The sequence below is a fragment of the Nicotiana sylvestris genome, chromosome 3, assembly GCF_000393655.2.
Source record: "Nicotiana sylvestris chromosome 3, ASM39365v2, whole genome shotgun sequence".
NCBI classification, from domain to species: domain Eukaryota; kingdom Viridiplantae; phylum Streptophyta; class Magnoliopsida; order Solanales; family Solanaceae; genus Nicotiana; species Nicotiana sylvestris.
Genome location: NC_091059.1, coordinates 169,161,286 through 169,226,847, shown reverse-complemented (window position 1 = coordinate 169,226,847; position 65,562 = coordinate 169,161,286). Strand labels below are relative to the sequence as shown.

General features: G+C 36.3%; 3 protein-coding genes across 3 annotated transcripts; 2 read left to right on the top strand and 1 right to left on the bottom strand.

Annotated features, from left to right (window-relative positions):
- The first annotated feature begins 7,100 nt into the window (after positions 1 to 7,100).
- LOC104215386 (tubulin gamma-1 chain) lies at positions 7,101 to 13,589 on the top strand. The gene is made up of 11 exons (XM_009765175.2): positions 7,101 to 7,466; positions 8,784 to 8,984; positions 9,339 to 9,450; positions 9,563 to 9,963; positions 10,548 to 10,601; positions 10,675 to 10,779; positions 11,237 to 11,311; positions 11,410 to 11,454; positions 12,035 to 12,163; positions 13,221 to 13,325; positions 13,402 to 13,589. The coding sequence occupies exons 1-11, from the start codon at positions 7,338 to 7,340 to the stop codon at positions 13,468 to 13,470; spliced, it is 1,425 nt and encodes a 474-aa protein (XP_009763477.1). The 5' UTR covers positions 7,101 to 7,337; the 3' UTR covers positions 13,471 to 13,589.
- A 3,121-nt stretch (positions 13,590 to 16,710) lies between these two features.
- LOC104215388 (uncharacterized) lies at positions 16,711 to 21,078 on the top strand. Its single transcript, XM_009765177.2, has 10 exons — positions 16,711 to 16,933; positions 17,405 to 17,427; positions 17,739 to 17,820; positions 17,914 to 18,123; positions 19,526 to 19,648; positions 19,753 to 19,810; positions 19,896 to 19,969; positions 20,255 to 20,343; positions 20,418 to 20,514; positions 20,680 to 21,078. Exons 1-9 carry the CDS (start codon positions 16,814 to 16,816, stop codon positions 20,485 to 20,487), a joined length of 849 nt encoding a protein of 282 aa, XP_009763479.1. The 5' UTR covers positions 16,711 to 16,813; the 3' UTR covers positions 20,488 to 20,514; positions 20,680 to 21,078.
- A 650-nt stretch (positions 21,079 to 21,728) lies between these two features.
- LOC104215387 (uncharacterized) lies at positions 21,729 to 23,567 on the bottom strand. Its single transcript, XM_009765176.2, has 2 exons — positions 22,706 to 23,567; positions 21,729 to 22,473 (listed from the first exon to the last, which is right to left on the bottom strand). The coding sequence occupies exons 1-2, from the start codon at positions 23,536 to 23,538 to the stop codon at positions 21,846 to 21,848; spliced, it is 1,461 nt and encodes a 486-aa protein (XP_009763478.1). The 5' UTR covers positions 23,539 to 23,567; the 3' UTR covers positions 21,729 to 21,845.
- Between the last annotated feature and the right edge of the window lie 41,995 nt (positions 23,568 to 65,562).

The window sequence follows — 65,562 nt, the reverse complement described above, 5'->3', positions numbered from 1 at the left end:
TATATATATATATATATATATATATATATATATTAAGCAACTTCCAAAACCTTTTTAAGCAACTTCCACATCACAACTTTTTTAACCTTCACCCCCAAAACTTTGACTTTTAGCCTATGTTTACGCTTTCAAAGTACTTAGGGAGGTAGGGTGCCAAAAGCTAGATCAATAAAGAATAAATGGTTAAATCTTGTAACATGGTTGCCAAAGAAAAAGTTTAAAAGCTCAAAAGGGGTTGACTAGGAAAAATATGCAAGGGTAGAAAATATAAGGCACAAACGGTCCAAATGAAGGTCTAACATCATTTTTAAACCTAGTTAGTCTAGGATTTCGCCTTGAAGCACATTCCGAGCAAATTCTAGACTACAAATAATGCAAAAAAACTCATAACAATCTCACCACATATGGCACATGCAACTCGAGTGACATATAAATCCAAAATCCAATTAAAATCACTGAACCCAAAGAAAATCACATATAGCCTGAAAATGCTATTTAATGAATCAAAAAGCCAAAAATAGAACCTAAAAGTCACAACAAGGATTGTCACTTCAATCATTTTTCATTTTAAAGGTCAAGACTTCATATGCCAAAGTGTAAATCATGTTGGTATCAAACAAGCCACATGTTGGTTTATGGACAAAAAATATCACACTCAACAACCAATTTATTCACTACTAGCTACTAAACTAGAAAAAAATATTTACCTAAAAAAAATTGAAAAAAATAGACAAGAGTAATCCTTTAAGAAAGTTCTCACACCATCCATCATAGGGAAAAGTCACCCGGTTCGACACAAATTATTTTTTTGGAAAAGAATCGCGGCATAAAGAAAATCCAAGAATTTTAATTAATACTACTACAAGTAAGTAAAGTAGCAAAACAAGAAAAAAACTAATACTAACAAGCTATAATTAAACTTCAAATTATCACTAATAAACTATAAATGTTAACCAATATACACAAGTTCACAAAAAAAATAGTCATGCTCCAACTACATCATCACATGTAAATGAGCCACCCCCAACCGAAAGTGTTGCACTATCCTCAATACAACTAAACAAAACAAGATAAAATGAAGGAGGTGCTCCCCGAAACTGCATCACTCGGAGCTGGAGGTGGAAGGAAAGTTGAGCTCCAAGTCCTCCTCCTCATCCTCTGATTCAGGCGAACCACAGAATGAACTCAGCTTTTGCATCATTATGGATAGGAATTTGCTTTTATTTTTCTCGTGCTTCTTGAACTTCAATTGTTGTCTCTCAATCTTTCCTTGTTTTCGGCTCATGTCTTCCAACTTATTTTTTACTTTCTTTATCCGGAACTACATCATCCAGAGATGTTTCTTACCAGTTTTAGTAGAAGTTCCCTCCCCAGATGGACTAGATGGAAGGCCAACTACAATTTGGCGAATGTGCGTATTGACGCCATAGATTTGACTGGAGATGTGGCGCATAGTGGGAGGTCCATAAAGAAGTGGAGCAATGGGGTTATGTAGCCCTAATGCAGCAATGGAATAACCATCTTGCCCAGTGGCAGCCTCAGTAAACTGCCCAAATGAAGGAGATGATACATCAATCCTTCTCTTCTTCTTCTTACCAGTTGGCCCTTTTTTGAGCAATGGATAAATTGACGTGCCTGGATCCTTCTCAGAATCATTCGGTCCCTTTCGCACCCCACCATCATAACATAACTGGGTGATCAACAAGGGAAGTATAGACTCTTAGACCTCTCGTTACATGCTTCCTTAATCTCACTCACAATATGTTGGCCCACGTTCACTGGCAAGTCATTCATAATAGCAACAACCATCAATGCCTTCTCAGGTGTCACCTCAAACTCATGTTTAGACGGCAGGATTTTGGCACAAATAATGGATAGCTAAGTCTAAGTTTCGGCCGTGAATTCAGAAGAATCTACCCCTTTGTGCAATTTTTTCCAAGTCGGTATTACCCCATCATGAAGCTTTTCCACCATCCAATGGTTTCCTCTCTCCTTTGCTCTGGCTCTGTATATCTCATTGTCAGCATTTGGGAGAATGTAGTGTGCATTTATTACATCGGGATCAAAGCTGATCTGTTTGCCCCTAACAAAGATAAATATTTCCCCTTGGAAATCTGTCTTCAAGGCATTGGCATAGAACTCATGAACTACTGCGTAGTTCGTTTTAATTGGTTCAGGAGCAAAGCACATCCATCCACTATCAGTCAATCTTCGGAAAAAATCTAACATCTTAGCCTCAAGTTTGTCCCAACGGATGCCCCTTTCTTTGACATGAGTTTGTCATAGTTTCTTTCTCATTCAATAGCTGTGAATCTGGCATGATCAAAATATTCCTCTTCCACAGCTTGGGGAGCAGGCTCTTGTGCAATTTTAACATTTTCCGAGGCCATTTTATGCTCAAAGTACCTACAAAAGGAGACCACATGTCAAATGCTTGTATGTGTACATATAATACACTATATTATGTTGTATTTAGGCTAAGGAAAAAGATCAGAAAGCATCAGGATTTTTTTTGCAAAGCTACTATTTTACTGCCTGAAGATGAAGCTATGCGATCGCGGAAATCCTTACGTGATCGCGAAGTGCATTTATTTTTTTCTTAGCTTCAAAGAATGGCAATCGCGACGCGATCGCGAAGGACAATTTTGGTCTTCAGCAAAAATAGACCTCAGGCCGGTGAGAGGGAGTGCGGAATAAGATCACAGAATGGGTCATCACGATCTCCAGGGTCTTCTTCCTCGCCCAGTAACATTTCTTTTGGGCATTTCAGCAAACATGTTGAGGGCATTCATTTTTCTTAGCATTTTCACAGCATTAAAGCTATGGATCTTGCCCAGATATTTCACATAACAGAAACCACTCAATCTCCCAACCAATTCTCACCCAACAAACAAACATGTAAATCCCACAAGATTTCTAATTTAGAAATTTATCTCAAGCCCTAAAAACTCAAGAATTTCTGCCATTTTTTTAGCAAATGAGCAGAAGAAACAAAAGAATCTCAGAGATAAGAGATAAATTCATATACTATGAGAGTGATGGGTGAAAATTTTGCTATGGAATTGAAGAATGGAGAGTTAGGGATGATTTCAGCGATTAGAGGAGTAGGGAGAGCCGTTTTGCAGAAATGGCTTTGTTCTGGAATTCCAGTGTTTTAATTAGTTAAGCACTTACCTGAGTTATGCGATCGCCGACGTCGATACGTGTTCGCGAAGAACAAAAGTTCTCAACAACCGCAACCGCGTCTGTTTTTGTACGATCGCAAAGAGGTATGACTGTATGACACACTTTGTTCTACGCGAATGCGAACTTTCTTGTGCAATCGCGAAGCTCTGCAGTTTTTTGCAGTTTTTCTTCAGCTACTGGTTTGGATTGCATGGACCATGCAACATGCTCAAAAAAACTCCAAAAAATATGAAACTTGGCAGATTAGTCAAAAGCAATATGCTAAGCTATTCTAAAAAAAGAAAAATTCAAAAACGACTAAAAATTTAGAAAAATAATGGGTTGCCTCCCACCAAACGCCACATTTATCGTCGTGGTACGACGCGAATCAACTTTACCACTTTTCTCGCCACTTTGACGATATGAATTGGACACCTAACTTGGAATCAAGCTTGTGACCACGAACAATGAGGGATGGTAAGTAGATGATCAAGCCAACCAATAATTCTTCATTTTGCACTTTTTGATTTTCATGTGAGGAATGTCATTTTGCCTCATTGTACCTTCAAACTGTAAAATATATGGCCTTTGTCCTTCCTCCTCGCAGTGCCTTATTGACTAGTGTAGTTTAATTCCCATATCACCACACCATTCCAACGTTGAGAAATGTTTGGAATGTGACATCAAACCTCCAAATTGTAATTCTTTCCCGATTTTGACATCCTCTTAGTCCCAGGATTAGTGTCATTTTCAACCATATTTTCACTTACATCGGTTGACTCTAATTCCATATTTTTCTTGGCATCACTAACAAGCATGGAGTCGGTTGGCGGATGTTCAATTTTTGATTTCTCAAAATAAAGCTCACTTTTCTCCTCAAAGTTGGACTCCTCTTGACCTCTTTCCACACTCTTAAGTTGGTGGGCTTAGGAGCATCAACCAACATTGTTATTTGATCTTCCAATATGCGGATATTTTCATCATTTTAAGTCAAAACTTGTTTCAAGTCCTCAAGTGCAAAGTTGTGCTTCTCCTCATTTTCAAGAATGGCCTCCAACATAAGCATCATTCTCTCATTTTGAGCATTTAAGAGTTCTTTTTGATTTGGATCAAGTGCCAAAGAAGGATTTTCGGCTTCAACCTCCAAGGAAGGTTCTTGGCTATCATTCACTTTTGAGGCTTTTTGGACCTCTAAAGCTTCAAACATTTCTCCCATTTGTGAATGCAACCTTTCAAGCGCTAAATCAAATTTGGAGACTATTTTCCAAAAGCTACTCCAAGGCATTCTGCTCTTTGTTTCCTCCTTCATGCAGGCATTCTAACACGAGCTTGAGCTCTCCATTTTGACCATGCTCAATTTCTTCCACTTCCATATCACTATAATTTTCATCACAAAAAATAGAATCATCATAGCGGGAGATGGGGGAATGGAAGGACACATAAGCACAATTATCCTAATGACCATTTTGAACACCACACTTATCACATATACTCCACTTATTGGTTTGAGACTGTGCGCACAATCCGCTCCCGGGAGAATTTAAATAATTTTGTCACGAGAGTGATCCTCCACAATACGGACAAGGGTCATCAAAGTATGAAGAACTACCATCCGACCAATTTTCATTACATGATGCCATTTTTCAAAACTAAGAAAATAAACAAGAAATTAATTATACAAATATTTACAAGTTTGGACCAAAGCACTTACGCTTACTTCTCAAACAACCTAAATACACCAAATTATTTTCCGGTAACTGCGCCAATTTTGATGACGTCCAAATCCACTACTAACAAGTAAATGGACATGGCCGCATGCAATATAATTTGCCCAACTATGAATCGGGGTCGAATCCTACAGAGAATAATATGTAGGCGATTAGACGTGTAAGAGAATTATCACTTATTATACTAAGCCAAACACTTAAGGGGTCGTTTGGTAAGGTGCATAAGAATAATGTTGAATAAGGTGTATTAGTAATGCTGGTATTAGTTATGCTGACATATTTCTTATCCATTGTTTGGTTTGATGTATTAAAGTATTGCACAATTTCTAAAAGAATTGTTTGTTTACAAAAATACCATCAAAACTAGTCCACACTCTAACTTTTTAAAAGAAACATATGTTGAGAAATATTTTTATATGAAAAAGTTTTTAAAAAAATTATTTTATTTGTCTACCTATATTGTAAAATAAAATTAAATATTTATTTATAAAAAAGGAAATATGCTAAGTATTTATTTATTTACTAGGGATATAATTTTATTTCTCACTATTTGGATTATTTTGAACTTGCATTAATATACTAACTAGTATATTTTAACCAAACATGAATTTTGAAGGACAATTTTGTCTTTAATTAAGCTAATGCATGCATTAAAACCCATTGCATTGCTAATACCACTGTTTTCTATGTATTAATTATGCATAGAATAATACCAAATATAATGTATAACTAATGCCTGCATAACTAATGCATATGTTCAAAATGTTTACCAAACAATGTATTATTAATACACAAAACCAATAAATGCATTAGCTTATCTAATGCATCCTATCAAACGACCCCCAGTGTTTTTATTATGCAAGAAGCCATCTCTAGATGATATAGTTCAGGATCCCGATTACTAGTGTTTTTATTATGTAACTCTTGTTGTTTTATGAAAAGTTGAAAAAACTAATTTCTCATTAAAGACAAAAGCATATACTCTTTTAACTTTAAATGATAAAACATCCTAATAAAAATGTATATTTATCAAACTATCACCACTTTATAGATAAGAACTAAACTTGTTTATTATGCAATACGACCAAACGTTTCATAAACTTATTATCTCTCTATTTCTTGAATATTTTTTATATATTTGGAAAATAATTTTTTTTAACAATAATCTCCCGCAATTAAAATTTAAATCGCTCACTAATTTTAATAGTACTAATTGTAAATGAAATTTTTGCATGTTTATTCGTAATTTGATATCTAATAGCCTTCTTTTTGTATAATGTTAGCTAAACAAATTGCTTTTATAATCGTAAGAAAAAAGTTTTGAACAAAAGTGTGAATATATTCGTGAATAGTGCAAAAATTGTAATTCATACTCTTTTGTTAAAAGTTAATTTCAAAGTTGTCATCTCGTTACACAATTGTTTGACATATACTTTTATTTTCCAACTCAACAAATAATCACGTGAAAACATATTTTAATTATTGACACGTGAATCTTGTGAAATCCAATATCAGCACGTCATCATAATATTCTTCGTCTCTTCAAGATCTCACGGTATATATATTCTTTGTCTCTTCACCGTATTTTTTCTACCTCCGTCATTGCCCAAGCCACCACACCAAACATAAACATCATTTCCCCTGCCTTTTCCACCTATATCAATTCCAAGCTAGCATACCAATATGGAAACATCGTCTTCTCCTCTACCACTTTTTTTAGAAAAAGATTAACATTAAAAATGCTACTAAAGCATGTGATCATATATTTTAATAAGATGATGATTGGTCGGTGTTAGATAAGAATTTTTATATGGACACCCGAATTTAAATATGCTAAAGAAACTCCAGTAGCTCATTTTTTGGCTATCTTTATTAACTTTCATACGAATCTATTCAAATAGAATTTGTGAAACAAATTACTGATCCAACAAGAAAGACTGATGTTGCAACAACAAAAGAAGTTTAAGACCCATTGTTGTAAAGTGGAAGACAAAGTTGACTTAACAAAACCATCTATGTTGACTGTTGAGTTGGAAAATAGAGGCATTTGTGATGTAATTGGGAAATGATTAGGGTAATTTTGAAGTGAACTTTAAATAGAGGGCACGAATACTAATTTCATAAAGTGTATGGGTAAATTTAGATAAAGAAACAAGTTGGAAAATGAAAGAGTTTGAAGGTATTCCACTCACGGCTTATGTTAGCGCCGTTCAATCAAAACATAATTAAGCCGGCAGACTCGCCCCACAGTTACAACAGAGAGTGAGAGAGCTCATAATTTCCCTCTTTCTTTTTTAAAACCCTTTACTGGCTACGCGCACAAGCAGCCATAACCCAAAGTAGAAGGAAATTCTCTTTTCCTCTGGCAGATCGATAACGTCTGCAGTTTACTCCTGATATTGTCAAGTGCGCGAGGGAACCAACAAGGGAAAACAGCAAAGGAAAATGCCGAGAGAAATTATAACACTGCAAGTTGGACAATGCGGGAACCAGATCGGAATGGAGTTCTGGAAACAGCTGTGCCTCGAACACGGTATCAGTAAAGAAGGCATTCTTGAAGATTTTGCTACTCAGGTTTTGTAACTTCTTCGCTTTTGTCATGTTCAGTTGCGTGTATGCAGTCAGTAAAGTAGTTTAGCGCTTCGTATTAGATTTTTTTGTTTTGGTAATACTTCGGATTAGATTTTGACTTCCGTGTTATGCTTTATTTCTGTACTTATTGAAATGTTTTACCTTGCAAGTTTTTTTTCCCACTGTTTGGTTGGGTATAAAAAGTCAGTGACGAACATTGTGGTAGGAGGAACAATATAGGGCATACGATAGTGGCTGGTGAAATTTTTAGTTATTAAATGTTGAACAATAGTGTTGTTTGAAGTAAGTGAGGAAAGTAAGCTAAGAGTGTTATGCTGTTAAAGTTCCTTTCTTCTCCTGATTTTACCTGTTAAGGTATATGCTTATCTGAACTGTACTTATTTCATTACCTTTTGGAAGGGAAAAACCTAACTTTAGGTTTCCTGGGTTCATTTTTTTTGGTTTATTTTGAAATTAAAGCCTTCTAGACAATATTGTTTTACAATTGATTTATTGGATTAAATTGGTCTAGTTTTGTGGCGTTGTGTAATTCCTTTACTGCAGAAGGAAATTGAGTGCTTAATGTGGAAAAGGAAATGCAAATCATAGGCAAAAAGGGGCTAATATTAAAGTACCGTTTTCATCACAGAGGTAGTTAGATCTATTTTCTTTTTTGTGCTCAGCATAAAATGCAAGTGGTAAGTCAGAAGAGGATTAGTGGTTAGATCATGCAGCAGATAGCAAGGCATTTTGTTTGAGTTATCTCTATGACAGTTAACTTTAGTGACACTGAGATCTAAATGGGAAGCTAAACATCCCTCCGAAGGCCATAGCAAATACACATCACATTGTTTAAGTAACACATCTGTATTACCACATGATCCTTTTTATCCAAATTATTGGTCCTTGTTCAGTTATACACTTATACTACAGCACTACATGGTTTACTTTTGAAATATTACAGGGTTTTGCTTGGAACTTTTTGTGCTGGACTAAGAAATTACTTAGTCCAGAACAAATATGACGTGTTGGTTCTAAGAAATTACTTTGAGGGAGCTTGAAACAGGACCTGTCTGCAACTTATAGATATGATTCTTTCTTTTTCTGATCTGATTTGTGCTACCTAGTGACCATGGATGTTTTTATATGTACATACAACACTGCCATTGAGCCACATGCATGTGAATAACAGAAGGTTCTTATTTCATTTACACACTGCTTGTGTGTGTCTAAGTGCTTGTATTTTCATCTTAAGACCACTCTTTTATACAATGTGAATAACCGGCAGTACTTTATAGTGTTGAATATGTAATGCTGCAGGGAGGTGATAGAAAAGATGTATTTTTCTATCAAGCGGACGACCAACACTACATACCTCGAGCATTATTGATGGATCTAGAGCCCAGAGTGATTAACGGTATACAAAATGGTGAATATAGGAATCTCTACAATCATGAGAATGTATTCATTGCAGATCATGGAGGAGGTGCTGGAAATAATTGGGCAAGCGGATATCATCAGGTCTATTTGTTTTCTTAAATCTTTGTTTCAGTTTGGTAAAGATGAGTACTTTTCTAATCAAACCATGTAGTTATTTATAGAAAAAGATTAATCATGGGTAAGGAACAAACTAATGTCATTGCATACATATAGATATTCTCTGCTATTTTCTTGATTACCCTTTATTAAGATTTCCATCTTCTCAAATATGCTCCATCAATGTTATGTATGCTTTCTCTGTGATGGTCACTGGACTTACACCTTTCAAGAGGTCTGCAAATAATTTTGATTTTCTTTGCTGCCCCTTTCATTTTTATGTCCTTAGAGCTTGGGTTGGTAGTTTCTAACTAATTTGGTAAAATCATTTTTTATCAGGGTAAGCAATATGAGGAGGATCTAATGGACATGATTGATAGGGAAGCAGATGGAAGCGATAGTCTCGAGGGTTTTGTTCTATGCCATTCAATTGCCGGTGGAACTGGCTCAGGTTGACTCCTATTACCAAGTTGGTGCAGATTGTGATATTGTCAGAAAATGAGTGTCTCAGAATTCGGTGTGGATATTCAACTATTATGTTGCTAATCACTGTTTATATGCAGGCATGGGCTCATATATATTGGAAACTCTGAATGATCGCTACAGCAAAAAGCTTGTTCAAACCTACAGCGTTTTTCCTAACCAAAATGAGACAAGTGATGTGGTTGTACAACCTTATAATTCCCTTTTGACACTCAAGCGTCTGACATTGAATGCGGATTGTGTAGTTGTACTTGATAATACCGCACTCAATAGAATTGCTGTGGAACGCCTGCATATTACAACTCCCACTTTTGCTCAAACAAATTCATTAGTCTCTACTGTAATGTCAGCAAGTACAACCACACTACGTTACCCAGGATACATGAATAACGACTTGGTTGGCCTCCTTGCTTCGTTGATACCTACACCAAGATGCCATTTTCTTATGACCGGGTATACTCCACTCACTGTGGAACGTCAAGTAAGATTTCTGCTCTTATCTTGTCAGTTTTTTTTTTTTTTAGTGTTTTAAATATAACTTTATTGGCAATTGCTGATTATTATCTTTTATATAATTTGCTCTTGTAATAGCTCAATTGTTTTTTTTCCTAGAGAGAAGCAAAACTCCAATGTGGACTTAAGTGACCCATATTCATGCTGTCCACTGATCAATTGCACAGACCAGCTTATTTCTTTTTTGCTCCATGGGATGGGAGAAGTGTTGCCTGATTCATGTGCTTCTCATGAAATAAAAAACAGAACTAAAAATATATAATTCTAATTAATGGAGAGCAATTTATCTTGGTGCAACTCATTTTGTGAAGCTTGTCCCAGTTTTCTCTGCTGTACCTTTATAACTGCCCTAGTAACGAGAAAAATAGAATGATCAATTGGCCATCTCAATAAATGGGTGGTTATTTCTTTTTACTCCATCCTCCCACTTTCTATCCACTATCATCTTTCTTTTTTCCCTTTCTGTTTATTGGTAAAATTGTATCATGTGGCATGTCTATGACCCATTCACTAGTGACAACTGAAGCGCAGTGCTACTAATCATTTTTGCAGGCTAATGTAATTCGGAAGACAACTGTACTTGATGTCATGAGAAGGCTCCTTCAGGTTTGGAAACCTGTCCTTTAGATTGTTCTATTGAAAGTGTTTGCAGATATACTCAAGGACTTTCACTTTGCAGACCAAGAATATCATGGTTTCCTCCTATGCTCGAACAAAGGAAGCCAGTCAGGCTAAATACATATCCATATTAAACATTATTCAGGGAGAAGTTGATCCCACTCAGGTATTCTTGATACTTCTTAACAACTTTTGTGGACTTCAGGGAGAAGTCTGACTGTTTGAAGTGTATTTATCCCAAATTGAGGCATCTGTTTTAAAATATTCAAGTTCTTTCTGAAGTCCATTTGATGGAAATTTCTTTGAATTCAGTGAAAAAGGTTCTAGATAGGTTCTGAATTTGAATTTTTGAAAATCAACCACACCGCGTGAGTCATGTTTCTGAAATTTAAATCACAAACCTGTTCTTTTTAGTTTATCATCTAATCCTTTACTTGCACAGTTGCGCTTAAGGAGTTTCGAGATTATTTCTTTTGCAACTTAGACATAGCTTTATCACCTAACCACCCAAGGGGGAATTGTTTTTCCATTTCATGCATTAAACTTATGCATACATATGAATGCACTTCTGACAAAACATATCATTCAGCTGTCTTTGACTCATTTGATGTTTCTGAAATCAGGTCCATGAAAGCCTGCAGAGAATAAGGGAAAGAAAGCTTGTTAATTTTATTGACTGGGGCCCTGCTAGCATTCAGGCATGTGTTTTGGTCATAATGGACATTGAGATTTAATTTTTTTTATCCTATTGCTGCTGAACTAGTGAACTTTGACTTTGCACTACCTTCCTTGACAGGTTGCTTTATCTAGGAAGTCTCCTTATGTCCAGACGGCTCATAGGGTGAGATTGATTATAAGTCTACTTGTTTAATCTTTTATGCTGAAGGCGTAATCTGATTTGTACTGCTTGGGAACTGCTTAAATGCCTTTCTATGAGATTAAGGAGGCTCAGTAATGTAAAAGTTAAAGCTTGTAGTCCAGTAGTTCGGCTCACCAACAAATAAACTAAATTATGGGACTCATAAATTTAAAGTTTTGATAGCACGAAGTAATGGCTCTTTTCGTTTTTTGAAACTGATGCTTGATCGACCGGATGATGTTTCTGAATCTAAAGGGTTTACAAAGTTTATATTTGAACTTTAAAAACGGACCTATAACACAGGTTTTTGAAGTTGCAAACATAACAAATGCTTATAACTTACTCATGTTTGAAAAGCGCATTTTTTTACAATGGGCAATATAAACTCTACGACACTAGCTGACGTGATCACTAAAATGCATCAGTTGAGGCAAGCCAGATTAGTTTGCCTATCTTCGTCTCCACATTTTACTGTAAATCTGCTTTCCTGAAAGTTGTTTGGAGTAAAGCTGTTTCTTTCCCGAAGATATGTAATATTACTGTGTGATTTTCAATGTGTCAGGTTAGTGGTCTCATGCTCGCTAGCCATACTGGCATCCGGCACTTATTCAGCAAGTGTTTGAGCCAGTATGATAAATTGAGAAAGAGACAAGCCTTCCTTGACAACTATAGGAATCATCCAACGTTTGCCGTAAGTTCTTGTTCAACTGTCTTTCAGATATTATCTAACTACGAATAAAAGGTGGCATAGTGTATAGTTTAATTATTGGTCAGTCAGTGCCCATTCCGACCAGAGGATTTAGTTTTAATGTCTAAATCTGCTTGCACACTTGAGAGAGTGAAAAAGAAAACAGAGCAGACATTTGTCATGCTCCATGGTTTCTGCAAAAGTGAAGCTGAATCTGGAGATTTCTCCATTGAAATCTATCTATGTCTATAAGAAACTATGACATTCTTTCTCCTTTCATATTGCTGTCATTATAAAGAGCATCTCTGTTTATAACTGAAGTTCAGAGTCTTAACTAAGATTTAATTGATGAATATGCGAAGCTGATATTCTATAATTAACCAGCTGCATAATAAAATAATATTATTTCTCATTGTAAGAATGTATGGTCTTTAGAAGACAAAAGAGAACACTTGAGTGTGAAATGTCCTTGATGGCGGATACTAACAGACAAGTTATTAGAAAGTGTTCGATTGATGCATTTTTGTTAATTATCATAGGATTACTTTGTCATGAGATACTTCTCTTCTTAAAGAACAAATATAGCTGTATATGTAATGGAGAAACAAGGAGCTAAATTCAAAAAGTAATATGAGGTTTTTCTGAGATACAACTCTCCAAAATCTTGAGAATATAACAGTGTTCTTTGTTATCTTTTGACTTGTGGGGATGGGATGTACGGTGAACCTCAAAATTGTCCTTATTTGAGGAGTTAAAATCCTCAGCAATAGATAAGCTTGGCGATTTGAAGAAAAGATTGCATGCATCAATCTGTCAATGTTGCAGACGAAGACGGTGTATTGTTGTCTGATCTCCAGTTTGAGTGTTTTGCTCCCAGTTGAGCTCCTTGCTTTTATCTTGTGCAACTAGTAACGATTTGTCAAAGCGGGGTCCAAGAACCCCAGCTTTAAGTAGCATGCACTTTCTTGTAGAAGCTTTTGTCAGTTGCGTTGTAACATAATGTTCAGTTGTTTGCTCAAGCCTTTTTCCTCTTTCTTATATTATCATGCATAATGGGCAGGACAATGACCTATCAGAATTTGACGAATCTAGAGATGTGATTGAAAGTCTAGTTGACGAGTACAAGGCTTGTGAGTCCCCAGATTACATCAAATGGGGAATGGAGGTAAGTGCTAGTACTAGTCTGTATTGCTTTTTATTTGATGTGCTGCATCACAAATGAGCTATATCTATTTGTGCAGGATCCCGACCATGTTCTAACAGGCGAAGGAAATGCTAGTGGGACAGTTGATCCCAAGTTATCTTTATGAGCAAGCTTACTATTCTGTATTTTAATTTTGCAGAACAAAAAGGAGAATTTATTCGATGTAATTATCTCTGCAATTTAACCCTGATTAGTTTTCTGTATGTGATTCAATTTGGGGCTCAACTTATTTGTTAGGGTCGTATGGTTTATGGTTACCGGTAGTATCAGTGAAAATAGTCTTGTCTTGTTAACATTAGCAAATTCATGGTATAAGATATACTGAATTTTTTCAAGAGAAATCTCCGGCAATGGGTTGAACCCTTGAGAAAATAAAATAAAATAATGATCTTATGTAATCAAATGATATGCAGGCTTTAAAATTTAATTATCTTATGTAACCCGAGATCATATAGGAGGACCAATCCCATATCAACGCCCCTACCCCCTCGTCCCTCAGGTCCCAGGACTGAAAATATCAAATTATCAGCACCCCCTACTCCACGAACTTCTGATGAGATCTATATTTATGCAAAGATTGCCTAAGTTTAGTTGTCAGTTTTTCATTCCAATTAGTAGTAAACAGAAAGGTTCCCTTTTCTCCCTTATTATTATTCACTCTCACCTGAAAAAAATAAAATAACAATAAAAATAAACATTAAAAAAAATTAGGCTGGTAATCGTTATGAAACTATTATATTGTGGATGTTCATTTAGTCCTCCGTTGAAGTTTATCTACAAGTAGCTGATGCAGGCAGGTTGCAAGCAACTCAATGAAATGATTTGCAATAGCTTATTATTAAACAGGCAGGTTGCAAGCAGCTCATGCAGACAACTTAGAAGCAGCTCAAGAAAAGCTTCACAGCTGCTTCCTGAAAAGCCTCGCAACTGCTTCTGGAAAAGCCTCACAGTTGTTTCCTTTCTTCTATAAATAGAGGATTTTTCAATTCATTATGTACATCAGTTTGAAGTTGAATAATATATCAACCTCTTCCTATACTTGTCTTCAATTTATTTACTTTACAGTCTTTATTTTATAACATGTTATCAACACGAGTCTCTAATTTCATCATCACTACATGATTGTGAGGCAACATACTGCCTTGTGCGTGGTCAAACCGAGTTCATTCAGAGCATTATGAGGAAAATTATATTCTTGGGGTGGTGAACAGTTCGCTGGTTTTGTTAATTTTCCAACTCTACGAAGAGATGAAATCCTTCTGATGTCGTTTTTAAAAGATAAGGCTTATTAATTTTAATTTGTTTTCTTTCATGAGCTTGAAAAATTATGATTATTATCTATGTCCATCACGTGCTAATTCTAAGCCACTACTGATGCAGGACTTGCGGGTATATTGTGATATGAAATACAAATTTGAAGGCTAAGAAAGGCAATGGTATATTGAATCAACTTTCTATGTTACGTGCTCATGTATTAGCATATAATAACTATTTTTTTATACTTGTTTTCATAAATGTTGTCAACTCCATAAAAAAAATTACAAAGTGAATAACATTGTTGGATCCACTTAAACTCCAGCTGAATATGCAATAAATATATAGCCACCAATAGTGGCAATTTTTTCTAAATCTTGTTATGACTTAATTTTATGGTTTACTTAAACTCTAGCAGAGTACGACCGCTAGAAGTGGCAATGATTCGTATATCTCATTGTAACTAAATTTTATTAACCACCAGAAGCGGTATGACTATGACTACCAGAGTGATAATTTAGGCTTTTATGGTTACAATTGAAGATAAGTTAGAGAAAATTCTTTATATTACATGCATATCTCGATTTGCTCATGAAGTAGCAAATATCTTAAAATAGGTTCGAAGTATCACAATTTGATGTGATTATGCACGTTGGATAATTATGTTCCTTTCCCTAAAGGATGAGAACTTTTGATAAATATTAATCCATTCACTTCAGTAAATATGATAATATTAATAAAGCTCGTAAATATGAACGCGCTTTTGATGTGAATATATTATAATTCACCTCCAGAAGTTGTAATATGATTGAGGGAATATATACTCAATATTTTGTATTTTAAATTTGCTCCTGAAGAAGTAACACAATTGAAATTTTCTCTTGAAGTAAGAAAATATTACGAAGATGGTATACAAGATTGGAATGCGGAGACTCAAATATTTGAAATAATATTTTCATTAGGGGGAGTAAAATGCGCGCTGTACTTTTTTTTCCTTACTAAGGTTTTTCCTATGGGGGGTTTTTTGTAAGGTTTTTAATGATAACGAGGCACATTATCTTTTAATGAACATCCAAGGGGGAGTGTTATGAAACTATTATATTGTGTATGTCCATTTATTACTACGCTATAGATAATCTTCCTGAAAAAGATTATCCATTTAGTACTCTGTTGAACTTTATCTACAAGTAGTTGATGTAGGCTGGTTGCAAGCAACTCAATGAAATGATTTGCAGCAACTTCTTATTAAACAAACATGTTGCAAATAACTGACTGCTGCTTCCTGAAAAAGTCTTGCAACTACTTTCTGAAAAGTCTCGCAGCTGCTTCTTTTCTTCTATAAATAGAGAAGTTTTCAATTCATTATGTATATCAGTTTGAAGTTGAATAATATATGAACCTCTTTCTATACTTGTCTTTAGTTTATTTAGTTTACGATCTTTATTTTATAACAGTAATAAATTATGTAAAAATAGCACGGTATAACCACTTTTCGGACTGATCATTCAAAAATAGCCAGCGTTTACCAAGTCAATGAAAAATAGCCACTATTTTGCTGCAACAGAGACCGGTCTAGCATAATATACTGGAGTTCGGTGCACCTGTGTATGAACTCCAGTATATTATGCTGGACCGATATACTTTGCTGGCTCCAGTATAATATACTGAAGACTGGAGCACCGGTGCTCAAAACTCCAGTATATTATGCTGGACCGGTATACTTGCTAGAACTCCAGTATATTATGCTGGAGTTGTAGTGAACTTATGCTGGAACTCCATCATATTATGCTGGAGTTCCAGCATACTTATCCTGGAACTCCAGTATAATATGATGGAGTTCAAGTATACTTATGCTGGAACTCGAGCATAATATACTGACGTATTTTTCGAATTTTGAACAATGTTTTCGCTCAAATTTAACATGAAAAGTGGCTAAATTTCGATTATTTTCGAAATTGAGCTATTTTTGAACGACCAATTGTAAATATGACTATTTTTGAATTTGTTGCGTAAATTACTTAGGAGTAATATTTTTCAAGAAAAAGAAATGGAAAAGAAGCAAACCGAAGTACTAGCTGATAAAAATGTAAAAGTCAAGTCTCGTCTCACCAAAAGCAAGAACGGGAGGAGGAACGTATAGCTGCAAGCCTGCAACTCCCTGCGAATTTGGATATATACACAGAGAGAGAAGGGGAATGGAGAATCTTCGCCAAAGGCGAGCAAAGAATCCCTGTTCTCTTCTTCTTTCTTTTGTATTGATCACTGCCCTCTCTTCATCCATATCCGCAACTTCACCTCTTCCTCGCTCAGATCAGGTTTCTTCTCTTTTTCAACTACATTTGTTTACCGACTAACGAAAGTTTTGCTTCTGTACTGATAAAAGAAAGAACTATTTTTCAAAACATATTCTATACGATTATTCTGCCCTAGATCGAAGGGATACATTTTTGTTCTTGATTTAGTTTTGCTTTTTTCTTTTTTAATTCCCAGTTAAGTTAGGGTTTTAATGAAAAAGCTATGGAATTAGGTTTCATCTGTTTTTTTCTTACATCTGATATTGCAATTCTTGAACTAAATTAACCTTTTGGTTTCACGGATAGCAGAATTATTAGTAATGTTTGATTTGGATTACTTGCAATCATCAGTGATAATTTATTTTTGTTTTTCAATCTTTTGTGGGCTTGTGTGGATGTAACTGCATGTATTGGAAATTAAATTATGAACAAAAATCACTTTTTGGAGCTGGTATTTTCCTGGCTGACCACTTTTTGTTTATTTGTGCATAGGGTACAGAGCAGCATGCGTCAAGGTAATATTTTGTTTCTCTTTTATTGATTCTTATTCTGAAAAGGAGCCTCTTAAAAATACATTTAAAGATATTTCTCTGAGGCACTTAAGTCGTATCATAGTAATTTATCAGAAAATAAAAAAAGTTGTATGATGGTTAAATGTTCTTGTTATTGCCCTTTTTCAGGCCTTATATTCTTTTTCAGCAACTATATGAGATAAATTCTGGATTTCAACTGTATTACTAAAATATATTTGAAAATTATTCCATATTAGATGTGCATTCCCTTGAAGTTGTCACTAATCTGAATTATTGTTTTTGATGCTCTGAAGTCCTGAACATGACAAGCCACATGTTCATGAAGTTCATTGCTCCCGAGAAAGAAGCCGGGCTGCTTGGAAAGTTATTGAGGAGGTATCTGCAAAAGTACTCCATATGGACTCAACATAAAGCTGCTGCAGATACAGGACTGAAAAATTGTTCTTTTATTCTTTTTGTGCTGTGCAGTACTTGATGCCCTTTGTGGAAAGAGAGAAGTATGAGCTTCCTAGGCAGTGTAGACTTCATCCAAGTAATGATATTTTCAGAGATCAAGAGGAACATAAAATCCATCTTGACGTGAATGAGTGGAAATGTGGATACTGCAGAAAAAGCTTTCGGGCTGAAAAATTTCTCGATCAGCATTTTGACAACAGGCATTCTAATCTTCTGGACGTTGTAAGCATCATATATTATTCGTGTTTGCGGTTGACTCCAATTTTTCTTGCAGTAGGAGTGAGAAAACCAATGTTCACGCACTCTTCTGTAGTATAGCTATTCACGAAGACTAGTGTTCATATGTGCGTTATTATCTATATTATATAATTTATATTCATCTTCTTCCACTTTGTTTTCTATTTATTTCAATAGATATAATTTTATAATCTGAGAGGCGTAATTACCATTCTTTTCTTATTCCTTTTTCTTGTTCACTATTATAAAAGCAACATTTTGATCATTGATGTCATAATGTATTGTTGGAGGTTAGTAGACAATTCATAGAATTAATCCTGAAAGATACAAAATAAATAGTAGAATACCTGATATTTTTTCCTTAAATAATCCCTGCTTAGTTTGCTTCCTTATTACCTTTATGGTTTTCTAAACCTTTAGTAGCTAAAGCACATAAAATTAGGTAACTCAAAGAAAGGTGGTAGTGAACTACAGCAACTCTTGTCACAAGTATTTGGCAAGGTAATGACTTATCTAAAACTTAACTTAGTGATACTTAATAACCAAATATTATAAATCTTCTGGTTTCTTTTAAGAATCCTTTGTCATCTGAAATGCCCACTTAATTTATGTATTCATTCGGCATTAGAGAGTGTTTATTTTGGCTATTGGAGAGTGCAACTATCGATGCAACATTAGTAGCAGTTAATATGTAGAATTGTAGATTTAGGTAGCACTATCTTGCTCGGTATCAGGTATGTGTGACTGCTAATTTTCTAGGTTGAGGCTAATTGAGTTATATGAATAAAAATTATCAAATTAGCAGTGATAGGGTATCTCTAGCTTACTGGTCTTTATATTGCACGGAAGTTGGGAGATTGTGAGCTGCTGGTTGGGGGCATCATCTGGTCTCTGTTATAAATAGTGTAGTGCTAAGGGGATGAAGATCTATTTTCAAGAATAAAGTAATTAATTACAGTCCACAGAGGATTGTTTCTATTAGGAGCTATTTGGGGCTTTAAGGAAACCATCTGCGATGCGACCTTCTCTCAGATACTACTGACAACCCGAACCTGCATTTCCTAAAAACTTGTCCAAACAAGTAGAAATAGAATTTGGGTTTTACTAAGCTTCTTTTTTCCCATCACAGAAATGGATTTCATCATAGTATTCAAAAACCAAGTGTAAGGAGGCTGATTATTCTCTGGTAGCTTAATTCCACAAGATTCATAATTTGGTCCAGGTCGGCTGATGAGTGTGTCAGATAGTTAGAATATTCTATTACTTATCATGCATTTCCCATGCTTTGATTTTTGAATTAAATTAATCTTTTGTAAGGTATGAAGTAATCTTCTTTATAAAAAGAAAAGGTATGAAGTAATCTTAGCATATGATCTCAATGGCTCAGAGTCACAGCAAATGCCTGGCAGATGTATGTGGAGCTTTGCATTGTGACCTTGTGATGGAATTTAAATCCAAGAAGGCCAAGTGTAATCCTGCGGCAGCAGCAAGAAATCGTCATTTATGTGAGGTTACCTTCTGTACTTAAACTTGTATTTCAATTGGGATTAACTTGCCAATTCTACTGATTTCTCTTTGATCATGTCCCACTGTTTTCCCCCTATTTCCATGTAGGGTCTTGCAGACAGCTGTTTTCCTGCTAATAAGAGTCCATCATCTACTCGTCTTCATGGTAAGATTTCTCCATAGTGTTAGGACCTGAAGTAATTAAATAGTTGCTTCCACTTATGATGGTCTTTCGGTTGATTTGATGGCAGAACTATTCTTGCGCCAATTCTGTGATGCTCACACTTGCTCGGGGGGAAGAAAACCCTTTTCTAGAGGAGGAAAGGTACGGTTTGTTCTGAATGCCTTAATTACATGCCTTCTCTTAGATCAGAGTAAGAGTTGTACAGGGGATTATGGAATTTTTACCTTTTTTGGATTCATATACCTGTGTCTGTAGGAGTAGAAAAGGCCATAACATTCAGTTAAGGTTATAACTTCATACAGTACTACTGAGATGTAAAACCTGTTTGGCAATTTTGCGAGGCGCTTGCATCGCGTGTAGTGGGGCTTTTTCTCTGCATTTTGTAATCGTATCATCCCTTATGCATGTGACATGTTATATTTGCAGAAGCATATAAATCGGTTCTACTTGGCAGCTTCAGTGTTGACGTTGATGCTGCTCCCTCTATTTTACCTTATTGTCTATTTGTACCAAAGGTACTTCCTCCAACCTTTGCATCTCCCAGTCTCCCTCAAAATTTGCATTGAAACAATTGCTTCTTCATCTGCAGAGAAATGAAAAAGGGAACTCAAGAACTTAGGCGCATAACAAAAGTTGGCAGAAAAGCCAAACCTTCTTAGCTGTGAACAGCGATGATACTTTTTTTGGTGAGGATATTTGTCTTATCTTGTTTACTTCATGTTAGAAAGAAATGATTCCTTTCTCATAATGATACACCAGCTTATTAAATGTATTTCGTAGTAAGCTGAAACATTAGCATCATGAAGGGATGGAGATGGATTAACATTGTGCATCTTCTTGTCCTGCTGTAGACATCTCTTGGCAACAAATCATTTACTGTTGCTGGATGATCAGAGTTCTGATGTAGAAGACAAGACATATCCTCCGTCAGCATGGTATAGTGCATCTTGGCATTTAAGTCGTCTGCCTGGATAAGCCGATCTCATTGAAGCAGAAGCTAAATTCTTTACCCTCTGTTGTATCACTTCTCACAGATCCATACAACAGTTTTCAACTTTTCATGGGAAGACCAGTTTTCTCTTTATCAATTTTACATTGGGGGAAACGTGAATTCTTGATGTTGTATGTTTCTTTGTGTAATCTAAAGTTTACTTTTGGGATGCCTTGGACAAACTTATGTTGTTATGACTGGGAAGTGGTAAGCTCGTGGAAGTGCGTGTTAGCGAATGGAAAGACAAGGTGGTCAATCAGTATTCCTTTTAATTTCTTTTCTTGTTTTTTGGAGCCAAACAGGAAGCTGCATTATTATCTTATACAGACAAGGGGTACATCAACGGAAGTTTTATTTTAGAGCCAGTAACGTTCCTAATTAGCGATGTGACACCAATCAGCACAGCTATTAACCTTGCCAACGGTGCAAGCCTGTGAGATAAATCTGTACAGGAAAATAATCTCTTGTTGTGTAGCAGATTGGCTGGAAGATGCATCTCAATTTGATGGAATGAAGAAATAATAGATCAATTCAAACTAATGATAATGATATGGAAAACACTAAAAACCTTTATCATTCACTTGTATTTCCATTGTAAGGAGAGAATGTCATGTGTATTGATAGCAAGAAAAGCGTAATAGACAACTATGGATGACTTGGATCAAGTCATATACAAAATTCATACATATTTTTGGACTCCATGGCGGTATTTATGAATGAAATCTTGACTCATAAAAAAAGGGATTTTGATTAAACAGTGAGTCATATACCCAAGTTACATTTACTGCTGCTTTTGATCAAGTATGCTTGCTAACAAAACCTTCTGCTCTCTCCCAATAATTAAGTATATTACATACACGCCTGCCTATGCTCTATTAAGGATTCCACCAGTTCACATGTCCTTATAGATTTTCCACGCACAAACCAACCGATGGCATCCAAGTATTGGCAATCTCATGCCTAAACAGCCAGCAATGCTAACAAGGCAGCTCCAAGCAGTCTCATCTGAACCATCAAGGCTGAAATTTATGGAGCTAACACATTGAACGCGAGGGATATTAACTCATTAGATAACAGGAAACCATCAGGGTCACTAAGCCTGATATATGCCAATACCTCATTAACCTTGTCCCCTTCAGATAACAAAGATCTGAATTCTTCTGCGTCGATTTTCCTCCTCTGCTCATCCAAACAGACAACATGCCCGCTCTCAATATGAGGCTTATAGACCTCACAAAGGGAAAGAACAGTTGAGCTTCCAAAAGCTTTGCTAAATGACTTCAAATCTATCCCTCTAGCAGTTCTCAGAGACAGCATAACAACATCCGTAGCTATGTCTTGAGCGTCTACTTTACTGTCCTGGCAACAATTCACTAGTCCATTCTCCAAATTTTGCACATAACCCATGTAATCTTTCAGCTTCCTTGGCCTTGAAAACCTTACTCCATTAAGATAACTGGCTGACCCCAGTCCAAAAGCGTAAAAAGATTTGTTTATCCAGTATGTATAATTGTGCTTGCATTGATAACCACTTTTGCAGTAGCTACTTATCTCATAGTGCTCATAACCAGCATTTCTTAGCATTTCAGAGGCCATTTTGTAAAACTCAGCAGATTGATTTTCAGAAGGCAGAGGGAATTCTCCAGCTGTATACCTGCGGACACAACAATATCAGTTCAAATGTTGAACAAGTAAGTGCACTCACTGCTTGCAGTAGAAGTTATGGAAAAAATCTCATTTAATCAGCTTTTCGAATTAACGGATAAGAAATCGACCAATTTATGTTCCAATCCCAAATCAGTTGAAAAAATTAGCTGAAAAGAGATTGGAAAAATTTATTGGCGAAGAAAAATTTCAACTTGGCAAGTGAAGGTTGTATTACTTACAAAGATCCAAACTTCGTATCTTGTTCAACTTGTAAATCGTAAACTGAAACATGTGTAGGCTTTGCTTGAATGGTGAGGCTCAAGCTTTCTTCCCACATATGCGGCTTCTGATGAGGAAGTGAAGATATAAGGTCCACACTCCAATTCTCAACACCACATGATCCAACAATGTCAATAGCCTCATGAATTTCCTGTACGCCATGAGCTCTCCCACAACTCTTAAGCAATTCCTCCTGGAATGCCTGAACTCCTAGAGAAACTCTATTAACACCCAACTTCATCAAATCTTTCAACTTTGCAGCATCAAATGTACCAGGGTCCATTTCTATTGAAATTTCAGCATCAAAACACACACCAAATTTAGAGTCCAGTGTGTCCAGGACTACAGATACTAATCTTGGTGGCACAAGTGAAGGTGTCCCTCCACCAAAAAATACAGTTTCGAGAGGTGACTTGTGGTTAGAAGGTGTTGGGGTGGCTTTAATTTCTCTGCAGAGAAAATCAATGTAGTTAAGAATTCGCGGGTCGTCATCAGCCTGAGGTGAAGATGAGCCGAGAGCGACGATAGGGAAGTCGCAGTAGTGACAGCGTCTTCGGCAGAAAGGGAGGTGAACGTAAGCTGACGTTGGGTTATGCTGTTGCAGGAATGTATTTTCTACTGCGGCATTTTGTCGAACAGTTTGTGGGGTTTTTGATATTGCAGTGATAATTGTGTTGGAATGGTTGCGGTGTTTGGCCTTAGAGGGAAAGGCCGTGAATATAGGAGTGAACGTTGATCTCAGCATGTTTGGGAAGGCAAAAATAGAGCCTCCAGCATAATAAGCACTAATCATTTATTAGTAGGAAAAAAAGGGGAATAAAAACAAAAGAAAACACAAGTTGTGTTATAAATAGAATTTTTTATGATAAATGTCTATATTTAAAGAGATTCTAGGCATTATTACTTGGTGGCTAAGTTACTTTTTCCCTATAAATAGAAAGTTCTATTCCATGTAATTCATCCAAATCAATAATAATTCTCTCTCCCTACTCTTCTTCTTCTTTTATTGTTTCATAACACGTTATCAGCACGAGACTCTAACCAATTGAGTAGAAGCTTTGGGATTGAGCATAATGATTGTCAATTGTTCAATGAACTTCCTTCATGATTAAATTCTGGATTTAAGGTAAACATTTTACTTTTTTCTTTCAAATTATTGACATTCTACAATTTGATTTTAAATACAAACAAAGACGATAAATTTTGATTGTAACTATAACGAGTTTGAAAGAAATTATAACCACCCAAAGTGGTAAAATTTCTATATCTTGTCATGATCAAAGTCATGTATGATCGTGAGCATAAGAAGTGAAAACTCGTCCCATTGAATTTGCTTCATTCTCATCCCCTTAAGAGAATGTGATAGCAATATGTGATAAGTCTGAAAGAAGACAAAATTATTACCGTGAAGGTATCAATGGATGTGGACGTGGCAATAGACGAAATTATAATCGTCATCATTGTGATAATGAGAATAATAAGGATTCTCAAAATAATCCTTCACTCTGTGAAAGTAATATTTGTCATCGATTTGACATGAGATTTTATAAAGCACATATAGATGATTATGGTCCATTCATGATGTGAATGTGACAACATCTGATTTATGAATACATATTCATTTTGGAAGAATATAAACATGCTAGTGGTAGTGAATATACCACACTCACCTCTAGAAGGAGGTTTGAGATGATATAAAAAAATATTATTATTATTATTATGGCATGAATGGTCATTGGTCACGTACCTATTGCACGCCAAAATATTTTGGTAATGTGATTATTAAAGAATAGCATTAATGCAAGAAACATATCTTGCATATAATTTTGACCATAACCATAATGGTATATTCACCATATGGATGTTGATGAATATGTGGTAGTACCAAATTAATTAAGAGCTCTAGAAGAGCCAATTATACTATTTTGGAGAAACACAATTGATTACCAATAAGGTATTGTGTTGTAGTAAGTCTTTATTCAGTTTCCAAAGTATACGCGAAAACGGTTGATTATATTGAAACTATAAATAAAGGAAAGATTTAATATCTTCTATTACTATAACTTGTAGCGGGATAATATGTATGTGAAAAGTTACTCGCTTTATTCTCCAGTTTGTACTACACAAACAAAAGAATGCCACAATAAAGTAGAACTTTATTGATATAAAAACTCATATCATAATAAACTTAAAGTTTATTGATAATTGCACATGTCATGGTGTAAACCTGAACTTTATCAATATTGATAATTTATTCAGTTGGCATAATAAGTTTAGCCATATCAATTTAAGTATGATGTGCAAAAATAATAGAGAATTCACATGGGTAAATATTAAAGAACTAGAAAGTTCTTTACGAATTCTCTTATATTGCTTGTTCTCATTAGTTAGTTGACCAACTAAAATTGGGATTGAATCCCATGAATGCTGAAAATATCAAAGGTGAATATGGGCGCATTCACCTGCCATGTATACCACATAAGATGCATCTATGAGATGGTTATATGTGCAATTATTATTAACCCGCAACATAGTAACTTGCTCAATAATTTAATTTCGAGCATAATTTCCAGATTTTCGATTCAAGAAGTTCATCTTGATAAGTTGGTTTACAACACAGCTGGTTTTAGCAAAATAATTTATTGAGTGCATCCACTTAATAACTAAACTATTGCTTATGAAAATAAAGTTATCTATATCAGCTTGATATATGTTATATACGAAAGTATATTACATTCTCCCCTCACAAGTGATTCAGGGTCAGGAACCAAATAATTTCATCTTATTATTATTAATGTGCGGTGTACATTTTGATTATCACTATAACGCACCAAGGTGGATTCTCAAAGTTGAGGAAACAAGTTAGTTTTTCTAACATGAGGGGGAGACATGATAAACAGTTGAGAAAAAATTATGTGGAATGAATTATTATTTGTATATCTAGATCCTCGAATACGATAATATGAACTTGAAGTTCATAAAAAGATAATTCGTTTGCAATATATTGCAAAGCATGCCATACGCATTTGACGACCCAAAGAAAGTAACTATATTCTCATTGCAAATGCTCATATTAAGTCCTACAAGGACAAAGTCTATGGTACGCTTAAAGCATATAGACAAATCGGTTTCAAATAAAACTTCTTGATAAAGAAGATGAGTAAATGATCAAAATAATAAGGAGGCAAGTGATCTAAAAGATCACTTGACATAACACTTCATAAAATCTCATGAGAGATTCAGGTACCTGAATATATGAATGAAGAGATATCTATGTTATGTCTTTATGAAAAATTATTGGAACCGATGTAAAATGTTCGTCGACAACATCTATCATAGCTCTAAATATAGATGAGGATCTTAAGGCTGTCGAGACAGACACAAAAATATTGGTCAAATAGACGATACACAATTCAAATAGAATTGGTTTAATATGAATGACATGTAGTTCAAACACTTGAAAGTATAATGTCAATGATATGTGCAATCAGTTTTCGATATCTTATTTGTCTAGCATGACATGAAAACTTGATATACATCTAATTAAAGTCTATTATATGACTTATATGACAATCCTTGAAGAATTTAATTTGCTTAAAGCATATACAATTCTTGATCTTAAAGTACCACATTTTTAGTGCAATTTATACACAAATGTATCTTGCTATATTTACACGCATGATAATATGATAGCAAGAGTTTTTGCCCTATGTGATGATATTGAAATGACGATTCCAACAAGATCATATGAAGACAATTCATCCCTATCAAGAATGATGATTTCAAGGTTCAACATATTCATTCAAGTTAATATGGTAGATTTGATTATCAAATCTCTACCAACGATCTTTTGAAGATGGTGCACAAGATTGGAATGTGAAGGCTCAAGGATGTGAATTGATGATCTCATTAGGGGGAGTTAATTGCATTGTACTCTTTTTCCCTGACAAGATTTTGTCCCACTGGGTTTTCCTTGCAAGGTTTTTAATGAAGCAACCAGAAGACGTATTATTAGATATGTGTACTCTTTTTCCTTCTCCAGATTTTTGTTCCCATTGGGTTTTATTTAGTTAAGGTTTTAACGAGGCACATTATCCGTTGAATAGACATTCAAGGGGGAGTGTTATAAATAGAATTTTATTTATGGTGAATGTCTATATTTAGAGAGATTCTAGGGATTGTTACTTGGTGGCTAAGTCACTCTTTCCCTATAAATAGAGGGTTCTATTCCATTGTAATTCATCCAAATTAATAAGAATTCTCTCTCCCTACTTTTTCTCTGCAATACTTTTCTTCTTCTTTTATTGTTTCATAACAAGCTGGTAATTAATAAATGTATAGCCAACATAATTATTTTTTTTTGGGTTAAAAGAGTGGATATTTATGTACTCACTCCGTTCCAATTTATGTATTTAAGAAAAAATGAAAGACTTTTGAAATTTGTGATCCTAAACAACTCAAAAAGGGGCCTAGAATATTATTATTTGTGTGGTTATAAAAGCTTTTCATTAAGGGTATAATTGTAAGTTTAAGCTAAATTATTTTCAAATTTAGAAAAGGGTCATTCTTTTTGGAACGGACCAAATCACATAAACTTGCACGAAGGGAGTAACTACTAAACAAAATAACATTACAGAGTACTATCTGTCATGACCCAAACCCGGATCCGGTCGTGATGTCGCCTCTTATGAAGACAAGGCCAGCCGACACTTTCCTTTTTTCCAATTATTAATAGTTAAGCATTAAGAAACAGTCGAAACATGACAAAATAATCCAAAGTAGCAGATAATGTCATAAATACGCGTAAGAACAACCCAACACAGTCCGATACCGTGGTGTCACTAGTCATGAGCATCTAAAAGTCATAATACAAATCCGCTAAGTTAATAAACTAGTACAACTGTCTGAAAAGAGATAGAAGTTATAAAGGAGTAGAGACACGAGGCTGCGGACGCCAACAACTACCTCGTGAACTCCAAATGTCCACCTGAAGCTGGAGGGATCAGCACTCGGGAGCGGAACCAGCTACGCCTGAATCTACACACAGGGTGTAGGGAGTAAAGTGAGTACTCCAACTCAATGAGTAACAAATGTAAACAACGACTGAAAGTAAGAAAACACGCAAGGCATAAGGCATTCTATACTGAAGCAGTAAAACCATTTAAAAGCAGTAAATCAGTGAAAAATTAAGTAACAATCCTTTTTCAACAAGTAAACAGGTAATTGACAGACAGCTAAGGTAAAGTAAACAAATAGAAGTTCGCCCCTCAGACACAGTATCAACAAATCCGCCCCTCAGGCAACATCTCAGAACAATACCAGCCCCTCGGGCCATCACATAGAACAATACCAGCCCCTCAGACTCAATCTCACATCACAATGGGTACCCGCGCTCACTGGGGGTGTACAGACCCCTGGAGGGTCCTATTACGGACCAAACACAATATCAATCCACATCGTGGCATCATCACTTGGCCCTCGGCCTCATATCAATTGAGCCACCTAGTGGCTTACATATCTCAAGCCTTCAGCCTCATAATCAGTATCAAATATTTCCTCACAACATAGGCCCTCGGCCTTACTCAGTCAAAAATCCTCACAAGCCACTCTGGCAGTAGTAAAACATGTTTCTCAGCCCAAAATATCATTTAAAAGATCATGTAAGAATTAAAACATAGTAAACATGGATGAGTATGAAAAAATAGTGAAATATAATATGACTGAGTTCAGTAAAAAGTCAAAATAGTGAGGAGATACCAGTAAAAATCCCCGAAGGGTTCAAATAGTTGACACAAGGCCCAAATATGACAGCCCAAATCATGATAATAGCAAATTGATTTCAGTAAAATACGCGGTAAAATAGTCATTTGGAACGGACTAAGTCACAATACCTAAGAGTTCATGGCCCCACGCTTGTCATCCAACATGTGCCTCACCGCAATATAGCACTACGATGTGCAATCCGGAGTTTCAAATCCTCAGAACATCATTTACAATCATTACTCACCTCGAACTTGTAAAATCTCTAGCTCGCGACGCCTTTTCCCCTCGAATCGGCCTTCACTCATGTCAAATCTAACCAAAATCAGAATGAGGACGTCAAAATATGCTAAGGGAACGAAGCCCAAGCGAAAACAATCAAAATCCTACACAAATCCCAAAATTACCAAAACCTGACCCCCGGGCCCACGTCTCGGAATTCAATAATTTTTACATCAATAGATTCCTTATCTCCCCACGATTTCATACATATCAAAAGTTCTCAAATCCGACCCCAAATGGTCCTCCAAATCCCCAATCAAAAGTCTAAATTTCCAAGCCCTAGTTCTTGAATTTTTGGCTTAATTTCTATGATTTTCTAGGTGGAATTCACATAATAATCAAGTTTTAAGTCCAAGAATCTTACCTCCAAATGATTCCTCTTGAATCCCTCTTCAATCTCCTTCAAAAATCTCCAAAAATGACCAACTATAGAGGAAATAAGTCCCTAAATCGCGGACAAGACGAGTTTAAAAACCTTCTGCCCAGGCATAATTCCTTCATCCCGATCGCGGGAAAACCTTCGCAATCGGGAAGCACAAAAACTCAGCTCCCAAAAATTACTCTATGCGAACGCATGAAATCCCCCACGAACGCGATGCCCAGGCAACCAACTCTATGCGATCATGGACTTTCTGTCGCGTTCTCAATGAACAAAATCCAGCCAAGACCCCAGGTCCACTTAACCCTATGCGAACGCGACCACCTCTCCGCGTTCGTGATGACTCAGCTCCTCACACTATGCGATCACAACTTCTCCTTCGAGAATGCATAGAACAAAATGGACTACCCCTCAAAAAGTTCTACGCGATCGCAGGAACCCTTATGCGATCGCGAAGAAGGATTCTCTGCAACAGCTAAACCTAAAATTCTGCAACATCACCAAGGAATGAAATGGTCCGATTGACCATCTGAAACTCACCCGAGACCCCTGGGACCTCAACCAAAGGCACCAACATATCCTAGAACCTTATTCAAACTTGTTCCAATTATCAAAACACCTTAAATAATATCCAATCACCCAAAATACATCGGATCCAAGCCAAACTTTCTAAAATCTTCCGAATTCCGCTTTTGATCAAAAACCCAACCAAACCACGTCCGAATGACCTGAAATTTTGCACACACATCCCAAATGACACAACGGAACTACTTCAACTCTTAGAATTCCATTCCGACCCCTATATCAAAATCTCGCCTACCAACCGGAAATCGCCAAAATACCAACTTCGCCAATTCAAGCCTAAATCTACTCCGGACCTCCAAAACCCATTCCGATCACACTCCTAAGTCCCAAATCACCTCCCGAAGCTAACCGAACCACCGGAACTTACATCCGAGCCCTCTAACTCATAAGTCAATTTCCAGTTGACTTTTCCAACTTAAACTTCCTTAAAAGAGACTTAATGTCTCAAACCTTACCAGAATCATTCCGGATTCGATCCGACCAACCCGATACCATAAAACACGGATAACGAAGTATAAAGAAGCAGAAATAGGGAAAATATAGCGGTAATTCATGAGACGACTGGCAGGGTCATCATACTGTCATTGTTGGGGTACTATAGTTCCCCCAACAGTGCAATGTTGTGAGATACAGTTTCAATATCACATGCCAGAAAATCCCTAACAACTTCAGTTCCTAGGATGTCTGCCAAAAATACATCATTTGCAAACACCGGAGGAACTGTTAGTAAGCTTGATCTACCCAAAAAAGTTGGCTTTGCTGCCTCTTTTGCCATTGCGTCCGCCACCCTACTCTGCTCCCTGTACGTGTGCGTCACCACGATCCTGTCCATCCTTTGCATTAACAACCTGCATTCACAAATCATAGGATCATATGTTAGGTTACCTGTAAGTAACATTTGTATTATTTCTGTCGGATCAGTGTTGATGTTTAAAGGGACCCAATCATTTTGTTCAGCAAGCTTCGTTGAAGAATATTAGTTTTGAATCATTTGATTATGTGAAAAGTTTTTTTTTTCAAACTCAACAAGAGAGAAATTGACTTCTAATTGATAGTTTCTATAACGACTTTTAAGTGTAACAAAAAGTATATATAAAGAAAAAATTGGTATGACGTGATTGTATATCCGACCATATTTATTGTTTACTTTTTATAGCTAATATAAATAGATGATATACCGACAACACACGATTGTACACATATTATATATGGATTATATATAAATTACACATCATTCAATTTTTAAATTTAAGTGGTCGGGTGAGCACCTATTTAGGCTGATTAGATAAAGCCAAAAGAAAAATATGAAATAATTTCAACCAAAGACTAAAAATATAATTAAAGTTCACATGTAGACAATTTTTATTAAAACTCATCCTTTTATATTGAAATAAATTAGTTTTTTATAACAACAGAAATAATGACATAAAAAATAAGATAAAAGAAAATAAATATTGAAAAAAATGTAGAAAGATCTAAAAACGAGAAATAAAAGATGACAACAAATTTCTTCTTATGTTTCATCTTTGTTGAGTATAAAAAATTTGAAAGTTAATCTCATCGATTTCAAATATATTTTTTTTCAACTCATATACATAGATTATAAGATAAGGATATCTTTTTTTAATTTACATTATGGGTCGTTTTTAAAAAGTCACTATTACTAACAAACAGATATGATATTCAAATTTGAATTGGAATGCAATTTGAGTAGTTTGCATTAAGGTTATGCCAAGTATGGTGTCGAAAAATAAATTACTTGACAATTTTAAGACAATATATGCAATGTTTATAACAATAATCAACTAATTTAACATTTAATGATTCAAAGAACAATTTTTTTGTATATATAGGGTATTAAAAATTCAAATTCCGGGGCTAGAGTGTCACGAACTAAACCCGGACCCGGTCGTGATGGCGCCTCTCGTGAAGATAATGCCAGCCAATTAAATTCAATTCACTTTTTAAACAGTTAATAACATAAAAGCAGTCTGAAACATGATATAGTAATACTAAGTAGCGAATAATGCCAATAAAGTGCGGAAGTACAACCCAACACAGCCCTAACCGGGGTGTCACAAGTCACGAGCATCTACTAAGGTATAAATACAAACTGAAAGTCTGAGTGTACAAATATAGACTAATGAATGAAGAGAGAGAGAAGCAGTGCTGTGAACGCCGGTAGCTACCTTGCTAAACTCCGATGACTCTGCCTCCGATCAGCCAAAACCCGCTACCGGGTGTATAAATACCTGAATCTGCACACAAAGTGCAGGGAGTAAAGTGAGTACTCCAACTTAGTGAGTAATAATCATAACTAAAGTCTGAATGGTAAGAAATCACGTAAATCATATCAAGGTGCCGTATAGAAGAAGTTCAAAAACCAGTAAGAAAACACTGAAGCTGTAGAAATCTCTTAAAACACCTTATCTTGGTTTAAACTTCTTTGAAAATGACTTTTTTTTTTCAACAGTTACGCAAAAGAATGCAAAACAGTTAGTGCAGATAAGCACAAAAATCCAGCCCTCGGGCATAAATCCATAGTTTAGCAGGTAAATGACAAGTAAATATAAAAGATAAACACATAAAGGTTCACCACTCGGGCATAATGTCAACAACTCCGCCCCTCGGGCAATATCTCAGAACAATAATAGCCCCTCGGGCAATCACATAGAACGGTACCATCCCCTCGGGCAAATCACATAGAACAATACCGGCCCCTCGGGCTATCACATAGAACAATATCAGCCCCTCGGGCTATATATCACATCACAATAGGTACCCGCGCTCATTGGGGGTGTACAGACTCCAGGAGAGGCCCCTTACGGCCCAAGCGCAATAACAAGCCATCTCGTGGCATAAAATCTAGGCCATCGGCCTCATATCAATCAAGCTACCTCGTGGCGTATATATCTCAAGCTCTCGGCCTCAAATCAGTATTAGTGTTTCCTCATAACTAGGCCCTCGGCCTTACTCAGTCAAAAATACTCACAAGCCCCTCGAAAAATAGTAAAACAGTGTTTCTCAGCCCAAACATCATTAAAATATCATTTAAGTCTTAAAATTGAGTAAACATGGATGAGTATGAAAACAGTGGAAAACAACATGACGGAGTTCAAGTATAAAGTCAAAACAATGAGGAAATAGTAATAAAAATTCCCGAATGGTTCAAATAGTTAGCACTGGGCCCAAATATGGCGTTCAACCCAAATAATGATGATAGCAAATAGTTTTCAATCAAATACGCGGTAAAATCATCAATCGGGACGGACTAAGTCACAATCCCCAATAGTGCACGACCCCAAGCTCATCATCAAGCGTGTGTCTCACCTCAATATAGCAATACAATGTGCAAATCCGGGGTTTCAAACCCTCAGGACATCATTTACAATCACTACTCACCTCGGACCGGCTAAATCTCTAGCTCGCGATGCCTTTGCCCCTCAAATCGGCCTCCACTCACACAAAATCTATCCAAAATCAAAACATGGACGTCAAAATATGCTAAGGGAACAAAGCCCAAGCGAAAATAATCAAAATGTGACACAATTCCTGAAATTACCAAAACCCGAGCCCCGGGCCACGTCTCGAAATCAGGAAAAATTTACATTTTCAGAATTCTCATACCCTCACGAGTCTAATCATACCAAAATTATCCAATTCTGGTACCATTTGGTCCTTCAAATCATCCTTTTATATTTTTGGAACATTCCACAAATTTTCTTCCCAAATTCCATCCCAAATCACGAATTAAATGATGAATTCAATGATAGATTCATGTGTTCTAGCCAAATCTGAGTTAGAATCACTTACCCCGATGAATTTCTTGAAAAACCTTCGAAAAATCGCCAAAATCCGAGCTCTCTAGGTCAAAATATCTAATAAAACCCAAAACCTTGTATTTATAGAGCACCCCATGGATTTCCACCTCTGCGAACCGCACAAAAACGACCGCGGTCCGCATAAAAATGACTGCGGCCGCACAGGTTTCATTTGCAGTGACAGACTTTAGTATTTTGGCCATATCTTTTTCTACAGATGTCCAAACTGCGATATCTTTAACTTTCTTGAAACTAGATACGAAGGGCTACAACTGTTGTTTTTGAGTCATCTCAAAATTCCTTGTAGATCAAAAGATATGAGCTTCCGAAGTAGGACCAGTGAAATGTTCCCCACCGCGACTACACTGCATTTTGTGCGGTCCGCACATCACCTATCGCGGCTGCACTTCATTTTGTGCGGTCCGCACAACACCTACCGCGGACGCACTTCTTTTTGTGCGGACCGCGCTGGTGGGTTCTGAGGCCTGTAACCCTTCTGGACCTGCTACAGCTATGATTTTCGGCCTAAAACATCCCAGAACCTACTCGGAACCCCCAGAACTTCAAACCAATTGTACCAACACATCCCATGACATCGTTCAAACTTGTTCAAAACTTCGGAATGCTCACAACAACATCAAATCACCAATTTAACATAGGATTCAAGCCTAAGAACTCCAAGAACTCTTAAATTATGCTTTCGATCAAAAAGTCTATCAAATCTCGTCCGAATGACCTGAAACTTTGCACACACATCCCAAATGACACAACGAAGCTACTGCAACTCTCGGAATTCCATTCTGAATCCTATATCAAAATCTCGCCTATCAACCGAAAATCGCCAAAATATCAACTTCGCCAATTCAAGCCTAAATTTTCTCTACAACTCCAAAATCCATTCCTATCGCGCTCTTAAGTTACAAATCACCTAACGGAGCTAACCCAACCATAAAAATTCCAATCAGAGATCATATACAAACAAGTCAAATCTTGGTCAAACCTTTTGAATTTCAAGCTTCAACTGAGAACTGTTTTCTTCCAAATTCATTCCGATTACCCTGAAAACCAAAACCAATGATTTACATAAGTCATAATATATCACACGGGGAAAGTCATGCCCGAAAACTGGCGATCAAAGTGCAAAAGCTCAAAACGACCGGTCGGGTCGTTACATCCTCCCCCATTTAAACATACGTTCATCCTCGAACGTGCCCAGAGTTGTTCCAAAAGCCAACCAATTACTGAATAACCTCACCATGCACATACCTAGAGGTGATCCCACGTCACCCTATCTCACATAGGTTCGATAACACAGTATAACTAAAATTTCACAGTCCATCCTAGTCCATATATCATAGAACCACATTTCCACTTCTAAAATCATCAACACGATCAGAATCTCACATTTATACTGTTAATAAGTCCGAACAAGTTGTAACAAATATGCTATCTCCGATGCAATCACATGATATACCACATAACTCCACACTTGTAGTGATAACTTCTAACCACAGCAGTTGCACACAACATCCGCATATCGATAGAAAAACTCTTATCAACTAAAGTCTCATCCCAACACTTTCATATACTGCCAATGATCACTAAGACACGTGGTAAGCCATAACTATTTCCTAGATCAACCATTCATGAAGCCACTTCTTCCTTGGCGAATACCACAACAAATTTCTGAACCGAAGCTCGATACTATCCTTCCAACATGCTGAAATCGCATCCGTTCGTATTTATTAATGATCCCCAATGATCTCCTCTAATCCAACACAGTACTCTGGTGACATGACACATCCATACAGGCAATCACAACTTGCACAATACACGCACCAATACGCAACAGTCCGAACATACTCAAATCATGAAAATGACTCAAATGAAAGAGTTGTACCTCAGGTTCACCAGTACCACCACAACACAAGGCTGAGAACCCATCTCACATCATTGGAACAGAACACACGAATCCAACCCACAAGGTCATACCTCTACATAACTTCCCTGCAATGCGCGATCCTATCCAAACACTGCTCCACGTGAAATACCTCAAGTCACTCTGCTCGAAATTGATGACCACGAGCAATTGATGTCTAGAACCAAAGCAAATCATCATACACACGGTAAAGCAAATACATAACACTACACAACCTGAAAGAACATAACTGATGCGCCATCCCCCAAGCAATATTCGATACTCCTCCCGCTCGAGTTACACTGAGAGACCCCAATAACACCGCACCACATGTGCCTATAACCAACAAATCCTAATGCCTCGCAACCCAGAAGGGTAACTCATAGATCTCCCCAGATTACTAATAAGCTCAATAACAATCGAATCAACACATCCCTCAACGATACAATTCAGAGCCAACTAAGCCGACTCAAATTAGAACACGCACCCACATTGGCCTGCCAACGAACTCCTTATCAAGGAAAACCTGAAGCTGCTCCTTCAACTCCTTTAATTCTGCCGGTGCCATACGATACAGTGCCCGTCATCAAATCAATATCGAAATCAACAACCTTGCCTGGCGACATGCCCGGCCACAAGAAACATATCCGAAAAGTCCCTCACTACCAGAACTGAATCAACACGAGGGGCCTCTGCACTGACATCCATCCCGAGAGCCCAAATAAGAAAGACAATCCTTCCCAGCCATCCGCTGGTCTTTGAAATATATAAATTTACCCTGTTACGAGCATAAAATCCGTCAAACCTCGCCCCTTAATCCGTGGCACTTCCGGCATAGCAAACAGCGCCGCCTTAGCGCAATAGTCCAGAATGACACAACACGGAGATAACCAGTCTGAACCTAATATCACATCCAAATCTAACATACCAAGCAACAAAAGATCTGCTCGGGTCTCCAAACCCCGATAGTTACTAAGCAGTGCCGATTCACGCGACCCGCAACCACAATATAATCTGAATATGAGAACTCCCCGTCTCCAAATCCATATGACACATGAATCACCATATCCGATCCCATTTCTGCCGCCCGAATACATACCACACCTCTAATATCCAATCATTCCATGAGAGAGATTCTAAAATTCTTCTGCGCAACCAAGCAAACTCGAATATCAGCAGTCGATCTAACAAGAAAGTGTTGTAATACCACCGAAGTACCATCAACTTAATCACATTATCCTCGTCAAATCACCCCAAATTAGCAATACCATTTCCTTCATCATCCGAAGACCCTTTCTCTAATTATCTGTAGCTCATTTCTCTAATTGTCTAAAACTGTCCGTGCTACCTAAGAATTTTATGACTTTCTATTCAGAACTGAACCATAACCTTACCCACGCAAATCTCAATCCTCCACAACATACCGCATATACCATACCATCCTAGGATAATATGAGAACTTCATCCTCCTTCTGAGCCACAAACATCTACGTACTCCACTAGTCAAGAACTTTCCATTGATCCTATCTAGAAGGAAATCACTGTGCATCCCATGCTCCCCATTCCTATAGAAAATATACATCTCCAAACAAGGTAGAAACCATCAAGAACTCTTCGAGTTCCCCTTGCACAAACCAGACCTGCCAGGACTGAATCCTTCTAACTCGACCAAGCTACGCAAGCCATCAAACCTAAGAGCATTATCGCGAAATACCTGTAGGAACTCATTACCCCGTACACACCCAAGGAACTAATCATATCCTTACCATACCGATCTGGCCTTCTACCCAGCTATCCCATCTATCCGAGTTTCCTTTTGATTTACCTTCAACTTGATATCCCATCTTAATGTAGCACCACAATTCCTCAACCCAGACTTACCACACGAGACCCAAGCATAAAACCACACTGTCTAAGGCTCATAAGCCGCTGAGTACTCTCTTAAATGTTTTCAAAAGCACCACGTTCAAAATACCTACCCTGAAGGGACTTCCTGCGAATCTAGAACCATTACCTTCCTAATACTGATATATAGAATCCCATAGTTAATGTAGAAAGTACCACCAGTCTTGACATCTTCCAAATGAAAACTCAGTTCCCAACCACATATACAATTTTAAAATACCCAATTGTTACATGTAGAATCTTGAACACATTAGAACCATTCTCGAGAGTCATTCACTCTAATCAAACTGCAATTAGTCTGATCAAATGAACCGAAAAACCCGTGACTCATTGGCACTCCAACACCACAGAATGTAACTTCATCTTAATACAACCGAGCAACTTCCTACTCTATGCACCGAGCATTCTTGCCAATAACAACTCAAGACATCTCGTGATTCTCACACATCTATGAAGCATAATATAATCTTCGTCAAAATTTTCCTTTACCCGTGCCATCCTCGGACTCAACCTCTGTAGGCCATAACTGATTCACCCAAATGTCTCAAACTGGAACCAACATAGCACATAATCGTGCAATAGCTTAATCAATAGCAGGCTCCCCCACTTGGCTCGGAGCCGTAGACCAAGACACACATAATAACTCATAGCGCATATACTCTATTGCTGCCACAATACCATAATGAGATTAAACTCAAACTTTCATAAGCTCGTGAAAAACAGACCATCTGATACCTTGAATCTTCTGCAAATCTCGCATTCATCCTTGCAACAGTCAAGCCCACTCTCTTAAGCGACTCAAAATTCAAATTTCAACACGTATATTTCACTTGTAAATGAGACCTTCTAAAAGACACATAAGGATCAACAACTTCGAAACACTTCGTAGGAGATAACCCACCTGCCTTATCTTCAACTAACATTTCTGTATACCTTCCACCATCACAAATATTGTCACACCTCCTTTTTCCGCCCTCGCGAGGGTACAAGGAGTTTTTTCCAATTAAAGGACAATCGAAACGGGATTTATTTATTTATTTCAGAGTCGCCACTTGGGAGATTTAGGGTGTCCCAAGTCACCAATTTTAATCCCGAATCGAGGAAAAGAATGACTCCATATTACAGTCTGCGTACCAGAAATCCGGATAAGGAATTCTGTTAACCCGGGAGAAGGTGTTAGGCATTCCCGAGTTCCGTGGTTCTAGCACGGTCGCTCAACTGTTATATTCAGCTTGATTGTCTGATTTTATACAAATATGAACTTATGTGCAAATTTTATCTTTTTACCGCTTTCATAATTATTATTATTATTTTTTACAAGGAATTGCAACGTTGTGAAAATGTATCTCGAACCGCGTTACAATCAATGTACCCGTGGTCGTCGACACACTTTGACTCCGTTGAGATTTGGATTTGGGTCACATCAATGTGCACCCGAGTTTAAGAAAATTAAATTATTAAAGGCGCGCCTAAAGCGACTAGCGTATCATCTACCTTGGGTAGGGCCGTGGAATTTTACTAAACGGTCCATCCCGAAGTCTAAGCAATTTTAAAGCAAATATTTACTGAGGGCCCCGTAATTTTGTATTTTTATTTGGCGAGGCTCATCTCATTCTTATTTTTTAAGGATAAACCTACAGTGACTACATTTCTTCTATTAAGTTTGTCTCTAAAAATAAAAAAAAATTCTCAATTAATTACATGCTGAAAAACATAACTTATTAGTTATTAGTTTACGGCTAATGTGAATGGAAAATTGCGATCGAGTTTGTACAAAGAAAAACTGCTTTCATTCTATATTCTATTATTCAATAATACTAAATCATGAGATTGACACACCATAATATCAAAACAAATTAACTAGTATTTGATTAATTTAAACTAACATTATTAGATGAAGAAGTTATACATATGCAACCCCATTACTCATTAATTAATCGACTACATTTTTATACAAAGAAAGGAAAATTATATTCAAACACAAATCTAAACAGGAGGGATTCAACAGGAACAAAGCCTGATTAATATTTCATTTCGCTTCAAGCCGAGAGTGTACAAATGTGTACCTGGAAATGACAGTACAAGAAGAAGAAGATCAGCAAAGTAGTATGTAACACAGCAACATAGCAACAGAATCCCACAACAAATAACAACAACAAAAACCAGCAATAACCAGTGTAACAATGGTCAGAACCAAACTGAAAAACCCCGAAAAGCCTGACTAAAAATTCAGTAGCACTAAACGCAATCCACAGAAGCAGTAACAAAGTTCTGATTTCAGTAGTAAAGAAAAGGACCTCACTTTCAATTTTTAGCTCTCAAAGACTGACTTTTAATTCTGAAAAATTAGCCTATTTCTCACTTTGAAGTTCTGAAAAAAATTTCTTCTCTAAATTTTCCGTCCCCTTCTCTATATCAACTCCCCTTATTTATAGGCTAGAACTAAACATTATTTATTCAAAGCTTTTCACTTTCAGCCTGTATATTCCCTCCCATGTGCATCTGTACACTTTTATCATTAATCTCATGCTTATTTTCTGATTTTCCACCCTTAAAGATACCAGACATGGTGTATTCTGCACTACTAATTCCCTTTTCATTAAATAATTCATTAATTATACACTGAATATTAACTGGCACACTACTAACACTAATCATTTTAAATCTTTTAACACCCAAAAATACCCCTGAAAATCCCCTATTATTATTGCCTTGCCCTCACTCTTAGCAATATGTATTTAAACCTCTCTGATTTAAAACTACACCAAATCACTACACAACTACAACCAATCCTTAAGTCAAATTCACACAAAAGATTCAAGCATCAAAACAGACCTAAGAAGTGATTCATGTTGTATTCGTCCAAACAAAGCAGTCATAAACTAACTATTCGACGAAGTTGTTCAAATCGAAGGTAGCTTATAACGCACACTCAAACAAATAGAAGAAAAACCTTGACCAAATAAAAGGTCTTGAAGAAGAAGGAGAACTAACGAACAAGACAAGATTTACAAAAATAAACACTTTAAACAAAGATTCAATCATCCGAAAAATAGAACGAACAAAACAAGATTACGAACAACACCAAAACCCTAACGGCAAATAAATCAAATGAACTAAATAATCTTGAAAGAAAAAATCTAAAACTTGAACGAACCCAAGTCGAACTCGGAGTTGAACTATTGGAGGTCGAACGGACTGTTTGTGTGCGTTTGAAAAGGGACGAAGCAGAAACTGGTCGTTTGGACTATGGCGGACTAGATAGAGGGACGAGGGTGGTGAGGCGTCGAGGAGTAGCAGCGGAAGCAACTGGGTTCGTTGCTGCCATGGTCGACGTGACAATGGCTGGGTTTGGTCGTGAGGAGCAGCTGCGGGTGGTGGTGAAGAGCAGCTGCGGGTGGTGGTGAAGAGCAGCTGGGCAGCGGGGTCTGGTGGTGAGTTGCAGCGGCGTCGCGAGCAGTGGGGCGGTGGCGAGCAGCAGCTGGAGGAGTAGGGTCGTTGGTTATGGTCGCCGGGCTGTTTGGTTCACCGCTGGGCGCGAGGAAGCGACGAGCTACTAGTTTTTCCGGCGACGAAAGGGGTCGTTTGCTGGTTGTTACGGAGAGGTTTGGAGGTCGGGAAGATGATGGGGAAAGGACGTGAAAGAGGAGGAGGCAATGGGCTATGGCGTAAGGGTTTTTTTCTCTTTTTTTCAGTTCTTTCTTCTTTAGGAAGAAGAAGATGAAGTGAAAAATGTTTTCTCCCTTTTCCAGTTCCTTTTTCATGAAGAAGAAGAAAAGAACAGGCGTGTACCCCCCCTTTTTCTCTTTCTAAAATTTTTGCTTTTAAAATTCTTTTCACCTCTTCTTTTCTCACGTTCTGTCCCCCCTTTCCCTTTTTAAAAAACCTTTTGCTTTGAAAATTCAATCCCCTTCACGTGTTGTCCCCCTTTCTCCTTTAAACAATTTTCAACCTTTTCAATTTTCAATCCCCTCCCCCATGCCATGCTTTGTCCGTGTATCAAAGGGCATGGACCCCACGTGTGTAGGGGTCCAAGACATGTGTCCTCCATGCGCGATGGGGTTTGGATTATTATGGGTCAGGTCCGAAAATTAGGCCTAAAAACGGGTAGTTTAAACCCAAATATTATTCTTTGCACGGACCCGAGAATAAAAACACGATGTTATTCATTTAGTCCTATGTAAGCAAAATACTACCAAATAAGACTATTTAAAACAAAACTATTTCTTTCTTCTTCTTTTTTTAGTATTTTTTCAAGATTAAAATAGCTACAAAGCATAAATAAAACTATTTTTTGTCATTTTCGTTTTTATATAAAGATAAAATATAAAGTACTATTTTTGTATTTTTCAAGATTAAAATGGCTACAAAACGTTAATAACTCCTTTTTTTTATAATTTTCAAAATTATACAACGATAAAAATATAAAGTACTATTTCTATATTTTTTAAGTTTAAAATGACTACAAAATATTAATAAAACTACATATTTTATAATTTTCAAAATTATATAAAGTATAAAAAATAAGGTACTATTTTTGTATTTTTTCAAGTTTATGAGAAATACGTAAGCTAAAATTTACATATATATATTTTTTATAATTTTTCTTTTGCGACGAAATAAGGTAAAATAGTCAAAATAGCTATATTAGACTCAATTCAAATATTAACGTTTTGTAGCCCTCTTTTTTTTTTTTGATAAAACTAAAATTCTAAATAGAGCTACAAACTAAATTAACTCCAAAAATACTAATTAAACTCCTAACAAAAATTATCATACACAATTAAACACCAATTAAAACAAAATTGCATAATTTGACATTAAATGCTAACAATGCAAAATATTCCTATTTTTGTGACTTTCATTTTTTGTAAAACAAACTTAATTAAATACTAAATGAAAATGTGATATATTTTATATTTTTATTAATTAAAACAAATAAACATGCACTCATAAAAATACAAATAATTATACAAAAATACCACAAAAATAACAAAAATTGCACACAAAGGAAAATTGTTTTATTTTGAATTTTTTGGGAGTAATTCTTTCATAGGGCAAAAATCACGTGCTTACAAATATTACGCAGTCACTTATCCTTCCTGAGTATGAACTCATACCGCAACATGAAATTTACTTCACTCCCAACTAGGACACATGAAAAGACTCTTCGCACACCCATAACTCGGGGTTATACCTCAAATCAAGATGAAAATCAAGCACCTAATAGTTCTTCTATCCTCCAGCAGACCCTCCTCGTCGCTTCCAATTCATAAGAATACATCTCACAGTCACAATATACTCATCACATAGCCATGCAGACGTCATTTACACTAATAGCGACACTACCGAACATATCAGTTTGAAGACACTTGCTCACACAATCAGCACCTTGGTGCTCCAGCTATAAGCAAAGATCCGGCCTCGAGTCCTCCAGACTGGCCCAACATCAACGCACAGAAATCACATCTCGCCCTTCGATCAGGGAATCACAAGCCATCGATGCATATTTGATACCGAGCGCTCATACGCGCATACGAACGCATGAAAGGAATTCAAAGAGTTACTTTTCAAGCTGAATCAAGGACGCACGATAAGAATTCAAGAATGTGAAGTTTTTCTTAAAGGTTTTGCAGCCTCTCGAGGATAAATACAGACGTCTCCGTACCGATCCACGAGAATCTACTAAACTTGCTTATGACTCGTGAGACCTATGTAACCTAGGCTCTGATACCAACTTGTCACGACCTAAACCCGGACCTGGTCGTGACGGCGCCTCTCGTGAAGACTGTAAGCACGTGATTTTTGCCCAATATGAGAATTACTCCCAAAAAATTCAAAAATAAAATGAATTTTCTTTGGTGTGCAATTTTTGTGATATTTTGAGAAATTATTTGTATTTGTCTGTGCGTGTTTATTCGCTAAATTAATAAAAAATACAAAAATATGTCGCATTTTGCATATAGGATTTAATTCTACAATTGTTAGTAATTAAATTTGTTTTACAAAAATTAAAAATTACAAAAATAGGCATCGTTTGCATTTTTAGCATTTAATGTCCAAATATACAATTTTATGCTTAATTAATACTTAATTGTGCGTTAATTGTTATTGGGAGTTAATTTGCGCTTTTATAACTTAATTTAGTTCTTAATAATAGTTTAAGTATTTTTATAATTTAGTTTTAGAAAAAATAAAAGAAGAAAAGAGAGCGAAAATATAAAGAAAGTCGGAATTAGGCCTCTTCTTCAATTTCAAGCCATAGGCCCAAAAAATGGCCCAATCTTCCCTACGACCCAGTCCATTTCGAACTGGGTCGACCCAGTCCATAACCCAACTCCCCCTCTTCATTTTCGTTTTTTCATTTTTACAAAACAAAAACAAAACAAAACAAAAGACAAAAACCAAAAACCCTAAAAAATCTAAAAAACACATCCGCCCCCCCTCCCTTTGCTTCTTCTTCTCCAAGCTTTCCTCACACCCCATCCATGGATGCCTCCCATAGCTTCGCCTGTCGTCCCCAGTTGCGACCATGCCGTCCCCAGCTCCACCATAACACCATCGTTGTTTTGGCTTCATCATCTTCGTCGAGCTCTAACCATCGTTGCCTTTGCTTCATCGTCTTCGTTATGGTGTAACCCACGTTGCTGCTGCTTCTTCCTCACTTCATGCTGCTGCTATATCTACTTTCATCTTCCCCGTCGCCACTGCTTCGTCGTCGACCAAGAAGACCACGCTGCTGCTTCTCCGTCGCAGCTGCTGCCCGCATCCGCCATTGACGCAACCATTTTTGCTCCCCGCTGCTTCTGCTTCAGCCTTCTTCTACTGCTGCTCGTCGAAGCTCCTGCTGCTCGTCGAAGCTCCAGCTGCTTTCCTCTTCGCTGCATCCCAAACAAACCCCATCGATGCCTTTTGCTCCATTATCTCCATAGCAGCTGACGAGTCCGAAAACCATCTCGTTTGTTTTCGAGACTCAAATCATCTCATTCGGTCCAATCCGAAAACTTACTGCTTCATGTCCAGTCGAGTTCAAGCTTCGTTCGAGCTTTGGTCGAGGTTTGGACAGATTTGTTTACAATCGAAGTTCGTCGTTGATTCATTTCCGGTTAGTTGGTTTTTGAATCTCATTTATTGTCCGTAATATTTTTGTTTGGTATTTTCGGATCCAAAATAAAGAAGTGATTTAATTCTTGTTTGATTTGTTCGTCGTTGAAATAATTTTCTAGTTTGTTCATGTTGTTTGTTAAATTAATTTTCAGATTTCAAAATAGAAGTTTAATTAGTTGTTTTCATATTCATTTCATGTTTGTATTATTGTTTAAGTGAATATTTGTTAGTTTGATGTTTGTTAGATTCAAATTGAAATTTAATTAACTATTTCTTCAATTTGTTTCATGTGTTTATGTATTGTTAGAAATTGTTAATATTGTTAAGTTCAAGCTTAAGTTCATAATTGTTTATTCATGTTCATACTTTGTTTGGATGATCTTGAATCCGAATTTTGTATAGTTTGATTTCTTGTTTACCATTTATGATTATTTCTTGAATTGTTCTCATAATCTTATTTAAAGTTTAATATAAGAATTGTTTGTTGTAATGTTGTTAGAGTTGATTTTAAGTTCAATATGATTGAATTTAGAAATCTTCATACTTTGTTTGTTGTTGTTGTTGAATCCGAAAATAGGATTGTTTGTTGCTAAAATATTGTTCAATCAAATTTTAGTTGTTCTTTGTTGTTCAATTTGTGTTCATGTGATTTGTTGTTGAAATGTTGTTAAAATCGTGTTCATGTGATATTGTTGTTATGATGTTCATCCGTGTTCATATTGTTGTTTGAACATTGTTAGAAATTGATCATATTGTCTATATTTTGGTTAAGTTTGATTAATTGATGTGTTATAGCTGATGGGTAGTTTGGTAAATTTGTAGTACGTTCAGGGGTAGTTTGGTAATTTCAGTAAGGTCGTGAGGGGTAGTTTAGGAATTGTACATTTTGAAATTATTTATTTGAAGCATGGGGGACAAAATATAATGGGGTGGTGTGATATGTTTATTTAATGTAATGGGGATGAGTGGAAAGATAATGGGTTGGGTAGAGAAAAAGTATTGATTTAATTGATTAAAGGATTTATGGGATGGGATTATATATATGTGAAGTCTTGAACACAAGACATAAGATACAGAGAGAGAACAGAAAAGATACGAGAAAAAATACACACACAGATAGAGAAACAAAAAACGGACAGAGAATAGAAGAGAGAAAAATTCCGAAAAATATTTAAGCTTTCAAAATAAAAATAAAAGCTAAAAAACCTGCTACTTTCTTTCTTTGTTTGAAATTAGTATTAATGGTTGTTGTTTCATTTAAAGCTTAAAGCTTTTGTTTTTGGGATTACTACTCCACCGGTCTGTTACTGGGTTGTTACTGTTGCTGGGCAGTTGTTGCTATTGTACTGTTATTATTGCTGCTGATTCTCATCATCATTTTCTTTTGCTTCCAATATCAGGTACATATCTGTAAATTCATGTCATGAAAAGCTTCAACATGGCAAGTAAATGAAGTTTGGAATTATAAGGATGTCTTCTACTCATTTAAATTTTATTAGTTTAAGTTTCAGTTTTGTTTTAGTTGGTTAATATAGTATTATACTTGACATGATAAATTGTTAACTAATTAACCTTCTGGAGTAGTAAATTCCACGATAATCTTATATGTTTTGAGGACTAGTGATGATATTTACTGTTTGAATTGTTGAGATAGGGAACATTGCAGAAAATTGGCCATTAATTAAATCATGTGATATTGTTAGCTAAGTAAAGAATAGTACGGAAATACCCAGAAATTACATTACTAGCTTATTTTGTCAAATATCCAATTTTGTTTAAGGCTAGATGATGTCGTCTTATTAAATCAATTGGTAGATTAGTTCTCTTTCTTAATAACAAATGGCATAGTTATTTTAGGAACGCGATCAACTCATTTCTTTTAATGTATGAAATAATGTCGATGATTTTTTACAAAATATAGAGTTAGTGTTTTTAAATATTCGCGTAGGCAGAGAATAAGAATTGGTTTATTTATCTCAAACTCAATCTTCGTAATCAAAAATTAACTAAATAATTATAACTTTGGACTAAAAACAAGTATATGAAAAGGATATGGGATTTATAAGCACGAATTGCAACATTTTATGTCAAGGATATGTAGAAATAGAGTTCGCATTAAATATAACAATGAAAATTCTTCAGAAACTATTAATTTGTCTATCAAGTTAATTCTTTTTCCAGTTTTATATGCGAATTCGATTTTTGGATATATTAATGTTGTATCCACGATAAAAATGGTAGTATTTTTAGTTACATGTTGTTTGTTTCTTTTTCATATCATTAATTCTTTAAAATTTGAATAGTTTTGAGGTATATAATTCATACGCGTAAAATAAGACTTGTAGCAACGCCTAATAAATTTTGAATTCTTTGTCAAAGAAATTTGTTGGCATCCCAATCGGTGATTCTCCATGACTCTTACATTTAAAAATAGATGGATGCAATAAACATTTGTAGAGAATTTATATTACTGTCAAGAATATTTGCATAATTAAGGATGCGTTCGCGTGACTTGATTATACTTCTAAAGGCAATTCGGATTATGCGTTCGCGCAATTTCGAGCAAATTTTTAATAAAAAGGGGGCTCTTCGGAGAATATCAATATTAATTTCATATAACTCGAGATGTGCGGTTCAATATTTAATTATACAAGAGCGACGAACGTTCTTAATTTTATTTTAAGCACAATTTCGAACTAGTTTTTTTTTTATAATAAAAAAATTTCGAAAAAAATAATAATAATTATATTATCAATATCATTGTGTATACGTACGCGTGACACGATTTTTCACGTTAAAATATATATAATATATAAAACGGATACACATATGCGTGATTCAATTCGAAGAAGGGTCTTTAATTATAAACAATCTAAACAGAAGCGATAACAAAATCATGCAATAAAAATGTAAAATCGAGATAATTAAGCCAAGAATAAAAACAGTTAAGCGACCGTGCTAGAACCACGGAATTCGGAAATGCCTAACACCTTCTTCCGGATTAACAGAATTCCTTACTCAGGATTTCTGGTTCGCAGAATAATAAACAGAGTCATATTCTCCTCGATTCAGGGATTAAAATTGGTGACTTGGGACGCCTTAAAATTCCCAAGTGGCGACTCTGAAACAAACAAACAAATCCCGTTTCGACTGTCCTTCAATTGGAGAAAACTCCCTACGCACCCTCGCGGGGGCGGAAAAAGGAGGTGTGACAGCTCTGGCGACTCTGCTGGGGACTTGGCCCAGAACCACTGGTTCAGGGTTAGAAATTCGAGCTTAAAATAACTGTTATAGTTGGCTTTATTTATTATCTGATTTTTACATGTTTATGCTTAATATGCTAAATGATGCTTTTACCGCTTTAATATTATCTGAATTGTGTATAAAACTGCTACGAAACCCTTCTTCTTTCTGAGTCTTCTAAATTTATGGTGTACACGTGCGCGTGACCCACCTTTCTGTTAGAAGTCATACCAAATAAGACGAAGTTGGGACAAGTAACTAGGCCGGGCAGACTTTCGTGCTCCCGGTACGTTGCCCCCATTTCGGCTCAAGCTGTCCACTTGGGTAAGCCAGGGCTAGAACAATATGCCTCAGGTTTTTTTTCACTTAGAATAACTCAGCTTCATGCCGGATCCCTAGTAGGAACGTTTGTTTGCATCACGTGCATTTGACTTTGGAGGCTCAACACAGGGGTTGGGTCTGTCTAGGACAGGTGTACCAAAAAATGAAAATGACCATCCTGATGCATCTTACTTGCTGCTATTTGCGCATTTATTTGATTCGGACTTTTGTGTTGACTGACTTTTGAATATCAGGAATAATATTTTGAAATTGAAAAAAATAGCGGTTAGGGAATTGATTGTTTATTTTTGGAAAAAAAAAACAATGCCCAAATAACTGTCAAAACTCTGCCGAAATTTTGAGAAAATGAAAAAAAAATGTTTTATTAGTTTGTTTTATTAAAAGCAAAGGAAAAATAGAAAAAAACAAAAAAGAATCGTTGTTTTGTCTTGTTTTTTAAAAAAACAAATTAGAAAAAAAAATAGTTTGTCTTGCCATAAAAAAAATGAAAATGAAAAAGAGTCTTGTTTTAAAATGAGTTTTTATTTATTTATTTGTTTAGATACCAAAATAAAAATAACTAATAAAATAAAAAGAGTCGCGTCGAAAGTGGTTTTATTATTTGTTGCAAATATGTATATATATAAAAATCCAAAAAAGTTGTTCTTTATTTCCAAAAAATGTATATATATCTTTATTTGTTGCAAAAATATTTGTCGTGCCAAAAGTCTAGAAAAGTTTTTTTTAGACTATCTTTATTTGTTGCAAAAATATTTGTCCTGCCAAAAAAGTCTAAAAAAGTTTTATTTAGACTCCCAATTTTCAAAACAAAACATCCAAAAATATTTTCCATTATTTACTTCTTTAGAAAGTTTTTTTTTAATTATAAAAAAATATATATATATATATATAATAAAATAAAACAAATTCGAAAATATTTTCCTTCTTCTTTAAAAATTGAAAAGAAAATTCAAAATTCAAAAAATATTTTTTTTTAGAAAGCATTTCTTTTATTAAAGGTAAAATTCCAAAAAAATAATATTTTCTTTCTTCTTAGAATAAGAAAAAACAAAAAAAAATATCTTCCTTTTACTTTTGAAATTCTCAAAGTTCAAATCAAAAGAAAAGGAATTCTTAGAAGTCTTTCTTTCAAAAAGAAAATCAATCAAAAATCAAAAATATATATATATATATATATACTTCCTTTCTTCTTTTAAAGCAGTTCTTTTACAAAATCAAAAAATAATCATAATTTAAAATCAGTTTATTTACTTTATTCATGACCGGCCCGAACTACGCGGGTTTGATTCTCACCGGATGTGAGATACGTAGGCAACCCTCATCGGGTCCAACCCCCCCTTTTTTTTTGCTAAAATAGCCAAAAACCAAAAAAAATAATTAAAAAAAAACTTGTCAAAATTTTAATTTTGTCATAAATAAGTCGGGTGGTGTCCAACTTCCCCTTTTGCTAAAAAATAATAGCCAAAAAATATATTATGTCAAATTTTAATTTTGACATAAAGAAGTCGGGTGACGCTGTTTTGTCAAGACACAGCCGAATGTTCCCGAAAGGGACGCCGGAAGGCTGACTTTGCATAAACAACCACATTTGGGTCGTTTTTTAAGATTTGGTCCAGTTGACCCACACAACCTTAAAAATCTTCGTCCCCGAGGCGCTGAAGGGCCGTGTTGCAACACCTGGTTTTTATTGTAATTTGAAAAAAAAAACAAAGAGTCAACGGTCAGGTGAATGCCGTTTAGATTTTTGGTCAAAATAAGCCGAGCCAGCTTCGGCCGCGTCTTAAACCGTTCTTGCCGAAATAGCCTCAGAGTATCTTTCAGTTGTCGCAAGGTTATTTTCGTAAAAGAATGGACAAGTTCGTAAAGTGTCAAAATAATCCTCCCCAGCCTCAAAATTCATGTGAGATTTGGAAGGGGCCACATTTGCAAAAATAACCGTTTGGTTGCATTTGTCAAACGGAGAAAGGAAGCTGGTCGTTTGTTTTTTGTAAAACTTTTGATTATAATATGTGGTCGTTTGATTTTCAAGTTTGCAAGTCATTTTTAAACCTTTGAAACCCAATATGAAAATTGAAAAAAATGATTAGTATTGTTCATCTTTTATTGGTCCGAACTACGCAAGGTCTGATTCATGCGGGGTCATGATACGTAGGCAATCTCCATAAGATTCGACTACAACAAAAAAAAAATTGAAAAAAAAATCGAAAAAAAGAAGTAAAAAGATGTTGCTAGTAATAAGAACCGACTGAGTCCATTCTAGCATGTTTTGTTTTGAATTGTGAAGAAAGTTGAGTTGGTCGGTTTGTTGAGAGGGTTCAACAAGAGTCTACTGTGCCGGAAAAAATAGAATACTGAAACAGCAAATGACCGGAGGGTGTCAAGCATGGGCCAGTGGGCAAGGACAACCTCGTCATGAGTCACAATTTGCGACACAACAAGAGCAGTACCACTCTCCTAAGTACCACCCGTACTCGTTTGATCTTCCTGCAAAGATTGAAGAGCCTGCCCGAAAGATGTTACAAGAAGAAATGACCCAAAGAGTGAAAAACTTAGAACAATGGTTGAAAAATAGGCAAGGGTTGTCTGGTCAAAAGAGTGTTGCCTTCAAAGATCTATGTATGTTCCCCGATGTCCACTTGCCGCCTGGTTTCAAGACTCCCAAATTTGAAAAGTACAATGGACATGGAGATCCTATTGCCCACCTGAAAAGGTATTGCAATCAACTGAGAGGTGCGGGAAGAAATGAAGAATTGTTGATGGCTTATTTTGTGGAAAGCCTTACGGGAGTAGCTTCCGAATGGTTTATGGATCAAGACACGTCTCGCTGGTATGTCTGGGACGACATGGCACAAGCATTTGTCAAACAGTTCCAATACAGCGTCGACATTGCCCCAGACCGCATTTCCCTTTCAAACCTGAAAAAGAAACCAAGTGAAAGTTTCAGGGAATATGCCATTAAATGGAGAGAGCAAGCAGCTCGAGTTAAGCCACCCATGGATGACCACGAGCTAATAACTGTCTTCCTTCAAGCGCAAGAGCCAGATTACTTTCAGAACATGATGTCCGCAGTTGGCAAATCCTTCTCGGAAGCAATCAAAATGGGAGAAATAATAGAGAACGGTCTTAAGACAGGAAAAATTATAAGTCAAGCAGTTTTTAAAGCTGCAACTCACGTTGTCCGGGTTGAGTCTGATAATTTTTGCGACACAAATGAGAAGACTGAAGAAATCATGATGACATCAGGGTCAAGAAGAGGTCCTAGGAGAACATCTCGAAGGTATGAGCAGCCTCCTAAAGTTATCTATGAATCCCCTGAGCAAGATTATCCCCCTCAGAACCCACAACACTCTATTGTTCCACCTCAGTATGTTGCCCGGCCACCAAAACGCCCCAGAAGGCGAGCACGAGCATCACAAAATCTCCAGAAGCCTCCACATAACTTTCAGGTGCCCTATAACCCACATCCAAGCCAGAAGTATAAAGGGGAACGAAGGTTGAAAGATAATTTTACACCAATAGGAGAGTCCTATGAAAGCTTATTTGAGAGGTTAAAGCATCACGACATGATTGCATCTATTCCTCCAAATCATCTGGACACACGTGCAAGAAGCTTTGACCCTTCTAAAAGGTGTGAATACCATTCCAATGCCCAGGGGCACAATGTTGAAAGTTGTCGGGATTTGAAAAAAGAAATAGAAAGGATGATCCAGGAAAATCTGATTGTGATCCAAGGTAATGACACCCAGAATATCGCGCAGAATCCTTTACCTGTACATCATGATGCACACTTTATGGGGAGGATGCCTGGTAACATGGGATTTTAGAGTCATCCCGGAAAGCCACTAACTGATGATAATGATATCGAAGTTGGAAATGGTCTGGACAATACTGCAAAGCTCAGTGGCTAAAGATGCCAACTTTGATAAAATGGGAGGACGCTCCGTTCCTTGGTTAGCAAGAGAGAAGCTTGTGGTGGCTTATTTTGTTGTCATTTCTGTTGTCCGGATTATTCTTAGGGTTGTAATCCGAATATTGTCTTGTGTCAAACCTTCTTATCTTTCCATTTTGTCATATCAGTTTGTTTAAGTTTTGTCAAGGCTGTGTTAGGATTTTATTCTGCTTGTTTTGTTTGTTTTATTATTCAAACCATTTCGCCAGTAGTCTAATACAAAAGCCGGTCTTTTATTATTTCCAGTTTTCTTTTGATTAGTCCTTTTATCATTTTTATTCAAGCGTCGATTCTAGTGACATGACATGCGCACACAGTTTGGGCCTAGTCTTAAAAGTTAATCATAAAACCCTGGGAAGGTGATCAAAGCATTTAAAGGAAATAAGAACGGTGTGAGATTATTTGAAGCCCGAGTCATGTGGAATTAGGGCAAGTAAAACACAAAGAAAACCGCTAAATGCAAGATTCGCCGAATTGGCATGAGGGTCGTTCATGAGAGTGAGAGTGTCGCCCAGCAGTTGCTTTAGAAATGACAAATGAAAAGCAAGTGTTTAACATAATTGTCAAGACCAGCACCGTCGGAAGAGACTATAAATCTATGTTCAATTATGTTGTTTGCACTTGGCATGTTTTGAAGACTGGAATGACGAAGGCATTTTGTTCTGCTACCTAAACACTTTATCCTTCGTTACCCCTTTTGAGCCTTATTTTATTTTCTTTCATACCCCTCGTTCGGAATCAATAGCAACGACTAGGAAATACGAGCTTAGAAGGTAAAAAAAAAATCAAAAAAAAAAACGAAAAAAAAAAGAAAAAGAAAAATGATAACAAAAAAACAAAAGAAAGTCAGAAGAAAACAGAGGAATTGGGAACTACGTTTGACCTGATTCCTCAAAGAGGATACGTAGGCGCCTCACGGCTCGGTCATAGGGTGCATAGTGTGCATAGTGTGCATGGTGTGCATAGTGTAACAAAAAATTTAAAATATATATATAATAAGTAAATAATCCCCAAGCAAGAAACTGGGGCAAGGGTTTCACTTGTTATAAACAAATATGATTTCGAAGGTTGTAATTTTGAACCCCAAATTGATTTGTTTTTGAGCCTTTAATACCTTTTCTTTCTAAGCCTATCCAAAAAACCCACATTACGGTCCAAAGAAAGACCTTCTGATCAGTCTTCAAAAGATGTCAAGTCAGACGAATGAGAGTCTTACCGGCGAACATAACATTCTGTTCCACAGCAGAAAGGACTCTAATCTCCAGCAGATAGAGTCATACCGGCAACACTCCAAATCCCCAGCTAGAAAGTGATACAAATGAGAGAGTCTTATCGATGAAAATCTTCACGGACACCATAAGGCGATGAAAGCTGAGAGAAAAACCAAAATGAGAGAGGCTTGATAGTGAAAACCCTCCGGGCACTACAAGTCCAATAAGATTGGGAATCAGATGGGGAATCGCCAATTGAAGGTCTTGAAAGACGATTGACGGCAAAGGATGGGCCACATGTGCATGTCATGACCATTAGAGTCGGTATTTGTGTTTGATAGGTTTTTATTTATAGTTTCTTTTGTTAAAGAGTCATCTTTTTCCGTTGTCTTTTATTCTGTTCCCTTCTATCTTTTCCTTTCATAGAAATTTAGCCAGTAGAGTCTGTTTGGTCGGAACCAGTAGGAAATGACTTCAAAATAGGCCATCAGCTTTCCAAGATAAGATCTGACTAATACATCCAAGTGATATAGTCAGGAAGGAACAAGCGCGAGGCCAATGTCAAGAAAGATATCTCCAGTAAAAGGAGATTGACAAAAGGATCAACGAGTGTCAAGAGGGATATCCTTGCCAAAATCAGAGGTTATTAAAACCTCAAGGCCAAGGCCCGTGGACAAAACAAGGAGAGCAATAAGCATGACTTGGAAAATTCATGCGAGACTAAAAGGTCGGGAAAATGCAAGTCTCCGAGCCATGCCACGAAAGAAGAGGGATATCCCCAGCAGAAAAGGATTATCCCCAGCAAATAATATCATCCCTTGTGGAATGCAGAGCAAGGAAGGAAAAAGGGAAAAACCGTCCCAGTGGAGTATCACAACCAACTACCACGCTTTAAGCTAACAAATTTTGTTTTGAAACAGGTAAAAGAAATGGCATTGATGACAGAAATGCATGCCATAAGGGAGACTGTAAAACTGGGGCAGAAAATTTTCCTTTCATTTGGAAATTTTTCTGGAAGTCAGGTACCCATTTGAGGAAGAATAAAAAATAACACCAGTCTCAAGAGAAGTGGTCTTTGAACCAGTGTTGCCCCATTATAATAAGTTTCCAATGGAGGAAATTGATACCCAGCAGACAGAACAAAGGGATGACACTTGTGCTCAGAAAAACAAAAGCCATTATCATCCCCAGGAGCTTCCAGAAGAATGAAGCATCGATTTGAAGGGATAAAATTCCCCAGCAACATTATCCTCAACGACGTTATCCCAAGAAGATAACACTTTTATCCCCAGCAGTGTTGAGAGAAAATAAATTCTGAAAAAAAAATTGAATTTGAAGGAGGGGAAGAAAGAAAACTACCGCAGTGGTATTATCCCCAGCAAGCAAGAACAAAGCAGCGCGAAGGAAGGAGAAAAGAAAAGAAGGAATTACGAAGGTAAGTTTCTCAAATCATTTATCTTTACATTTTTTTCCTAGGATAAAAAGTCCTAGTCTGATGAATTTCCCTCCCGATACAATCTTGGTCTGATGAAATTTTTCTCCCAAGATAAAATCTTAGTCGGATGAATCTTTCTCCTAAGATCACAACAAAATGGACCTAGTCTGACGATTTATCTCCTAGAGTCAAAATCTTGGTCTGATGAAATTGTTCTCCCAAGATAAAATCTTAGTCGGATGAATCTTTCTCCTAAGATCACAACAAAATGGACCTAGTCTGACGATTTATCTCCTAGAGTCAAAATCTTGGTCTGATGAAATTGTTCTCCCAAGATAAAATCTTAGTCGGATGAATCTTTCTCCTAAGATCACAACAAAATGGACCTAGTCTGACGATTTATCTCCTAGAGTCAAAATCTTGGTCTGATGAAATTGTTCTCCCAAGATAAAATCTTAGTCAGATGAATCTTTCTCCTAAGATCACAACAAAATGGACCTAGTCTGATGATTTATCTCCTAGAGTCAAAATCTTGGTCTGATGAAATTGTTCTCCCAAGATAAAATCTTAGTCGGATGAATCTTTCTCCTAAGATCACAACAAATGGACCTAGTCTGACGATTTATCTCCTAGAGTCAAAATCTTGGTCTGATGAAATTTTTCTCCCAAGATAAAATCTTAGTCGGATGAATCTTTCTCCTAAGATCACAACAAAATGGACCTAGTCTGACGATTTATCTCCTAGAGTCAAAATCTTGGTCTGATGAAATTGTTCTCCCAAGATAAAATCTTAGTCGGATGAATCTTTCTCCTAAGATCACAACAAATGGACCTAGTCTGACGATTTATCTCCTAGAGTCAAAATCTTGGTCTGATGAAATTTTTCTCCCAAGATAAAATCTTAGTCGGATGAATCTTTCTCCTAAGATCACAACAAATGGACCTAGTCTGACGATTTATCTCCTAGAGTCAAAATCTTGGTCTGATGAAATTGTTCTCCCAAGATAAAATCTTAGTCGGATGAATCTTTCTCCTAAGATCACAACAAAATGGACCTAGTCTGACGATTTATCTCCTAGAGTCAAAATCTTGGTCTGATGAAATTGTTCTCCCAAGATAAAATCTTAGTCGGATGAATCTTTCTCCTAAGAGAAAGGAATGGCGATGTATTGGTTGAAGTCAGGAGCCCGCCTGAAGAGAGGAATGACGATTATTTTCAAAGTTGTTGTTGAAGTCAGGAGCCCGCCTGAAGAGAGGAATGGCGTTTATTTCTAAAGTTGTTATTGATGTTGGGAGCCCGCCCAAATAACAGAGGCATACATTTCAGTCTTTACATTTCAAGCATTGAAGTTGGGAGCCCGCCCAGATAACAGAGGCATACATTTCAGTCTTTATATTTCAAGCGTCGAAGTTGGGAGCCCGCCCAGACAACAGAGGCATACATTTCAGTCTTTACATTTCAAGCATTGAAGTTGGGAGCCCGCCCAGATAACAGAGGCATACATTTCAAGTCTTTAAATTTCAAGTATTGAAGTTGGGAGCCCGCCCAGATAACAGAGGCATACATTTCAAGATCAAGTCAGAGGACAATAAAACAGAGGGTTACAATAGGAATCCCCAGCAGGAAACAATAAAATTCCCCGGCACCGGGAAACAGAAGGTTGCAACAAGAGGTCACAGCACAAACTCAAGTGCATGTGTCAAAAAGAAGAAAAGCACCGGAGGAAATGCAAGCAGACAAGGAAGCAAGGCAACAAAAACAAATTGTACTCTAGCCTAGCTTCTTGTTTTCTTTTAAGCATGGTGTAACAAGGAGATCGGTAAGCAGTGGTAATAGCATGCAACAACAGTAACAGTGCAGTCCAACGGTAGTCCCAGCTACCAAAGTTTCCGAACTACATTGACCTGATTCCTGTTTAGCCCAGGATATGTAGGAAACCTTTGAAGCAAAGGTTCGGTCAAATCTTTTTCAAAAAAATGCTTCAACGGAGTACTCGGATGGGCAAAAAATCGCTCGCTTTATCTTTGCACGAAAACCCTTCGTGTCTTCGGGCAAAGAGGGGCAGCTGTAAGCACGTGATTTTTGCCCAATATGAGAATTACTCCCAAAAAATTCAAAAATAAAGTAATTTTTCTTGGTGTGCAATTTTGTGATGTTTTGTGATATTTTGAATAATTATTTGTATTTATCTGTGCATGTTTATTTGCTAAATTAATAAAAAATACAAAAATATGTCGCATTTTGCATATAGGATTTAATTCTACAATTGTTAGTAATTAAATTTGTTTTACAAAAATTAAAAATTACAAAAATAGGCATCGTTTGCATTTTTAGCATTTAATGTCCAAATATACAATTTTATGCTTAATTAATACTTAATTGTGCGTTAATTGTTATTGGGAGTTAATTTGCGCTTTTATAACTTAATTTAGTTCTTAATAATAGTTTAAGTATTTTTATAATTTAGTTTTAGAAAAAATAAAAGAAGAAAAGAGAGCGAAAATATAAAGAAAGTCGGAATTAGGCCTCTTCTTTAATTTCAAGCCATAGGCCCAAAAAATAGCCCAATCTTCCCTACGACCCAGTCCATTTCGAACTGGGTCGACCCAGTCCATAACCCAACTCCCCATCTTTATTTTCATTTTTTCATTTTTACAAAACAAAAACAAAACAAAAGACAAAAACCAAAAACCCTAAAAAACCTAAAAAACACATCCGCCCCCCCTCCCTTTGCTTCTTCTTCTCCAAGCTTTCCTCACACCCCATCCATGGCTGCCTCCCATAGCTTCGCCTGTCGTCCCCAGTTGCGACCATGCCGTCCCCAGCTCCACCATAACACTATCGTTGTTTTGGCTTCATCATCTTCGTCGAGCTCTAACCATCGTTGCCTTTGCTTCATCGTCTTCGTTATGGTGTAACCCACGTTGCTGCTGCTTCTTCCTCACTTCATGCTGCTGCTATATCTGCTTTCATCTTCCCCGTCGCCACTGCTTCGTCGTCGACCAAGAAGACCACGCTGCTGCTTCTCCGTCGCAGCTGCTACCCGTATCAGCCATTGACGCAGCCATTTTTGCTCCCCGCTGCTTCTGCTTCAGCCTTCTTCTACTGCTGCTCGTCGAAGCTCCTGCTGCTCGTCGAAGCTCCAGCTGCTTTCCTCTTCGCTGCATCCCAAACAAACCCCATCGATGCCTTTTGCTCCATTATCTCCATAGCAGCTGACGAGTCCGAAAACCATCTCGTTTGTTTTCGAGACTCAAATCATCTTGTTCGGTCCAATCTGAAAACTTACTGCTTCATGTCCAGTCGAGTTCAAGCTTCGTTCGAGCTTTGGTCGAGGTTTGGATTGATTTGTTTACAATCGAAGTTCGTCGTTGATTCATTTCCGGTTAGTTGGTTTTTGAATCTCATTTATTGTCCGTAATATTTTTGTTTGGTATTTTCGGATCCAAAATAAAGAAGTGATTTAATTCTTGTTTGATTTGTTCGTCGTTGAAATAATTTTCTAGTTTGTTCATGTTGTTTGTTAAATTAATTTTCAGATTTCAAAATAGAAATTTAATTAGTTGTTTTCATATTCATTTCATGTTTGTATTATTGTTTAAGTAAGTATTTGTTAGTTTGATGTTTGTTAGATTCAAATTGAAATTTAATTAACTATTTCTTCAATTTGTTTCATGTGTTATGCATTTTTCAGAAAATATTAATGTTGTTTGAATCGTTAGAATCCGTCATGTTTGTTGCTTAAAATAGATTCATTCATGTTCATACTTTGTTTGGATGATCTTGAATCCGAATTTTGTATAGTTTGATTTCTTGTTTACCATTTATGATTATTTCTTGAATTGTTCTCATAATCTTATTTAAAGTTTAATATAAGAATTGTTTGTTGTAATGTTGTTAGAGTTGATTTTAAGTTCAATATGATTGAATTTAGAAATCTTCATACTTTGTTTGTTGTTGTTGTTGAATCCGAAAATAGGATTGTTTGTTGCTAAAATATTGTTCAATCAAATTTTAGTTGTTCTTTGTTGTTCAATTTGTGTTCATGTGATTTGTTGTTGAAATGTTGTTAAAATCGTGTTCATGTGATATTGTTGTTATGATGTTCATCCGTGTTCATATTGTTGTTTGAACATTGTTAGAAATTGATCATATTGTCTATATTTTGGTTAAGTTTGATTAATTGATGTGTTATAGCTGATGGGTAGTTTGGTAAATTTGTAGTACGTTCAGGGGTAGTTTGGTAATTTCAGTAAGGTCGTGAGGGGTAGTTTAGGAATTGTACATTTTGAAATTGTTTATTTGAAGCATGGGGGACAAAATGAAATGGGGTGGGTTGTGATATGATTATTTAATATAAAGGGGGGACAAGATTTAATTTAAAGGGGAATCTTGCATTATTTTAAATGAAGCATGGGGGACAAAATATAATGGGGTGGTGTGATATGTTTATTTAATGTAATGGGGATGAGTGGAAAGATAATGGGTTGGGTAGAGAAAAAGTATTGATTTAATTGATTAAAGGATTTATGGGATGGGATTATATATATATGTGAAGTCTTGAACACAAGACATAAGATACAGAGAGAGAACAGAAAAGATACGAGAAAAAATACACACACAGATAGAGAAAAAAAACGGACAGAGAATAGAAGAGAGAAAAATTCTGAAAAATATTTAAGCTTTCAAAATAAAAATAAAAGCTAAAAAATCTACTGCTTTCTTTCTTTGTTTGAAATTAGTATTAATGGTTGTTGTTTCATTTAAAGCTTAAAGCTTTTGTTTTTGGGATTACTACTCCACCGGTCTGTACTGGGTTGTTACTGTTGCTGGGCAGTTGTTGATGTTGTACTGTTATTACTGCCGCTGATTCTCATCTTCATTTTCTTGCTTCCAATATCAGGTACATATCTGTAAATTCATGTCATGAAAAGCTTCAACATGGCAAGTAAATGAAGTTTGGAATTATAAGGATGTCTTCTACTCATTTAAATTTTATTAGTTTAAGTTTCAGTTTTGTTTTAGTTGGTTAATATAGTATTATACTTGACATGATAAATTGTTAACTAATTAACCTTCTGGAGTAGTAAATTCCACGATAATCTTATATGTTTTGAGGACTAGTGATGATATTTACTGTTTGAATTGTTGAGATAGGGAACATTGCAGAAAATTGGCCATTAATTAAATCATGTGATATTGTTAGCTAAGTAAAGAATAGTACGGAAATACCCAGAAATTACATTACTAGCTTATTTTGTCAAATATCCAATTTTGTTTAAGGCTAGATGATGTCGTCTTATTAAATCAATTGGTAGATTAGTTCTCTTTCTTAATAACAAATGGCATAGTTATTTTAGGAACGCGATCAACTCATTTCTTTTAATGTATGAAATAATGTCGATGATTTTTTACAAAATATAGAGTTAGTGTTTTTAAATATTCGCGTAGGCAGAGAATAAGAATTGGTTTATTTATCTCAAACTCAATCTTCGTAATCAAAAATTAACTAAATAATTATAACTTTGGACTAAAAACAAGTATATGAAAAGGATATGGGATTTATAAGCACGAATTGCAACATTTTATGTCAAGGATATGTAGAAATAGAGTTCGCATTAAATATAACAATGAAAATTCTTCAGAAACTATTAATTTGTCTATCAAGTTAATTCTTTTTCCAGTTTTATATGTGATTCGATTTTTGGATATATTAATGTTGTATCCACGATAAAAATGGTAGTATTTTTAGTTACATGTTGTTTGTTTCTTTTTCATATCATTAATTCTTTAAAATTTGAATAGTTTTGAGGTATATAATTCATACGCATAAAATAAGACTTGTAGCAACGCCTAATAAATTTTGAATTCTTTGTCAAAGAAATTTGTTGGCATCCCAATCGGTGATTCTCCATGACTCTTACATTTAAAAATAGATGGATGCAATAAACATTTGTAGAGAATTTATATTACTGTCAAGAATATTTGCATAATTAAGGATGCGTTCGCGTGACTTGATTATACTTCTAAAGGCAATTCGGATTATGCGTTCGCGCAATTTCGAGCAAATTTTTAATAAAAAGGGGGCTCTTCGGAGAATATCAATATTAATTTCATATAACTCGAGATGTGCGGTTCAATATTTAATTATACAAGAGCGACGAACGTTCTTAATTTTATTTTAAGCACAATTTCGAACTAGTTTTTTTTATAATAAAAAAATTTCGAAAAAAAAATAATTATTATATTATCAATATCATTGTGTATACGTACGCGTGACACGATTTTTCACGTTAAAATATATATAATATATAAAACGGATACACGTATGCGTGATTCGATTCGAAGAAGGGTCTTTAATTATAAACAATCTAAACAGAAGCGATAACAAAATCATGCAATAAAAATGTAAAATCGAGATAATTAAGCCAAGAATAAAAACAGTTAAGCGACCGTGCTAGAACCACGGAATTCGGAAATGCCTAACACCTTCTTCCGGATTAACAGAATTCCTTACTCAGGATTTCTGGTTCGCAGAATAATAAACAGAGTCATATTCTCCTCGATTCAGGGATTAAAATTGGTGACTTGGGACGCCTTAAAATTCCCAAGTGGCGACTCTGAAACAAACAAACAAATCCCGTTTCGACTGTCCTTCAATTGGAGAAAACTCCCTACGCACCCATGCGGGGGCGGAAAAAGGAGGTGTGACAAAGACAAGGCCAGCAAATTAAATCCAATTCACTTTTTAAACAGTTAAATAACATAAAAGTAGTCTGAAACATGATATAGCAATACTAAGTAGTGAATAATGCCAATAAAGTGCGAAAGTACAACCCAACACAACCATAACCAGGGTGTCACAAGTCACGAGCATCTACTAGGGTATAAATATAACTGAAAGTCTGAGTGTACAAATACATACTAATAAATGAAGTGAGAGAGAGAGAGAAGCAGTGCTGCGAACGTCGGCAGCTAACTTGCTAAACTCCGATAACTCTACCTCCGATTAGCCAAAACCCGCTACCTGGTGTATAAATACCTGAATCTGCATATAGGGAGTAAAGTGAGTACTCCAACTCAATGAGTAATAATCATAACTAAAGTCTGAATGGTAAGAAATCACGTAAAGCATATCAAGGTACCGTATAAAAGGAGTTCAAAAACCAATAAGAAAGCACTGAAGCTGTAAAAATCTCTTAAAACATCTTAGCTCGGTTTAAACTTCTTTGAAAATGACTTTTTTTTTCAACAGTTACGCAAATGAACGCAAAATAGTTAGTGCAGATAAGCAGAAAAATCTGCCCCTCGGGCATAAATCCCATAGTTTAGCAGGTAAATGACAAGTAAATATGAAAGGTAAACAGATAAAGGTTCACCCCTCGGGCACAATGCCAACAACTTGACCCCTCGGGCAATATCTCAGAACAATAACAGCCCCTCGGGCAATCACATAGAACGATACCAGCCCCTCGGGCAAATCACATAGAACAATACCAGCCCCTCGGGTTATCACATAGAACAATATCAGCCCCTTGGGCTATATCTCACATCACAATGGGTACCCGCGCTCACTGGGGGTGTACGACTCCGGGAGGGGCCCTTTACGGCCCAAGCGCAATAATAAGCCATCTCGTGGCATCAAATCTAGGCCCTCTGCCTCATATCAATCAAGCCACCTCGTGGCGTATATATCTCAGGCCCTCAGCCTCAAATTAGTATCAGTGTTTCCTCACAACTAGGCCCTCGGCCTTACTCAGTCAAAAATACTCACAAGCCCCTCGGGAAATAGTAAAACAGTAACATCATTTAAAATATCATTTAAGTCTTAAAATTGAGCAAACATGGCTGAGTATGAAAACAATGGAAAACAACATGACTTAGTTCAAGTATAAAGTCAAAATAGTGAGGAAATAGTAATAAAAATCCCCGAAGGGTTCAAATAGTTGGCACTAGGCCCAAATATGGCATTCAGCCCAAATAATGATGATAGTAAATAGTTTTCAATCAAATACGCGGTAAAATCATCAATCGGGACGGACCAAGTCACAATCCCCAATAGTGCACAACCCCACGCTCGTCATCGAGCGTGTGCCTCACCTCAATATAGCACTATGATGTGCAAATCCGGGGTTTCAAACCCTCAGGACATTATTTACAATCATTACTCACCTCGAACCGGCTAAATCTCTAGCTCGCAACGCCTTTGCCCCTCAAATCGGCCTCCACGCGTGTCGAATCTATCCTAAATCAGAACGTTGACGTCAAAATATGCTAAAGGAACATATCCCAAGCGAAAACAATCAAAATGTGGCACAATTCCCGAAATTACCAAAACCCGAGCCCTGGGCCCACGTCTCGAAATCAGAAAAAATTTACATTTAGAATCCTCATACCCTCATGAGTCTAACCATACCAAAATTATCCAATTCCGGTACCATTTGATCCTTCAAATCATCCTTTTATATTTTTGGAAGATTCCACAAAATTTCTTCCCAAATTCCATCCCAAATCTCGAATTAAAAGATGAATTCAATGATAGATTCATGTGTTCTAGCCAATTTTGAGTTAGAATCACTTACCCCGATGAATTTCTTGAAAAACCTTCGAAAAATCGCCAAAATCCGAGCTCTCTAGGTCAAAATATCAAATAAAACCCAAAACCTAGTATTTATACAACACCCTACGGATTTCCACCTCTGCGGACCGCACAAAAATGATCGCGGTCTGCACAAAACCAGTGCGGTCCGCAAAAAAACGACTGCGGCCGCACATGTTTTCATCTGCAGTGATAGACTTTAGTATTTTGGCCATAACCTTTGCTACAGATGTCTAAACTGCTATATCTTTACTTTTCTGGAAACTAGACACGAAGGGATACAACTTTTGTTTTTGAATCATCTCAAAATTCTTTGTAGATCAAAAAATATGAGCTTCCAAAGTAGGACCAGTGAAATGTTCCCCACCGCGACTGCACTGCATTTTGTGCGGTCCGCACAGCACCTATCGCAGCCGCACTTCATTTTGTGTGGTACGCATAGCACCTACCGCGGATGCACTTCTTTTTGTGCGGACCGCGCTGGTGGGTTCCGAGGCCTGTAACCCTTCTGGACCTGCTACAGCTATGATTTTCGGCCTAAAACATCCTGGAACCTACTCAGAACCCCCAGAACTTCAAACCAATTGTACCAACACATCCAATGACATCGTTCAAACTTGTTCAATACTTCGGAATGCTCACAACAACATCAAATAACCAATTTAACATAGGATTCAAGCCTAAGAACTCCAAGAACTCTTAAATTATGCTTTCGATAAAAAAATCTATCAAATCTCGTCCGAATGACCTGAAACTTTGCACACACATCCCAAATGACACAATGAAGCTACTGCAACTCTCGGAATTCCATTTCGACCCCTATATCAAAATCTCGCCTATCAACCAGAAATCGTCAAAATATCAACTTCGCCAATTCAAGCCTAAATCTTCTCTACAACTCCAAAACTCATTCCGATCGCGCTCCTAAGTCACAAATCACCTAACAGAGCTAATCCAACCATAAAAATTCCAATCCGAGATCATATACAAACAAGTCAAATCTTGGTCAAACCTTTCGAATTTCAAACTTCAACTGAGAACTGTTTTCTTCCAAATTCATTCTGATTACCCTGAAAACCAAAACCAACGATTTGCATAAGTCATAATACATCACACGGGGCAAGTCATGCCCGAAAACTGGCGATCAAAGTGCAAAAGTTCAAAACGACCGGTCGGGTCGTTACATATAGATACCGATAAACTTAAAGTGGAGTCATACTGAAATAAATCCGGTTAAAGAATCATTTAAATTTTTAGATAGCCGATTAAAGTGAATTTTAAATTAAGGATAATATCTTCACTTGCATCATTATAAAAACAATCATTATTATAATATATATAAAATTTTAGAAATTGAAATTTCAAAATAGAAATATTTTTTGAAAGATAAAATCATACCAAATAAGAGTTCACGTCGTAGTATAAGAGTCACGACATAATCAAAGAATCATTTATATCATGTCAACCTTTGTGTTTTACCATAAATATGAGTTATTATTTCATTTTGTGGCTATTTTTAGGTTCCAATGACACCTATGAGAATAGTGCAAAAATAAAATCATCACTACGAGAATTGAGAAAATGTTAGTTTTTTTTCATGTAGTGTTTCTTAATTAATATCTGATGATTATCTATAATTATTTGGAAGGTTTAAATGTTAAGGTTATTTATATATAATTCAAATAACTCAGATATTTAACATGGTTAATGTCAAATATCAAAATGGAGTAAAAAAATCACTAGCTAAAGAATTTTTTTATATTTTTAGATAGCCAACTAAAATGAGTTTTGAATTAAGAATAATATTTTCAATTACATTATTATAAAAATAATTATTATTGAAAAATAATGTTTTAGAAACTAAAATTTTACGAAAGAATTTTTTTTAAGAGATATCAACACACCAAATAAGAGTTCAAGTAGTAGTAAAAGGGTTAAGTCTTATCCAAAGAGTCATTCATTGTCTCAACATTTGATTGTTTTGCCATAAATGTCATGACCCATTTCCATAATAGGTCATGATGGCGCCCAACACCGTTGTCAGGCAAGCCAACGAGAAAGTATTAGTAAGTTCTTATTTTACTTACCCGAAGTGGTTACAACATTTCTTAATTTGCAATTGAAAACAGACGATGATAAGCAATATGTAATAATAATTATATAACCCAAAAGAACTGTCTACTAATGTGTGTGCTAAGATCTGGTGTCACAAGTAGTGAGCAACTAGTAGAATGTATAAAAGAATAATACTATCCTACTGTCTGGGGTAGAATAGACAGC

Bases quoted from the DNA above. Each gene is read 5' to 3' on its own strand.
- LOC104215386 (XM_009765175.2), top strand. From the start codon at position 7,338: ATGCCGAGAGAAATTATAACACTGCAAGTTGGACAATGCGGGAACCAG. The intron at 9,451-9,562 runs GTTGACTCCTAT...GTTTATATGCAG, and splicing joins TGCCGGTGGAACTGGCTCAG to GCATGGGCTCATATATATTG. The intron at 9,964-10,547 runs GTAAGATTTCTG...TCATTTTTGCAG, and splicing joins CACTCACTGTGGAACGTCAA to GCTAATGTAATTCGGAAGAC.
- LOC104215388 (XM_009765177.2), top strand. From the start codon at position 16,814: ATGGAGAATCTTCGCCAAAGGCGAGCAAAGAATCCCTGTTCTCTTCTT. The intron at 18,124-19,525 runs GTAAGCATCATA...TCAATGGCTCAG, and splicing joins ATTCTAATCTTCTGGACGTT to AGTCACAGCAAATGCCTGGC. The intron at 20,344-20,417 runs GTACTTCCTCCA...CTTCATCTGCAG, and splicing joins ATTGTCTATTTGTACCAAAG to AGAAATGAAAAAGGGAACTC.
- LOC104215387 (XM_009765176.2), bottom strand. From the start codon at position 23,538: ATGATTAGTGCTTATTATGCTGGAGGCTCTATTTTTGCCTTCCCAAAC. The intron at 22,474-22,705 runs GTAAGTAATACA...TTGTGTCCGCAG, and splicing joins GATACGAAGTTTGGATCTTT to GTATACAGCTGGAGAATTCC.